Source organism: Arvicanthis niloticus, chromosome X, assembly GCF_011762505.2.
Source record: "Arvicanthis niloticus isolate mArvNil1 chromosome X, mArvNil1.pat.X, whole genome shotgun sequence".
In the NCBI taxonomy this organism is placed as follows: domain Eukaryota; kingdom Metazoa; phylum Chordata; class Mammalia; order Rodentia; family Muridae; genus Arvicanthis; species Arvicanthis niloticus.
Window position 1 is genome coordinate 49,210,519 of NC_047679.1, and position 65,600 is coordinate 49,276,118.

Here is a 65,600-nt window from a genome sequence, read left to right on the forward strand (position 1 = left end):
TTCTGTGACCTCAATTTGACCTGAATACTTCCCATTCTGGCTCTCTCTCAATCCAAAGAAACTACAACCCTACTTTACTCCTGACCCGCCCCTTTCCCTAAGAGGACATCTCTTCCATTCAAATCAAGAGTCCCTTTGAGTCCCTTAGTGGTGTGTAACAGTTACTTTCTATTGCTGTGATAAGATACCCCGGCCACCACAGCTTAGCAAAGACAGAGTTTCATTTGGCTCAAGGTCCCAGATTGCTGCATTTTCTGATGGTGGAGAGAGTCACAGCAGCAAGAACAGCTCAGAGTGCAGGAAGCAGAGAGCACACTGGGAAAGGCATGAGTCTTTTGAAACCCCAAGCCTTGCCTGCAGAAACACACCAGGTTCAAGAAGTGAATACCTCTGTGCTGGCTAGTTTTTGTGTGAACTTGATACAAGCTTGGGTCATCTCAGCAGAGGAAACCTTAATCGAGGCAGTGCCTCCATAAGATAGGGCTGGGATCAAGCCCACAGGGCATTTTCTTAATTAGTGATTGATGTGGGAGGACCCAGTCCATTGTGGGTGGTACCAAACGTGGGCAGGTGGTCCTGGGTTCTATAAGAAATGAAGCAGAGCACAGCAGTTGGAATAAGCCAGTGAGCAGCACTCCTCCATGGCATCTGCATTCACATGTGCCTCAAGATTCCTAGTGTGTCTGTGCTCCTGCCCTGACCACACTGGATGACCTAGTGTGAGACAGAAGTCAAAAGCCTGCAACTCTAAGTTTTCCAACATTATTTTAGTGAAGGGTCTTAAATGCTTTAACGTTTCCTTTAGCAGACCACTCATTAGGAGTAGTGGAAAAGAAAGGGTCGAGGGGAAGTGGACCTGTTTATAAATGGTTCTTGGTGCCAATCTTATCTGTGCTGTCACGAAATCTGCAGCTCAGTTCACCGGAGTCAGCAGAGGCAGCTCATCCCATTTGCAAACACTTAAGGGATATATCAGCAGTCCAGTTCGGTAGAGTCAGGGTACCAACAGGGCTCCGCAGTCATGGTCCTGGCACTACCTAGCAGAGACAGTCAGGCCTCAGCAGGAGGGAATCTGACCAGCAGGAACACCAGGAGAAACTCTCATCTGTGCCTCTTCTCAGGGAAGGGAAGATCAGAAGACCCGAGAGCCACAAACACTGCATAGCTAGCTCCACCAGCAAGCCAAGCTCAGCCTCTGACAGTGTCCACCGAGTCCTTTTTATATCCCTCCCTGGGCCTTGCCTCAGCATGTGTCTTCCCTCAGCATATGAGTCTTTCTCGGCTGACAGCCCTATGCCAGTCGCTTGATGCCATCACTCTGCCCGAGTCCTTGGAAGTGGCAAAAAGCCGCATCACACCACCAGAGGTTTTCTGGTTGCTTTTCTCTTTATCAGAGCTTCCGTCCACTTGTGTCTGCTTCAGCTAAACATTCCTTCACAAGACTGTCTCTGCCTGTGTCTGCTTCAGGAAAACACCCCTTCCCGTTTTTTCCCCAGGGGGAAAAACCATCCAACCAGCTTTCCAAGGAACTCTTACGTTTCCACTTCAAAAGCTAAACAAACATTTCCTGTACAAGTTGCTTTTCCTCGTGCTGCTTTGTCAGAGCACTAGTAACTCCAACCAAGACAGAAATAGGTTCCAAGGTCATAGAGTAGGATATCCCTGTGACAGAACCCACCTTAATTTCTCTGAGAAGATTGTGGAGGGAACTTGGAACATTGGGCTAAAGATGTCATTGAGTGTTCAGAGTTCCGGGCGATGATGTGAAGGATCTCGGGAGAGTCAGAATGGTCTGGTCAGAGGAATGCAGTCAATAGCAGCCTGCTCATGAGATTTCTGAGGGAAGTTTCTGAGTCCCCTATAGCATCTCTCTGGGCTCTTGTTATTTTCACTTAAGACTCTGTGGTCAGCAGAAGCTGAGAAATCAGCTATGATCAAGAAGAGAGCAACAACACTGAGCTGAAATCTTATGGGGAAGTATTTTCCCTGGTCAATATGCAGAAGTTGATTTCCAGAGGTAGCCAAGGCTGTTTGGACCTCCTGATGGCAGCCAATCTTGGTCATGCTTAAGAGTCTCCCATATGGTACTGAAGGGATGAAGGGTCATGAAGAGTAGCTGACCACTGTGAGAGGCCAGAAGAGGCCATTGGAAAGTGTCGTCACAGTAGCTATTGAAGCCCAAGTACTGAAAATGTCATGCAGAGAGATGAGGCTCGGCACCCTGAAGAGAAAGCAGCCCAGTTACATCAGGAAAAGCCATCATTTTGGAGATGCCCGAGCCTTGTGATGACTGCCAAGGACAGCGACAGGCATGGAGCCTACCTGAGCCTGTGACACAAGCTGTGTGTGCTGAGGGGAGCCCTGGAGGAACCCTGTAGCTCCTGAGTGAGTCCCAGTAATCTTAAACTGAGCTTTACACGGTTGGTGCTTGCTCTTGCTGGTGAAGATTGTGACTTTGCCCTGGTTCTTCCGTCTGGGGATGACAAAGCCTTTATCTCTTTAGTGGCTCTTCAGGAGACCGAGTACTTTGACGTTTGGAGAGACTGGAGTTTTAGAGAGATTTGGGGTATTTTAGAGGGGCCTTGGAGTTCAAGCGTTTGGATGTTTAAAGAGTGTGGGAGTTTTAAATGTTGGAGTGTTTCATATGGAGGTGGTGATGCTATTGTGTGATCTTGGGGATGAACAAGAATGAAAATGTAATGTCTGTAGGGATAATAATCTCTTGGGCCCTGTTTAAAAGCATACACTTCTCAATAAAGATCTGAATGGCCAGTAGCAAATCGGGAGAGTATAGGCAGGAATCTGGCAGAGAGAGGGAGCCTGTAAATCTGGGAAAGGGCCAGGTATGTGAAAATTCACCATCAAGACCTGAAGGAAGTCAGACACATGACACTGAGGAGAGGTAACCAACCATGTGGCAGAACATACATTAGTACAAGTGTGTTAATATGAGTTAAGAGCTAGTTGGGGAGCAAGCCCAGCAGAAGGCCATAAGGACTGGAACAAAATTGAGTCTCCGTGTCTTTATTTGAGAAGCGATGCGGGCTTAGAGCCCCAGAGGTTATAAGTACATCTGAACAGTGTTGTGTTTGTGTATGGATGTGACAGGCAGCCAATTCTGAGGGATAGTTTTGTGTCAAGTGGACACAAGCGAGAGTCATCTCGGAGGATGAAATCCCCTTGAGAAGATGTGTAACGTTAATCTTTCAAAGCCTGTTTTTTTAATTAATTATTTTATTTAAGTATTGTTCAAATGATTTCCCCTTCCTGGTTCTCTCTCTGAGAACCCCCACCTGTCCTAGTTCTCTTTGCCTCTCAGAGGATACTCCCCCACCCACCTACCCACATCCACCGCACCCCTCTTGCATCGCCCTTCTCTGGGCCATCAAGCCTCCAAGGGACCAAGTGCCTCCCCTTGCACAGATGCCAGATAAGGGAGTCCTCTGCTACATATGTAGCAAGAGCCGTGGACCCGCCATCCAGTTCTATTTATAGTCTCTCCAAACATCCCTTGTCCCACTCAGGTCTTACCTCAGCAAGAGGGAGAGAGGTGGGTTAGGGAAAAGGGGGAAGAACCATGTAAGGGAAGGGGCAGGCAAGAAGCACAGAGGGTCATGAAATTGAATAGAAATATGTAGCAGTGGGGGCGGGGAACTGGGGTAGACACTAGACTGTGTGATGCCAGGGAAGCCAGAGGATTCCAGGACCCAACAAGGATGACATTGGCCGAAATACCTAACAAAGGGGAGAGAGAACCTGTAGAGACCACCTCCAGTAGATAGGCACGGCCCCCACTTGAGGGATGGGGTCACCCACTCATCTCAAAATGGTTAACCCAGAATTGCTCCCGTGTAAAGGAAGGACAGGAACAAATAACTGGAGTAGAGATGGAAGGAAAGGCCATCCAGGGACCGCCCCATCTAGGGATCCATCTCATGTGCAGACACCAAAACCAGACACTGTTGCTGGTGCCAAGAAGTAATTGCTGGTATAACTGTTCCCTGAGAGGTTCTGCCAGAGCCTGACCGACACAGATGCGGATGCTTCCAGCCAACCTTCGGACTGAGCAAGAGGACCCCAATGGAAGAGTTAGGAGAAGGACTGAAGGAGCTGAAGGGGATGGCAACCTCATACAGAAAACACAATATCCACTCACTGGACCACTCAGCGCTCCCAGGGACAAAACCACCAACCAAAGAGTATCCATGGAGGGGCCCATGGCTCCAGCTGCATATGTAGCAGAGGATGGCCTTATTTGGCATCAAGAGGAGGGAAGGACCTTGGTCCTTGGAATATTGATGGCCCAGTGTAGGGTAGGCTTGAGCAGTGAGGTGGGAGTAGGTGAGTGGGTGGAGGAGCACCTTCATGGAGGCAAAGGAGAGTGGGGATGGGGTGTGGGGGGTTTGTTGAGGGGAGACCAGGAAGGGGGATATCATTTGAAGTGTCAAGGAATAAAATGATGAATTAAAAAAAAAATACAGAAGATCAAGTCAGTCACTTTTCCCTCACATATTGAGGAAAAGTTTCAAGAGGCCCCTTATCCTGGTAGAAAACGTGTTGGTAGACGATGGATGTTAGGAGATGGAGTCATTGTTCTTCAGACCTGTGGTTTACAGTAGATTGCCCAGGTTCAAGTAGCTGGTTGCATACCCAAGTGCATCATGGCAATATGAACAGTTCTAGTATTCTACATTTTAAAGAAGCCCAGAAGAGGTCATGCAGGTGGTTGGAGATATATGTTATGTGCCTGTGGGATGGGATCCCAGGGGAGTGGCTGGAAGCATTGAGGGTGGATATTTTCAAGATACACTGTATATACGTAAGATATTTTCAAAAAGTAATTATAGGATCCACCTTTAAACATGTTTGAGAGTTTCATACACAATGCTACTGTTAAACGCAAGGGATCTTATTAAGAGGAGACTCGGGAATTGAGGATAAACCAATCCTTCAATCCTGAAAAGGACTATTATCACACCATCATAAACTACAGGAAGACCAACAGAGTCAACTATCCTGGACCCTTGGGGCTCTCAGACTCTGAACCACCAACCAAAGAGCATACTGACTGGACCTAGGCCTCCTCACATACGTAGCAGATGTGCACCATGGCCTTCATGAGAGTCCTGAACAACTGGAGCAGAGGATACCCCGAAAGCTATTGCGCCTGTACACGGTATATGTTCTACTTGCTGTGCTTCGGTGTCTGGCTTCAGCAGCAGAGGAAGAGCCTAGCTTCACAGAGACTTGAAGTCTGAGGGGGGAGGGGATACGTAGTGGGGACCCCACCCCCACAAGGAGAAGGGGCAGGGATCTTGGGGAAGGGTTGTAGAAGGGGGCAGTGAGACGGAGTAAAGTGAATAAGTAAAACAATGAAATTAAATTTAAAAATCCTAATGAGAATCACAAAGGATATGTTTTGTTTCCCTACCACCTTCGGATGAACTGCTGGCTTAAACAAGGATTGACATGAGCCCCAAATAGCCAAGAGCCTTTGATATCATGGTTGTCACCATTATCAAGTACCCTGTTTGACACTATTTTTGTGTGGCAATTATGACAGTGAGGGCTTTGACCTGTATTAGTAGTGCCCTAGTTCAAAAAGATAAATGAAGATCATGGTATGTGACAGAGAGCATAGAAACCACCAGCCCACCCATGTGAAGATACTGGAATTGTTGTACAGAGAAGCCAAGTGGAAAAGACTGGACTTTCACACGTGATGTTTGCTTATGAAGAGAACCTCACTTGATATCTCACAGAAACGTAATGTAAATAAAGACCTGGTTGTGAGAGGCCAGAAGCACTTAGATCTCAGAAGACGGTGCAGAGACTACATTGTGTGCGTTCCCTTCCTCCCTCAGTCCTTCATTCTGTCTTCCTCTCCTAGGGATCAAACCCATGTGAGTGTGGGTGCTTAGCAAGTGGGATACCACAGAACTATTGGCTCAGGCCCCAGAAACTGTTTCCATAGTTTTGTTTGCGTTCACCTTTTAAGTTAACCGGCTTGGGCTTAGATTCAATGACGGCTTTGTCAGGCATAACTTGCTTCTGTGTTGCCTGTTATCCTTTAGGGCCTAATGCCTTACTGCCCCTCAACCTCCATCCAGCCTTACATCCTGTCTCCCCAGTAGTCTCCTTTCTGGTTTCAGGTCACAGGTGCCAACAATCACCTGCCCAGCCTTCCTCAAGCTCTCTATTTTCTCTCTGGATCCTGCTTTTAGTCCACAAACTAGTTCTTAGTACAGGTTCCTTTGAAAACGAAAGACACCATGCACGAGGAACATTTTTTTTAAAAAACATCTGACTGTGCAGTTGCCAAGATCCTTTCCTGTTCACACAATACACTACACAGCAAGTTCGAATTCAGGCAACTGGGCCAGGATATAGGGACCTACAGTGTGCACATATAGACACTTGCATATATATATATATATATATATATATATATATATATATATATATTTATAACTAGTTAAATCAGCAACCACGAAATGGGAAATAGACCCTAAACTGCTTAAAGGAGTCCAATTTGTACCCTGCCTTGTACAGAAGAGAACAGCCAAAAGATTCATAAGCATGAAACTGTAGCAATAGAACCCTGAGTGTTGACTACCAGCAGATCGAGAAGAAAAGAAATATTCTGACGTTTATTGTACATGAGGCAACAGGATTTTTCCGTGTTGCAGGTGCGATTGAGGATGGCACAGAAGACAAGATGGGCCAGCCTGAGCTACATAGTGACATCGTGTCTCAGACAACAGCACACTACAAAGTATAATAGCCAAAGTGGTCGTTGTTTTGTAAAGCTGGAGATACGTGTAAGTCACACACTGACCAGGGATTCTAGTATTAGAGATATGCCCCAGACAGGCCTTCACATGCGTCTTGCACGATTAAGATACAAACATGTTCATGATATCATAGCAAAATAAAGGCAAAAAATGCCACCCCCCCCGAAAACCCACCACCATCATCACCACCTCCGCTACCACCACCACTCCCCCCCAAAAGCCAAACAAAAACAAAAAACCAAACCAAAGGAGAACTCCACTGCCCATTTACTGTCGAGTGGCATGATATCATTACCATCCTATGTACTTATGCCTGAATGCTAGTCAACAATGCCGAGGATTCATGCTCTATAAATCCTCACAGTAAGCCACTTGGATGGATCTGGCACATCATACATCCTGGAAGAAGGAAGCCACATTAAGAAACTTGCAGTATGTTTTCAACTGCACAGCTCCGTATCAACTGTATTGCTTAGGGATGCGTGTCCTACAGCATTGCCCAGGGAGCAATGAGAAGCAGGCTAGATTTCCCAGATTTCATTATCAACCGCCTTCAGTTGCCATGTTTTACACCTGTAGGCCAAAGGGTGCCCATCTGCTTTGGCCCCATTTCTTATTTTGACTCCTGCACCAGGAGGTCAAAATCCTAGCCATGCGAAAGACCTTCTTTACCTAGGCCCTGGCTCATGGTAACCAAATCTGAGTATTGGAGGTTACTGGGAGCTCGCATGTGTGCTGTGTGTGTGTGTGTGTGTGTGTGTGTGTGTGTGTGTAGCAGGCTTCTCCACCAGAAAACGGTAGCGTCAAGGCAGAGAGTATTTAATGCGGGAAACATAAGTTTATCGTGTCCAAAGTTTCCACCCAGCAGTAAACAATTTGCAACACACTGCAAAGTGCCAGGGAACAAGCCCAGCTCAGGGAGAGGCCGCGATAGGTCTATTTGATACACAGGGTGAGGTAGGGATTCGAGTTGTTTTCATTGGCTAGGTGGCTGGGAGCCTCAGCAGCGTCCTGGATGAACTGTCATTCTCCCTGACTTGGGAAGCCCTTGATTACTTTGTAACACACTCTGTGGAAGTTATTTACTCGCCTCAGACTCTGCCTCTGGGCTGTGTCTTGTGTTCCAGAGACACGGTACCAGAATATTTAAATCACTGTGGCGTTAAATACGTTTTAATATCTGATAGGGCCAGTTTCTGCGCATTGCACTTTTTTTTCCTTTCAGGAACGTGTTCGGGCCCGCGGCAGGGGGCGGGGTCGCGCCTCCGCCTCGGCTCTGGTTCCAGCCGAGCCTCACCGACGCCGAGATGGAAATCCCGAGGCTGCTCCCGGCTCGCGGGACACCACAGGGCGGCGGCGGCGGCGGCGGCGCCGGCTGCTGCCCGGCGGGTGGCGGCGGGGTCCACCGAGCCCCGGACTCTCTGGCCTGTCAGGCCCCCACGCGCCGCCTCCTACTGCTCCGGGGGGCCCAAGATGGCGGGCCGGGGCCGCGGAGCGCAGAGGCCCAGAGGGCCTCACGGGGCCTGGGCCCGAGCCTGAGCCGGTTGGCGCCGAGGCCGGATCACCGGAGCGGCGGTGGAGGCGGCGGCGGCGGCGGCGGTGGAGGCGGCAACGGCGGCGGCGCTGCTGGTGGCGGCGGCGGCGGCGGCGGCGTTGGCGGCAGCAACGGCGGCGGCAGCAGAGGCGGCGGCAGAGGAGGAGGCGGCGGCGGCGGAGGAGGCGGCGGCGGCGTTGGCGGCAGCGGCGGCAGCCGCAGCGACGACTTCTTCCTGTTGCTGCTTGACCCGGTGGGTGGCGACGTAGAAACAGTGGGCACGGAGCAGGCCGGAGGGCCTGTGTGGAGGGAGGAGGCCGAGGCAGGCCCGGGGCCCGAGCGGCGCCAGAGCGGTGCGAACCCAGCGGGCCGGCCCGAGCCGGGCCCCCGCTGCCTGTCGGCGGTGCCGGCTGCGTCCCCCCTTCCCGCGGCCGGCCCCGGCCCGGGCCCGGGCCCGGGCCCGGCGGCAGCGGCGGCCTTCGCGGGCACCATCACTATCCACAACCAGGACTTGCTGCTGCGCTTTGAGAACGGCGTCCTCACCGTGACCACGCCCCCGCTGCCCGCCTGGGAGCCGGGGGTCGCGCCGTTCCCGCAGCCGCAGCCGCAGCCGCAGCCGGGGGCACTGATCGCCCCGCAGGCCGCCGGCTTTCCGCCCGCCGCTGCCGCCGCGGCGGCGCAGCTGGGCGACTGCCCCGAGCTGCCACCGGACCTCCTGCTGGCGGAGCCGGCGGAACCGGCGGCCGGCCCGGCGCCTCCGGAGGAGGAGGCCGAGGCCCCGGCCGCCGCCCAGAGCCCCCGCGGGCCTCTGGTCCCGGGCTCGGGCGTGGTGCTGTACCTGTGCCCGGAGGCGCAGTGCGGACAGACCTTCGCCAAGAAGCACCAGCTCAAGGTGCACCTGCTGACGCACAGCAGTAGCCAGGGCCAGCGGCCCTTCAAGTGCCCCCTGAGCGGCTGCGGCTGGACCTTCACCACGTCTTACAAGCTCAAGAGACACCTGCAGTCGCACGACAAACTGCGGCCATTTGGCTGCCCCGTGGAGGGCTGTGGCAAGAGCTTCACCACCGTGTACAACCTCAAGGCGCACATGAAGGGGCACGAGCAGGAGAACTCCTTCAAATGCGAGGTGTGTGAGGAGAGCTTCCCCACGCAGGCCAAGCTCAGCACCCACCAGCGCAGCCACTTCGAGCCCGAGAGGCCTTACCAGTGTGCGTTTTCTGGCTGCAAGAAGACGTTCATTACTGTGAGTGCCCTGTTTTCTCATAACCGCGCCCATTTCAGGGAACAGGAACTCTTCGCCTGCTCCTTCCCCGGCTGCAGCAAGCAGTATGACAAGGCTTGCCGGCTCAAGATCCACCTGCGGAGCCACACCGGGGAGAGACCTTTCCTTTGTGACTTCGATGGCTGTGGCTGGAACTTCACCAGCATGTCCAAACTCTTAAGGCACAAGAGGAAGCACGAAGACGACCGCAGGTTCACCTGCCCAGTAGAGGGCTGTGGGAAGTCCTTCACCAGGGCCGAGCACCTGAAAGGCCACAGCATAACCCACCTGGGCACGAAGCCTTTCGTGTGCCCCGTGGAAGGCTGCTGCGCCAGGTTCTCTGCTCGCAGCAGCCTCTATATCCACTCCAAGAAGCACTTGCAGGACGTGGGTGCGTGGAAAAGCCGTTGCCCGGTCCCCACCTGTAACAAACTCTTCACGTCCAAGCACAGCATGAAGACCCACATGACCAAAAGGCACAACCTCAGCCAGGACCTCTTGGCCCAGCTCGAAGCTGCCAACTCTCTCACACCCAGCAGTGAACTCACCAGCCAGGGGCAGAACGATCTCAGTGGTGCCGAGCTCGTGTCTCTCTTCTCGGATGTGCCTGGCCACAGTTCGGCTGCGGTGCTGGACACGGCCTTGGTCAACTCTGGCATCTTGACTATTGATGTGGCCTCTGTGAACTCGACCCTCGCAGGAAGTCTCCCTGCCGACAGTAATAATAGCAACCATTCCTTAGGGCAAGCGGTGGACCCCCGGGCCTTGAGGGGGCCCCCCCAGTGACCTTCCCCAGAGTCTGGATACCTCTCTCTTCTTCGGAACCTCGGTGGCCGGTTATCAGCACAGCCCCTTAGACATGGACGATGTCTCCGCTGGGAACGTGGGGCTCTTTGGCTCCTTGGCTCTGAAAAACTCAAGCCTGGAGACCCAGGCTTTGACACCCAGCAATAAGTTAACCGTGGACACGGAAGCTCTGACTCCCTCCAGCACCCTTTGTGAAAACAGTGTCTCCGAGCTACTGACCCCAGCCAAAGCCGAGTGGAGCGTGCACCCCGAATCTGACTTCTTTGGGCACGAGGAAGAAACTCAGTTTGGATTCTCCCATCCAACAGGAAGCCATGGGTCTCAGAAAGAGACAGATCTTATCACGGTGACCGGCACCCCGTTTTTGGTATGAACCGACTCTGCCTGTTCTCTGCCTGCCCTGTGGCTCACTTTTAAAAAAAAAAAAAAAAATCACACTCAGATGTGAGAATGTTCTGGAAGGAGTGCTTGCGTTGCTTGCCTGCAGTTGTTTCTTGCTGCTTTGCAAAGGAGCGCATCTCTGGACTACCAATTTAGGGATTCCAGTTCTCATCTTGAGTCTGGAACTGATGAGTTCTCTGACTGTGAGCAAGTCTCTTAACCTAGCTGAGCCTTAATTTTTTCTTTTTATTTCTAAAGTAGTTGGTTTAGGTTAGATTGCTTCTGTCATCTTTTCAGCTCTCTAGAGTCTGGATAAGTTTGTTTTTTTTTTTCTTTCAAATTTATTGGGGCGCCCCAAACAATTATATGTTCTTGTTTTGTATGTAAAGTAAATTAAATAATATAACAATGAATATATACTTTGCACTTGCCTTCATCAATTTAAATCTACAAGTCGTCTTAATTGTCTTTATGCTCTTCCCTTTTTTAGTATTATTTTGAAGGAGTACCAGATATTAGTTTATTCATAAATATGTATTACTGACCTTTATACTACATTGAGTCCATTACAAAACAGTTTAGTTTTGTTATATCAGTTAAATTCCACGTTTTAAACAATGTTGTCACATAAATGCTACCTGGTTTAGTATATTAATGTTCTAAAATATATTTTAATCTATATGTTCCATTTCCCTGTTAATCTTAAGAATTTATTCATTGAAAATAATTTCTGTTTGTGTAGAATCTGCCACATCCAGTCAAAATTTTGCTGATTGTGTCCTTGTGTTCACTTTATTTCCTCAATTTAGTAGTTAATGTCTTGGTCAAACTTAAATATTACTTTTGCATTCCTGTTTTATAGAGTGCCCCATCTTCTTTTATTAACTTATAATGTCTGGCTTTCTGTTTTTGTGATGTTAATAGACTTTACTGCTCAGTACTTTTGTTTGTGAATACTTTTTCTTCTGCTATATCGAATTGTTCTTGTACAATCACCAACACTTAGGAGAGGAGGAAATGTTGAGAACACTGCAGAAAGTTGAATATAAATATTCAGTGCCAGAATATTTTCTTAAATGATGTTAAAACTAACAAGACAAAATAGCAAAGAGAACTATGTTTCCTGTTGTTATTGTTGATATTTCTGGTATCTTTTGCTGGTGTTAAATGAGGCTGTATTGTAGAATTGCCATCTGAGACTTGGATATGAAAGAGACTCAGGGTCCAGTTTGTGCTCTGCGGTATTGGAGAGGTTGTCTTGAACATACTCATCTCACTAAACCTCAGTGTCTTGTTTACTGATTAATGTGTATGCACATGACTAACACTCCTTAGACGACTCTTCTCATACGGCTTTCAACACTTACGTAAAAGTATATGTTTCAGCACATTTTAATGACTTCATATGCTCTTTTTACATACTAAGTTTTGTTGTTAGGGAAAAATAAGGATAATTCAGCCATATTGGTATTCAGTCAATAAAGTGTTGTGAGGTTTATAGTGAAACAGGAAAGGGTCTCTTTATTCCTTACCCTGAATAATTTTCTCTCTCAAATCGTTGTGAGAAAAAACCAGAAGTGGAAACACTGCGCATGTCTTATCTATATACCTCTTCATTTGATCAGTCTGTCAACATCCTTGTTCTGTTTCTAACATCGGGCTTCTCGGTGTGACTGTGGAGCCTTTGATTCTTTCAAAATCTGATAAAAGAGCAGAGGGTGATGATAGCCTTTGTGATCTGAAGAGAACATTGTTTATAGTTTTCCAGAACTGAAAGAAATTGAAAGATTGAATGTCAATATTATGTAAACTCTTGTACAGAGAGTAGAGCATTTTTAGTTTGTGGAATGTTTTCATAACTCACATCTTTTATTTTTGTTCAGAGCAGCCCTGTGAAGTAGTTTTAGCAAAGTCTGTGCATGTTTCATATTATAGTTTAGCCAACTCACATTCCAGCTGGTTTTGACTATGACTGACAATTCTATATATAGCTTCACAAAAGAAGAAGAGAATTTTTCCCCTCTCCTGTCTGCAACTTTTAAGATTCATTCTCCTCTATCATAACTGGTTGCTTTGTTCCAACTTAATTGGTTTCTGTTAGCTTCTGCTTACTGTTTCTACAGTCCAGCTTCTTGCCTATGCATTCCATTCCTAGTATACCTTTCATTTTCTGTTTGTTTAATGGATAGATATTTTTCCTGTGACTATCCCTTCAACATTTTTTCTCATGGCACATTTTCTTCCAGTGCTAGCATTTACTGAGTGTATACTATAGCTCTGTATGTACAGTAAGAAGCTATTTTCTGAGCTTAAATAATACTGTGTATATATATGATTCAAGGCATAAATGAGATTATTTTTATGCTATTCAATTGAAAAGTGAATTTGTGTTTCATTATTTCTATTTAAAAAGTTTTTGCCAGGGAGTTCTGCTAATACTTTCTTATTTGTTCTAGTGTACTAGTCCAGTAGCATTTGCATGTAGGTGTCTATGGATGACAAACTTTGGAAATGCACTAAAAATTTGCCACTATGAAATGTTCCTTTGTTATGTGTATGTTGGTATTTATACACACCCACAGATACTCGCAAATATTTTCAAAATGGTTGAACTCATTTAGTGGAAATGAAAAGTAGACATACTTTTATAAATCAGAGAAATGCTTAAATTTTATTTTGTCTACTCATTTGACAGTTTTCCATGTTTGTGTTGAAACTATTTGTATTCATAAGATATATTTCAAAAGTGTTATTCATTTGAAAGTTCCTAAATAGACCACTATTTTTTGTGTGTGTTTGGCAAATAAAGTCTGTCAAGGATGAGCTAAATACACAAGCCATGAAAATAAAGTAAATTTTTAAACATGAACATAAATTAATGCTGTGGTCTTATTTCTTTAATTTCTTAAAGCAATTTCTGTCCAATAAAAGCACAAATTATATTTCCCCTACTTTGAGAAATTTCAATGGACAAATGCTACTTTTTTTAAAGATAGCAGATTTTATTTGTGCATGTCCTCATAAAGTTTTATTGAACTAAGTTTTTAAAATTATTTCTATTTTAACATGTTTTATAGCAAAATGTTGAAGGACCACTTTGTGTTTTGAAGGTAAGAATGTTAATTTCCATTGTTGGTGATATAAACTTGTTATCGCTCCTTTTAAAATTACAGCAGGGTGACAAGGCACCAGCCATTTAACTTTTTTAAAAAATTATTTTTATTTTATGTTCATTGGTGTTTTGCCTGCATGTATGTCTGTGTGATGGTGTCAGGTCTCCTGGAATTGGAGTTATAGACAGTTGTGAGCTACCATTTTGGTGCTGGGAATTGAACCTGGGTGCCCAGCAAGAGAAGTCAGTGCTCTTAATTGCTGAACCATCTCTCCTGATCACTCCTTTTTAATACTGCAGGTTTCAATGTTATCATTTTGAGTTTCTTTAATTATTGGTTTATTTCAGTAACTAGAAAAATCAGTAACAAAATACCTTAAAAGCAAGTATGTTCCTAAGGGCTGTATTGATCATATTAATCATGAAGTAAAAGTATATTGGCCTTTAATTGAGGATATAGTGCAGTAGTAGAAAATTTGCCTAGTCAGTATGAAGAATTTGATTTTTACCCCCACAGAAATAATGTGTGTGTGTGTGTGTGTGTGCGTGTGTGTGTGTGTGCATGTGCGTGTGCACATGTACATGTATACCATAAAAGGACATATGCTCATGTGTGTATGTGTGTGTGTTTTATGTAGATCTACTTCTGTAGGTCTGGTGTTTACCAGTCAATATAATAAAAAAAACCTACTTGAACAGTAAGCATGGATCCTGAATAGAATATGATAACTTTGTCTTTATGTTGCTATTGTGGAATCAGATGTGGGCACAAATTATAAGTTGGATATTGCACTTATTTCAAATGAACAGTTATTTACTGCATATTGTGCAAAACTCATATGACATATTGAAGCTCATTTGAGCAGAATGATATATATGTTACCTTGGCCTTTAAATAAATCATACTTGACAGGAGGAGATAGGAAATTAATGTATTGTATAGTTAGAGAATAAAAATAAGTTTAATTTGGCATCAAAATAATGGAAAGGTGAAAAATATTAGAATGATGTGAATTTTGTTTTGAACACATATAAGAGCCAGTACATGTTTTAATAGAAAAGTCAATGAAAATGATGTTTTTAAAAAGTTAATTTTAATAGGCCTGTGCAGGTGTACATGGAAAAACTCAAATAGAAAAACAGAACATTTTTATAGCAATTATAATGAAGTGTGAAACCATGAGTGGTGTCACTGAGTTTGAAAGAAAAGGCAAGTATATTAGAGATGTTATTTGAGGTTTCACTGGCATATGAAAAGAGAATATTATTTAATATTTTTGCAAGATAGATACAGATGTTATAGAAAGACTGACAAGAGGAACTGGAAATGGTAACTTGGGTTTACTTGGGAATTGTAATAGAGAGGAGTTGGGGAGTGACCATATAAGTTTGGTGTATTTAATTAAATGATAAGTGATGACACAATTATTTATAAGCTGTCAATATTGTGGTTTATTCAGATTCTGTATAACAGCAGAAGGCCGCTTCCTCTTTCTTGGTTCCCTCTTGCAGTCTCTGAACTACCTACACAGTTATTGTTATTTCCCCTTGAAGTACAAGAGGTATTTTCATATTGTTTTAAAAGATCTGCTCTGCAACCGACTAGTATGGTAGTGATTAGACTTAAGGACTATATATAAGTGTTTGAACTGTGGTTAGTACAAGTGAGAATTAGATTCTCAATTTATATTTAAGTTTTAATTTTAAAACTATGATAATATAAAGTATTGATTTTCTGTTATGACCAATGGTAGGATTACATTTCATGTTGTCCATAGGAAATATTTTCTCTAGTTCACTTTTCTTTTGTTTTTATAATTTTTAAAAATTTAGTCATGGAAAATTTGATATCTAAATTAAGATATATTATGAATGTTAACTAAAAACCAGAATTTAAACGTATAGTATAAACACTTAAATATTTTTAAAATGGAAACTTAAGAGTTCTTTGGAAAGTTGGTTGGATGGTGTTTTGCTGGGGCAAACACATGAAGGAACATTTAGCTGAAGTGAACTCAGGTGAAAGGCTAAGGCAGACTTGTGAAGGAACATTTAGCTGAAGCAGACACAGGAGAGAGGATGTTGGAAGCACATGAAAGCAAACATGATGAAGGATTCTTTGCTAATAACACACATGTATTGGTCTGCTTTACACTTCATAGTTGAGCTGCATTTGTTGGGACTCTATAAAGGAAAAACAAACCAAAAAAATTCTGGTGGTATGCTACAGTTTCTAGCCATTTCCATTGATTAGGGCTGATTGGCAGAGTGATGTAAGCTAAGACAGACATGTGCCGAGACAAGACCCAAGGAGGATACTTGATGCTTGGAGAGAGTATAACAAGGACTCAATGGACAGGGGCTAAGCTAGGCTTCCTTATAGGGCTAGCTGTGCAATGCTTGTGGGTCTCGAATCTTCACTGATCTTCAGTTTGCTGAGGCTAAGGCTGAGGCCTGGCTGTCCCTGCTAGGTAGTGTCACAGCTGCTGATGCTTGTTTGCTATCCCGACTCTACGGAATTGGACTGCTGTTGTATCCATGAAGTGTTTGCAAGTGGATGAGCTGCTGCCGCCTACTAACCTGTGAACTGAACTGATTTCCAGAAGACACAGATGGGAGTTGCTCCAAAGAACATTTCTAAACAGGTCCACTTCCCCCACTCCTGTATCCTTTCTTTCCCACTAACTCTGATGGGTGGTGGGCTAGAAGGAAGGTTAAAGCATTTAAGAACCATCATTAAAAATAGGATTTGAAAAAAATTAAAGTTACATATTTTAGTTGTGATTGCATGAAGAATATTTTGAATATATTTGTTTAAAATATTAGAATTAATATTTTAGTTTCTTTTTGCTATTTAAATTTGGTTTATTTGCTTAATTTTTTGTGGTAGGAGACTGTCATATAGCCCATGTTAGTCTCAAATTTGCGTCAACCTCTTGAGTTCTGAGATTATAGACATATACTAAGACACTGAGATGTTTTTACTTTCATTTTTAAAAAATTCTTTTACTTATTCTTCTTTCGTATATTATATCCTGACCACAGTTTTCCCTCCCTTCTCTCTTCCCAGTCCCTTCTCCATCTCTCCTCCCCCATCCACTCCTTCTCTGGTTGTCTTCAGAAAGAGCAGGCCTCCCATGAATATCAGATTACAGTAGGCCTAGGTACTTCCCCTCAGATTAAGGCTGGATGAGACAACCCAATAGGAGGAGAAGTATAGCTATGAGCTTTTCCACTTAGCCTCTTTGTTCCCGGAAGTAACAACTCTGAGGCTTAATATTTGATGAATAAATGCCTAGGCCAAAAGCTTTGGCTTGTTCTGTGACTAGCTCATAACTTAATTACCTATTTATTCTATTCTAAGTCATGCCACATGGTTAGTTACCTCTCCTCAGTTTCATGTGACCATCTCCTTTATTGTTCAGGGTGAATCTTCCATGCCTGATTATTTCCCAGAATACTATCTTTCTCTGCCAAATGTTTCGCTTTCTAATCTTGCCTTAGCTATAGGCTTTTTATTGATAGGTGATGCTTCCATACAGTAAATAAGAGATTCTCTACAGAAATGGATCCCTCAAACAGGCCAAAGAGTCAGAGATAGTCCCTGTTCCCACGTTAGGAATCCCACAAGAACACCAAGCTACACAACCATAACATATAAGCAGAGGGCCTAGGTCAGACCCCTACAAGCTCCCCGGTTGCTGCTTCGGTCTCTATGAGCCTCTATTGGCCCTGCTTAGTTGATTCTCTGGGTTGTGTTCTCCTGGTATCCTTGACTCCCCTGGCATTTTATAATCCTTCCTTCCACTCTTCTGCAGGCTTCCCAAGTTCCATATAATGTTTGGATATGGATCTTTGTATCTGTTTCCACCAGTTGCTAGATGAAGCCTCTCTGATGACAACTGGACCAGGCACCAATCTATGAGTATAGCAGAGTAGCATCAGGAATCATTTCATTGAGTTTTTCCCCCAGTCATGTTTGGTTCTATGTTGGTCTCTGGGCTATTCAGCCTCTGGGATCTGGCTCTCTAGGCACTGTCAGGGGGTGGACTCCTTCCTTTGAACCAGTCATTGGTTGGCCAATCCCACAATTTCTGAGCCACCTTTATCTCAGCACATCTTGTAGGCAGGACAAATTGTAGTCATGTGTTTTGTGGTTGTAGCGTCACAATCCCTTCACTGGAAGTCTTCTCTGGTTACAGGAGATGACCAGTTCAGGCTCCATATCCCACATTGCTAGGAGTCTAAGCTGGGGTTGCCCTCATAGATTCCTGGGAGTTTTCTATTGCACTAGGTATATCTCTGAGATTCCCCCCACCAATTCTAGTTGTCTCTCCCAGTATTCTCTCCTTCTGTCTTCCTCCCACCTGATTCTTCCTTTTTCCACCCCAATGCACTCCCAGTCCTCCTGTGATATCTATTTTATTTTCCCTTCCCAGGGAGATTTATGCATCCCCTCTTGAGCCCTCCTTGTTACTTAGCTTCTCTAGGTCTGTGGACTATAGCATGGTTATGCTTTAGTTTATAGCCAATATCTATTTATAAGTGAGTACATAACCATGTTTGTCTTTCCACATCTGGGTTACCTCACTTAGGATGAATTTTTTCTAGTTTTATCCAATTGCCTGCATCTTTTTACGTTTCCCAATGTAGCTACTAGAAAAGTATGTAAACAACTCTTGCCATAGCTACAAAACTAAAATATAAAATTATACTTTAAGGTTTCCTTTTATTAACTACACCAATCTGGTTGTTACCTCCGTCAGGCTGCTGCATATCAAAATGCAGTATTTTATCTCTCCTTTCTGTTTGAGGCTCTATTTTTAAAAAAAATCAGTAGTTTTTTTATGCTTAAATGTAAAACAAAACACACAATAAAACCTTAATATGTTATAAAGTGCTGCAATATAATTTGGAGGACAATATTTTGTCACAGACTTCAGCAATTACTTTATTAGCATATAAATATTAGGCTTCCTTATACCAGTTTCCAAACAAAATTTTTTTTGTTGTTTCTTCCCCCCTGCCTCCCCATTCCCATTTTCCGACGTGTATTTTAGTACTTTTGTATTTTCCCTCCTTCCCCAGCCCCTGCCACCTATACTTACTCTCACACCTCCTTATTTACATATATACAAATAAAAAATTAAGATCGGCAAATGAGAAAGAATATATGATTTTTTTATTTGAGTCTTTATAGCCTTGCTTAATATATTTTGTAGTTTTGTCCATTTTCTTGCAAACTTTCATGATTCAATTTTATCTGTAGCTAAATATAATTCAATTGTGTATATGAATCATGTTTTTATCAATTTACTATTGAAGGACTTCTAGGCTGTTTCAATTTTCTTGCTATTGTGAATAATGCAGCAATAAGCATTCATGTAAAGTCGTCCATAGTAGGATATAGAGTCTTTTTAGAGTGTATATTCCCATCACCACCACCACCACCAACAATAATAATAACAAAGCAAAGGAAGCATCTCATCCTGGAAGCTGTAGTATGTCACAGTGTGTCCCACAATATAGCTCTGTCCACACATCTTTATTTGCAAATGTTCATAGCAATGAGTCATTGGTATGGTTCTATATCTTTGGCTTCTCTGACATTAATATTAGATTGTCATTGGGACTTCTCCTGGTTATTCTGTTGTTGGCCTGTGTCATGAAAATCCTGCAGGTTTGAAACAGCAGGACTGATCCTTTCATTCATCCCAAGCATTTGGAGATGATAAGTTTGGTAGGGTATATGCATCTAGAAATTCAACTATTTCTTTTTTATCTTCCAGTTTAGTGGGATACAAAATTTTAAAGTGTGTCCTTATGATTCTATAAATTTTCTCAGTGTCTTTTGTAAAATCTTGCTTTTCAGTTTTAATTTTATTGATTTGAGTCATATTTCTTTTTCTTTTAGTTAATTTGGCTAAAGGTTTTTTAGTCCAGTCCATCTTTTCAAAGAACTCTTCGTTTCTTGATTCTTTCTGTTGGTTTTCATATCTATTTGATTAATTTCAGTCCTCATTTTAGTTTCTTTTCATATCTACTTTGTTGTCATTCTTGTTTTTCCAAACCTTCAGTTGCATCATTGAGTTATTAATTTGAGGTCTCTAATATTTTTTTCAAGTAGATACTGTACTATAAACATTCTCTTAGAACTGCTATCATTGTAGCCCATAGATTTGGGTATGTTGTACTTTCATTTTCATATATTTCCAGGAATTTTAAATTTTTATTTTTCCCCTTGGCAGCATATTGTGTAGTCTCTATATCTTTGTGTATCCTCTGTAATCACTACTATTGCAGTTGGTATCTAGCTTTACTCTTTTATGGTCAGAATGCAGGATGTCAGCTCAGTTTTCCTGTACTTGTTGAGACTTACTGTGTTTCCTGATAATGGTTGGCTTTAGAGAAAGTTCCTTAGCTTTCTGGGAAAATATGTATTCTTTCTCATTTTATTGGAATGTTCTGTAGATATGTTAAGTCCATATTGATTTATGGTATCATTCAACTCTAGTGTTTGTCCACTTATTTTTACGTGTCTATTGGTGAGATTGGGTCATGCATGTGTCCCATATTGAAGTTATCTGTGGTTTTACATATAATAATGATTCTTTTATGAAATGAATTACACCTGTTTTGGTGCATATACATTGATAATTGTAATAACTTCTTAGTGGATTGTTCATCTAATGAGTATGAAGTGATCTTCCTTGTCCCTTTTGACTAACTTAAGTTTGAAGTCTGTTTTGTCAACTGTTAGAATTGCTACACATGTTTGTATTTTACATTCATTTGTTTGGAGTACCCTTTTCATCCTTTCTTGCTCAAGTTAATGTATTTGATAGTAAAGTGTGTTTCTTAGAGACAGAAAAGATAGATCATATTTTCTAATCCAGTCTTTTGCTCTGTGTCTTTATTGGGAAATTAAGTCCATTAATATTCAGAATTGTAGCTAGACTTTGGCTACTTTGTGGGTTCTGTTTTCTTCCACCTTCTCTACCCCTTTACTTGCTCTACCCTAACACTAGGTAGAAGAGAAGGATAGAGGGGAGAGAGAAAGAAATCCCAGAGTAAAATCGGGGAGGAAAGGGTGCAATGATATTATTAGACTATGTCCTGCTCATTAGGAGTGTTGAGTTCCTTGGGGCAAGTTTGATTTTTGTTTTAAGGATATCTGATTTCTTCTTTTCATCTCTTTGCACACAACTACTTGACAAACCACACCAAACAGCAACCAATGGAAACCAGTACAAAATGTGCAACCAGCCCCTTCTAGCAGGACTCTAGTATTTATATATCCTCTGAAAAGTCTCCAGAATTCCAAATGTCACACACCTGTACAAACTCTGCAGCTGGAAAATCATGCTCCTGCTAGAGCGTGAGGCAAAGTGTTGTCATTTGCTCCAAAGCAGCCCCGTATCCCAGACCTGGAATTAAAACAGAAATATATTCCTATAATGTTTCTGTGGTTTTAAAAGAAATCAAAAGTCCCACTATACAGAATTCTTATTAAGAGATGTGCATTATTGCCATTTTGTTTATTTGTGGTGATTCTTGACATCTTTTGATCTACTGTCCTGGTATTGTTTATTTTTCTCTTGGTTGTATTTATTCTCTTTTGACTCAAATAATACTTTCAGTATGCTCCATAGAGTTGGCTTAGTGGCCATAAATACTTTTCATTTGTTCTTGTAGAAAATTTTATTTCTCTATTAATTTTAATAGTTTTGCTGGATATAATATTCTTGGTTGAGAGTAATGTTCTTTGAGAACTTGAAACAAATCTTTCCATGATCGTTTGAGTTTGAAATTTCTGTCAGATAATCAACCAAGTGTTATTTTGCCTTTATAAGTGATTTGACTTTTTCTTGCAGTCTTCAATATTCTTTCTTTATTCTGATTTTAATGTTTTAATTATAATGTCATGGAGTTTCTTTTCTTGTCATATCTGTTTGGAGTTCTGGAGGCACCAGGATGGGCAACTGTGTAAACAGTTTTATAATGCAATTTTTCTGAAAAATAGAATCTGTGCCTTTGATGCGATAATTCTCCTTTTCCCATGCCTATACTCTGAAAGTTAGGTCTTTTCATGGTATTCAAGTGCTTTCCTTTCTTTTGTTCGTGGGAGGTAGATGTAGATGACCTTATCACTGAATTTTAAAGTGGTACAATTTTTCTACATTGTCTTTCAGCCTTGATTTCCTCATGATCCAGTCTATTGGTAAGGTCTTTCATGAAGAGTTTTATTTGGCTTTTTCACTTTTTGCATCATTTTAGTTTAGTTTTTATTCAATAATTCTGTGTTTTATTTAACTATATTTTCATATCATATATTAGGTTCCTTATTTCATTCATCTCTCTCTTTTTTTAGTCTTTGAGTTTTCTGAAACCAGTTTAGACACTGTTTTGAATTTCTTGTTTGGAAGATCTTCAAGTCCATTCTCATTGGGTTCCATTATTAAGGAATTAGCAATTTTTAGAGGAGACATGTCTTGGATTTTTATGTGGATTTTTTCTTTTTGTTTTTGTGACAAGATTTATGCATTTGCAGTTAATTGAATGAATGAGAATGTGGGCCTGGGGATGATTGTCTAGGTAGGGCTTGCCAGTCATCATCAGGAGCTGGAGTATAGAAGCAAGGGCAGGATATTCAGGGTGCAAGATCCCTTATTGGTAATCCCCAGGGACTGAAGCAACAAAGGTGTCTGGTTGCAGTAGTTAGGACCTAGCTTTTCTCTTCTTTCTCATGCAGGAAGCTGGGCAGATTGGGAGGTTCAGGTTGAGTTGTTTGTGCCTGGTGGGCTCTTACTTCTATGTGGTGGGAACTAGGCAGATTAGGAGGTATATGCCCTATGTATTTTTTAAAAAGATTATAAAATTATTTGTTAATGTGTATACATACGAATAACTATTTGCACATGCCTGACTATGCATAATAGGCTAGAAAAAAAAGCATCAGATACTCTGGAACTGGCATTGCAGGAAGTGTGAGCCACCCTACCTGGGTGCTGGGAACCGAACTCAGATCCTCTACAAGAGTAGTATGTGTTCTTAACTGAGCCTTCTCTCTAGTTCCTTCCCAGGTAGTTGTAAAATATGATGTTTTATTCAGTATGCACATATTTTATTGAGATTTTTTGTGTCTATATTCAATAGAAAAATTAGATGATGTTTTTGTTGGTGGTGTGTGTTCTTTACTAATTTTTGAATCAGTAATAATGACATTATCTAACAAATTTAATGAAATTTTCCTTTTTTATTTTATGAAATAATTTGAAGAGCAAATGCAAATTTCTGGTAAAGGTCAGCATTGAATCACTTTATCTATGCATTTTCTTAACTTTGCAACTTTTTATTGATGCTTCAGTTTCATTGTTTGATGTAAGTCTAAGTTGTTTGTGCATTATGCTAAGTACTGTATCTAAAAATTGGTCAGTTTCTTCTAGATGTTCCTACTTACTGGAATACATGTTTTCAAAGTATTACCTAGTAAAGCTACTGAATTTTATGGTTAACTGTTGTAATGTTCTTCTTTTCACCATTTAATTTTAATAATTTTGGTATTCTGTCATTTTCCTTAGTTCTACAAAGAATTTGTCTTTTATAGTAACCAACTCTATTTCATTAACTCCTTCTAATTATTCTTTTAGTCAGTCTCCATTTCATTCATTTCTCCTTTAATCATTATTATTTCTTTCTGTCTGCTAATTTTGTGCTTGGCATTTTTCCTCTGGTTATAAGAATCTGAACTATATCATTAGACTATAAGTTTTGTCTGATTTTAAAATATTATTTATTTATTTATTTATGACCACTACTTTTTTAGATTTATTTAATCTATGAGTGATCTGTCTGCATGTACACCTACATGCCAGAAGAGGGCATCAGATCGTTATGAGCCACCATGTGGTTGCTGGGAATTGAACTCAGGACCTCTGGAAGAGCAGCCAGTGTTCTTAACTGCTGAGCCATCTCTGCAGCCATAATCTATTTATTCTTATTTTATATGCATTGGATTTTTGCCTGCATATATGTCTGTGTGAGGGTGTTGGATCCTCTGGAACTGGATTTACAGACTGTGAGATGCCATCCTCTAGAGCTGGGTTTACAGACAGTGTGGGTGTTGAGAATTGAACCAAGGTCTTCTGAAGAGCAATCAGTGTTTCTAACTGCTGAGCTATCTCTCCAACCCTATCTGATTTTTTTTAATGTGGGAGATTTTAATGGTAAGTGTTTGTATTGAAAATGCCATCCTGTATTTCAAAGAATAAGGTAGATTATATTTGCATTTTAATTTTATTCAAAGTAACTTTAAATTTCCTTCCTGTGTAGCCTGGATAATGTATCTATTGCTCTGAGTAGGATATTGAATTTTCTTCTGTTACAACTGCCATTTCATGCTCAGTGGTGCTTTATGGAATTGTTTGTATCAAAATGGTACATATATGTCTGTCTGTCTATCTATCTATCATTACATCATCTTGATCAACTGGTTCTTTGATTAAATGTTCTGTGAACGTTATTTCTTCTGAGTAATTTTGGTGTGAAATCTACTTCATCAGATATGCATATTGTTAATCCTGGTTGTCTTCATAATGCATGCTTGTTATATCTCTTACCATGTTTTTACTTTAATTCTGTGCTTTTGCCAGTGTGCTGTGTCTCTTGCAAACCAGAAACAACTGTAACTTGTCTTTCAATCCAGTCAGCTAGTGTGTATCTTTTAGTTGGAAACCTGACATACTGAACTTTGCGGGTTATTACAGAGATATAGTCACTGATCCTGGTAGTATTTTTCATTGTTTATGTTACTCAAATCTTTTCTTTCTCCTTTTTAATTTTTTTTTTAATTTTAGGAACTTGTTTGCCCTGTTGAACATCTTTGATTCTTTTCTTGTTTTTGCTTGTTATCTATTTGTTCCTAAAGTTTATTCTTCCTTGAGCACTTGTGTTTGTGACTATATTCTTCCTCTATATGTAAAATTCTTTTAAGTATCTTCTACAATACTTGGTGAGTGATCATTAGTTGCTCTAATTTGTGCTTATCTTGGAATGTATGTATTTCACCACTGATTTCAAAATTTAACTCTCTGGAATCTGAGGAAAGGTTAGTAAATGTGTTCAAAACACATATGAATTTCTTAAGTAATTAGTAAAAAAATATTCTCAAAGAAAACAAACAAGAGAATTCACCTGAATATACTAATCCTATTAGTCATTTATTTACTCATACTGTTTATATTATTTCTTACTGTTCTGGGTTTTTGGAATGTCTACCAAGATGCTGTTATTCTAATGGAATTTCACTTTGTATGTAAGCTGACAATTTTCTCTTGTAGCTTTTAATATTTTGTTGTTATTCTGTGGTTTTTAACATTTTAACAATGTAACATAGAGAGGTTCTTTTCTGGCCTTGACTTTTAGTGGTAGAAATTCCTCCAGTACTTGTATCCATATCATTTTCTAGCCTTTAGATATTTGATGGAATTGTGTCACTAAATAGACTCTTTGTGCCTTTTGTTTGCTTCTCAGCTCCTTTTACTCCCTAAATTCTTAGGTTTTGTTTCTTCAACATGTCTCAATGCTTTTGGAAGTGCACGTCAATGATCCTGGTGTCTCTAACATTCTCTGGCCTCCATTGCAACTTAGACTTTACCTTCACATTTTCATGTAATGACACCAAGGCCTCTTTTCGGGAATTCCAACTGTATGGAAGCAGCATACACAGGGCCTGCATGGGTATGCACTGCATGGGTCATCTGCATATATATTATGGCTTCCAGTTTAGTATTTTATGGGATTTCTGAGCCTGTGAAAGTCTCTGACTCTTGTCTAAAAGTCAAGGCTAGAAAAGAACCTGTCTCTGTTACATTGTTAAAATGTTTTTAAAAAAAAAATCAGAAGGAAAGTCTCTGACTCTTGGCTAAAAGTCAAGGTCAGAAAAGAACCTCTCTATGTTACACTGTTAAAATGTTAAAACCACAGAACAACAACAACAAAATATTAAAGGCTATAAGGCCTGTTCTTGGGGTTTTTTCCTTCTGTTGGTTTGCTTTGTCTAGCCTCAATGTGATGACTTTTATTTTACATTGTTAAATTTTATTATGTTTAGTTGTTATATCTTAGAAGGCTGTTTTTTTTAAATGAGAGACAAAAGGGATGGATCTAAATGGGAGGGGAAGGGAAAAGGAACTGGGAGGAATAGAGGGGGGTCAAATCATAATCAGGATATATTATTTGAGAAAAAATATATTTTAAATAAAAGGAAAACAAAAAAGAAACAAAGAGCAGACTATTCTCCAAACTATAGTTTCATCTCAGAAAATCTTGTATTAAAAATATAAATAGTTTTCTATACTAAAACAGAAGGGAAGCATCATGGTTCATTGAAACCATGAGCCTTTCTATGCCCATCCCAGTTCCGGAATAATGACAAGAAGACTATATTTATTTATAAGCTTCTGGCCTTATAGATAGGCAGTGTTTCCACTAACTCCTCAATTATCCCATTTATTAGTAATGCAAGTTCTGCCATATGGCTGGTTAGTTACCTCTCCTTCCTTCCTGGCCTGCTTCTTCCTCTGGGTCTAGCTGGCTGAATCCTCCATGCCATTCTCTTTTCCAGAGTTCTTCTCTCTGTCTGGAAATCCCACCTTACTATTCTGCATTTTGCTATAGGCCATAGGCCTTTTATTTTAATCAATCAGAACATGCCTTAGGCAGGCAAAGAAGGATAGAAACACTTCTTTACACAGTGACCGAAAACAGCACTCCAACAGTTCATATTTTAATAAAATGTATGTGTCTGTGTTAGTTAGAATATGCTTGGCCCATGGTAAGTGGCACTATTAGGAAGTGTAGCCTTCTTGGAGGAAGTGTGGCACTGTGGAGGTGGGGCTCTGAGGTCTCATATGTATGCTCAAGTCTGGCCAGTGTGAGACATTCTCCTCCTGCTGCTTGTGGAAGAAAGTCTGCCTGCTGCTGCCTTTAGATCAAAATGTAGAACTCTTGGCTCCTCCAGACCCATATCTGCCAGGACACTACCATGTTTCCTGCCTTGATGATAATGGACTGAAGCTCTGAAACTATAAGCCAGCCCCAATTAAATGTTAATCTTTTTTAAGAGTTGTTTTGGTCATGGTGTCTCTTCACAGCAATGAAACCCTAACTAAGACAATGTGATATATTGTCTTATATCTGATTTAAAGCTCATTGTGTATAGTTTCCTTAATTAGTTATTGTGGAATAAGGGTCTTGATTCTCACAGACACTTGTATATACATGTTTATTGTTGCATTATTCACATTAGTACAGAAATAGAATTAGCATAAATGTCTACAGAGAATTAGAGATAAACAGAAGCCTGAACTCCTGTCTTCTCTAGAAGCTGGCGTGTTTGTACAGTTGCTTTAAGTATATCTTAAGGTTAAAAAATTAGCTCCACTACATGACTGAGCCCATATATCAAGATGCAGAGGGGAATCTTGAGCCATTAGGAATATGGTAAAATTGGGGTGGTAACTATGCTAGAGAATCAAGAAGGTTGTAATTCTCCAAAGTACCCAGGCAGAGGGGAAGAAAAGACATGATCTTAAAATTTAGATCATCAAAAACACTGTTCCACAACAAATTGGAAAAAGTTCCAAGCAAGATAGCTTTCTGGCTCTGTCATGGTTATTGCCACTGCTGTAGTGAGAAAAAAAGACATAAAGCAGAAAAACATGAAAAAATGTGGCATTTGATGAAAACTTGTTCAGTGTTGTAGATAAGGTGAATGCTGAGAAGGAAAATTTAATTGTTAAAGAGATGAATGCCATGAAACAGAAATCTAGTACCTTCCCTTAGAACAACAGCTACATGGTCTAAGAGTGAGACCTCACCTATCAAGCCAGCCTTTTCTTTAATTTCTTTTTTTTAAAGCTAGTATCTTGTTTTGCTGAAACAAAAATAAACTGTCTTGCTTTCATTGTGTATAGTTTAATTAGTTATTGTGGAGTAAGGGTCTTGATTCTCACAGACATTTGTATATACATGTTTATTGTTGTATTATTCATGTTAGAACATAAATAGAATTAGCATAAATGTCTACAAACAGATGAATGGATAATGAAAATGTGGTACATATTGTACAATAGAATTTTGTTTAACCATAAAGCAAAATGAAATGGTGAAATTTGCCGGAAAAGTAATGGAACAGTAACATATTTTATTATAGAAGGTAACTCATACTCAGAAATATAAATACTGCATATCCTTTCTCATATGTGTTGTGGTGGTTTGAATATTCTTGGCCCAGGGAGTGGCACAATTAGGAGGTGGGGCCTTGTTGGAAGAAATGTCACTGTGGGAGTAGGCAATGAGACACTCATCCTAACTATGTGGAAGTCAGTCTTCTAGCACCCTTCAGATGAAGATGTAGAACTCCCAGCTCCTTCTCCAGTGTCATGCCTGCCTGGATGATGCCATATTTCCTGCCATGATGATACTGGACTGAATCTTTGGAACTGTAAGCCAGCTTCAATTAAATGTTATCCTTTATAAGAATTACATTGCTCATGATACTGCTTCATAGCAGTAAAACCCAAACTAAGACATGTGGATAAGTGCTTCTAAATTTTATTTTATTTGTATTTGTGCAAGAATAAATGTATGTAGAGTCCACAAAAGTATAAAGGGTCCCATGAGAGGGACAATAAGAATCGTTAATAAAGGTTCTGAGTAAGATAATAGAGTATATATGTTATAAAAGTGGAAGAGGGAATATTGGAAGAGGGGGTAGGAGTTGGGGGCAGGCAGGAGATTGAGAGAGAAGTGGGTCAGAGAGTGAGGATCAACCCAAACTAGTTACATATAAAAATCCCAAACTAGTTACACATAAAAAGGGGAATGAAGTGGAAATTTCTGGTTTCTTTGGAGACCCAGTTATGTTATGTGATGTTTTGCTGAAGCAGACACATGAAAGGAAGTTTTGCTGAAATAGACACAGGTAAGAGGATGTTTTGCTGAAGCAGACATAAGTGAGAGAATGTTTTGCTGAAGCAGACATGTGAGAAGATGCATGATGTTTAGAAAGAATATAAATATGACCACAGATAGGGGGACAAGGCTCACTTCAGTTCACTTTGCACTGCATCACTGATCTTCGTTTGTTGTAATTTTATAGAGAGTAACTCGTCAAAGAACTGATAGTCCAAGTGATTCTTGCTTCTGTGGACTCATGCTGACAGAGCCTTACCATTTCTTCTGGATCCATCAGCCAATACTAATTCATGTCTGGCATGTTCCAATTAGACTGGACTGCTGCTACTGGTTTGTGTTTTATGTTTTAGATTGGACTACTGATGATAATCCTGACAACAAAAATTGGGATTTCCACCCCCCCCCCAAAGAACTACTTCTAAACAGGTCCACAATCCCTGTTTCCTGTTAACATTTCCTTCCCCCTACCTCTGGTAGGTGGGATAGAAGGGAAGCATTTAAGAACCCTTATTAAAGTAGGTTTTGAAAAATCCAAGCCTACAAGAGAACCTGGTGCTTTGTATGCTAATTAGAAATTAAATTAAAATTTCAAAGATAATATGTCATCTACTTTTGTAGCAAACTTTGCATCAACTTTCCATTCACATATTAGTAATCAGCCAATAGCAAAAAGTGCTGTGATCTTGATTCAAAGATTTCGAAAGGCTATAGTATGGTCTGGGGACTATAGGAATGGTAGCATACATGTCCAGCATCTGATACATACACACACCCCTGCCCAGCTCCATCCCAACACCCGCTCCAAGAATATTGGAAAATATGAATAATAAAGTCACTTGTTTTTATTTTCTAGAAGACCAGGTGTACCATTTTAAACATTATCCCCCAAGTATTTAATGACTATCACTCTAATATTACTTACATAAACATGCACTCAGAATACATAAAAGAAACATTTCCATTATTTTCTGCATATGAAATTCCAAAGTATAGTCGAATTAGATGATTGATACTTTAATTGACCATCTGAATAGATGATACATTTCACAATGTCTTTAAAAGGAATTTCTTTTTATTATTTACACTGGATATAATTAAAATGTGTAATATAATCTTAATTTTCCTCACTTCTCTTTTTATTATTGTTACTATTATTTATTATAAAGGCAATCACATGCCTGCAGTCTTTTGTTTCTAATTTATATGCGTATATATGGATGTTGGGACTACAACATTTTCTTACCAAGAGATAAAATGTCATTAGAGTGTGTGCTGAGCTTATGGCCTTGAGCAGTAATATCTTTTTTCCTGTTGAAAGGTCAATATATGATTGTTAGGCTTAAATGTGTGCTTCACAGAATCACATCCCTTAATCCACACCCTCCCTGGGTGTGTATGGTATCTTCCTTCTGTGGCAAGAATAGAGTGCGCCATAGGCAAGTTGCCATTTCAACTGCCAGAATGTAAGTGAAACTGCTACTCCTGCTATCTATTTTCTATGTGACTGATGCTATTTCTCCTTCCAGTGTCTAACTGTGCTGTTCTTTCCCTAGGTGATTCTACTGTCAAGATACAGTGAGGAGATGTAATGAGGTTGGTAACTTGTAAGTAGAATTCTGTAAAACATTATTCTTTTTTCATTAATTAATTCATTCATTTTACATCACAATTGCAGCCCCTCCCTCTTCTTGTCCCAGTTCCACCCCCCACCCCATTCCTCCCATCCCCCTACCATGGGTACCAACCAACCCGGACACATCAAGTGCATCCTCTCCCACTGAGGCCCAATTAGGCAGTCTAGCTAGGGGAAATGAATCCAAAAGCAGACAATGGGGTCTGAGTCACTACTCCAGTTGCTGCGGACCCACATGAAGACCAAAGTGCACATCGGCTACAAATATGTAGAGGGCCTAGGTCTAGCCCCAGCATGCTCTTTGGTTGGTATTTCAGTCTCTATAAGCCCCATGGTCCCAGGGTAGTTGGAGCTGTAGGTCTTCTTATGGTGTCCTTGACCCCTCAAACTCCCTCAATCCTTCCCCTGACTCTTTTAACAAGACTCCCTGAGCTCTGCCTATGTTTAGCTATGGGTCTCTGCATCTGTTTCCATCAGCTGCTGGATGAAGCCTCTCAGTAAATATCATTAAACACACATGTTTGTGAGTATCTTTGTCATTACTACATTGTTTTCAAAGTAAAATTATACAATCAAATGTGTAAAAATTTAAACAATTTTCAGAGTCATATTATTAACTAGTCCTTTATTGTTGGACCAATTTGTACTCAGTATATAGTCCTACCAGGAATCTATGAATGCTGTTTTCAGTACATACCTACTAATGGCGAGGATTGTCTTTTGACTGTTTTTGATAATTTAATTATCAAAACAATGTTTTTATTTCAGACAGTATGCTTGTCTACATATTTAAACAATTCCTACCCAAAAAAAACACTTTAAACTGCTACATAAAGCATATATAATCACATATGAATTCCTATTGAAATGAAAACATACTTTTGATAACTAAATTAACAAATACAGTTAGAGGAAAACTCTCACTGTTGGTAGGTATGAACTTTGAACAGTGTTCTAGTGTTCCTGGTAGGACTATATACTGAGTACAAATTATTAGTTCAATAATTAAGGACTGTTTAATAATGAGTCTGAAAATTTGTTTGAATTTTCACACTTATTATATAGTTCCATTTTGAAAATTATGTTATAGTAAAGCAAAGATGAAAACTTGAGTTTAATGATATTGGGGGTGGGGCATCTCTGAAACATGCCTGAAACCTAGCACAAGCCTGAGACCTGGGACAATGGAGGCTCCTGGGAGGATATGGTGGTAACCCTAGCTGAGACTCCCAGAAGCAGGGAACATGGAGCATGAAGTGGCAACCGTCTGTAGCCAGGCAGGACTTCCAGTGGAGAGAGGGTGACACCAATCCACCCACAAAACCTTTGACCCAAAATGTTCAGGGATAAATGGAGCATCAATTGAGGGAATGGCCAACCAGTGATTGGTCCAACTTGAGACCCATCCCATGGGGGAGAGCCAGCCCATGACACTACTAACGATACTTTGCTATGCTTACAGACAAGAACCTAGCAAAACGTAATTCTTATTTTAGGTAAGAATGTAACTAAAGATCTATTTTTTCCTTTGGAGTGAAAACATTTATATATTTTAATGCATATTTTATTTACATTTCAGATGTGATCCCCTTTCCCCATTCCCCCCACCACCCAGGAACTCCCTATCCCATCCCCCCTTCTCCTGCTTCTATGAGAATGTGCCCCCACCCATCCTCCCACTCTCATCTCCCCACCCACAAATTTCCCCACACTGTGGCGTCCAGCCTTCACTGGACCAAGGACTTCCTCACCCACCTATGCCTGACACTGTCATCCTCCCCTACATATACAGCTGGAGCCATGGGTCCCTCCCTATATGCTCCCAGGCTGGTGGTTTAGACCCTGGAGAGCTGTGGTTGGTTGGTATAAACCACTCAATTGCGCTCCTCATGGGGCCACAAACCCTTTCAGCTCCTTCAGTCTTCTCTCTCACTCCTCCATTGGGAACCCCATGATCAGATCAATGGTTAGCTGTGAGCATCCACCTCTAAATATGTCAGACTCTGGCAGACCTCTAAGGAGACAGCTATATCAGGCTCCTGTCATCAAAACATTTATTTTTTATTGGATATTTTATTTATTTACATTTCAAATGTTATCCCCTTTCCCAGTTTTCTCTCTGCAAAACCCCTATCCCATCCTCCCTCCCCCTGCTTCTATGAAGGTGCTCACCTACCAGCCCCCCCACTCCCGCCTCTCCACCCTGGCATTCCCCTACACTGGGCATTGACCCTTCACAGGACCAAGGGCCTCTCCTCCCATTGATGTCCAACAAGGCCATCCTCTGCTACATATGCGGCTAGAGCCATGGGACACTCTTTGGTTGGTGGTTTAGTTCCTGGAAGCTCTGAGGGGTCTGGTTGGTTGATATTGTTCTTCCTATGGGTTACAAACCCCTTCAGCTCCTTCAGTCCTTTCTCTAACTCCTCCATTGGGGACTCCATGCTCAGTCCAATGGCTGGCTGCAAGCATCCACCTCTGTATTTGCCAGGCTCTGAAAGAGCCTCTCAGGAAACAGCTATATCAGGCTCCTCTCAGAATGCACTTTTTGGCATCTGCAATAGTGTCTGGGCTTGGTGTCTGTATATGGGATGGATACCCAGGTGAGACAGTCTCTGGATGGCCCTTTCTTCAGTCTCTGCTCCACACTTTGTCTCCATATCTGCTCCTGTGAGTATTTTTATTCCCCCTTTTAAGAAGGACCAAAGCATCCACACTTTGGTCTTTCTTCTTGAGCTTCTTATGGTCTGTGAGTTGTATCTTGGGTATTGTGAGCTTTTGGGCTAATATCCACTTATCAGTGAGTGCATACCATGTGTTCTTTTGTGATTGGGTTACCTCACTCAGGATGCTATTTTCTAGTTCCATCTATTTGCCTAAGAATTTCATGAATTCATTATTTTTAATAGCTGAGTAGTACTCCATTGTGTAAATGTACCATATTTTTTGTATCCATTCCTCTGTTGAAGGACATCTGGGTTCTTTCCAGCTTCTGGCTATTATAAATAAGGCTGATCTGAACATAGTGGAGCATATGTCTTTATTATATGTTGGAGCATCTTTTGGGTATATGCCCAGGAGTGGAATAGCTGGGTCCTCAGATATAGATGCAGAGAACCACTCAATTGTACCCTGAGAAATCCCATTAAAACACACACACACAAAATCTGGAAGCTGTAATATATACCCAAAGGACCTGTAAGGAGGAGCAATGTAGGAAGTTAAAATTTAAAAACAAATGGGGGCCTGGAGAGGGCTCAGTGGTTAAAATCACTGGTTCCCCTTCCAAAGGACCTGGGTTCAATTCCCAGGCAGCTCTCAACTGTCTGTAATTCCAGTTCCAGGGGATCTGCCTCCCTCACACAGACATGCATGCAGGTAGAACACAAATGTACATAAAATAAACTGTTTGCAAATAAAAAATGAAAAATGCCCTAATACAACATTCGAGGCAACAATGTTCCAAAGATACCATTGAGTTCATTTTTGTACTGGCCATCTTCTGCTGGACATGTGTCCTACCCTTAAGAACAATTTGTTTTTCCATTGAGATTCCCTTGGAGAAAACTAAATTTTCATTTTCAAATGGTTATCAATTTGAGATTGATTCTGGATTACAGAAAGGGGCATGTACCCACTTCTCTTTTTTGCTGTAGGACCTCATCTGATGCTGACCCATGCAGGTCTTGTGCATACTGCCTTAGTTTCTATGAGTTCATATGTGCATTTTCCTTGGTATCCTCCATCCACTTTGATGCATTCATTTATCCATCCATCCATCCATCCCTCCATCCATCCATTTTTTAAAATGAATAAGATATAACAAAACCCATGACATCAACATTGGACAAGACAAACTAACAAAAGGAAAAGAGCCCAAAAGAAGGCATGAGGATCAGAGATGCAGTCATTCAGACACTCAGGAATCTCATAAAAACCTAAACTGGAAGATTTAAGTTCAGGGGACACTTACAGGGCTTGTGCACTCTGCTACAGTTTCTCTGAATTCATGTTGATGTAGGCCTTGGTTCTCTGGTGACCTCCATCCCCTCTGGCTTTTATATTCTTTCTGCCTCCACTTCAGCAGAGTTCCCAGGGATGGGATTTGATGGATATTTCCCATTTACGATTGAGTGTTCAAAGGTCTCTCACTTTGTGTATATTGTGTGGTTGTGAGTCTGTGTATTTGCTCCCATCTGAAATGGAAACTTAAGGGTTCTTTGGAAAGTCAGTTGTGTGAGATGGTGTTTTGCTGGGGCAAACATGTGAAGGAGTGTTTTCCTGAAGTGAACACAGGTGTGAAAGGCTAAGGCAGGCTCGTGAAGGAACTTTTCACTGAAGCTGACCCAGGTAAAAGGATGTTCTGCTAAAGTAAGCACATGAAAGGACATGTGATGAAGGATTCTTTGCTAACAACATGCATGTATTGGTCCATCTTATGTTGCATAGTTGAGCTTCATTTGCCAGGACTCCATAGAGAGAAATGTGCCCAAATCCTCCTGGTGGTGTGCTGCAGTTTCTTGCTGCTTCAGCTGACTTGGGCTGGTTGGCTGATTTGTCCTCTGAGACAGACACACGTGCTAAGACAAGACTCATGGAGGACATGATGTGATGTTCGAAGGAAGTATAACTAGAACTTGACAGATGGTGACTGAGGCTGAGCTTAGGTTGCTGGTGGAGCTAGTTGTGCAAAGTTTGTTGGTCTTGTGTTGTTGCTGATCTTTGCTTCAGTGAGAGAGGCACAGCTGATAACTTTTCTTGGCATCCCTTCAGGTTCCTCCTGCTGCTGACTTGCTGTCTCTGCTAGGTAGTACCACCACTGCCGCTATCCCAACTCTGTTGAACTGGACTGCTGGTGCATCCATGAAGTGTTTACAAGTGGATCAAGCTGCTGTTGCTATTCTGTGAACTGAACTGCTGATTTCCAGACAATGCAGATGGGATTTGCTCCAAAGAACCTTTCTAAATAGGTCCACTTCCTCCATATCTTTTCTTTCCCACTACCTCTGGTGGGTGGTGGGCTAGAAGGGAGGTTAAAGCATTTAAGAACCATCATTAAAAGTAGGTGTTGAAAAATTAAAGTTACACTATTCTGCTGCAGGAGGAAGCTATTCTGAAGATTCTTGAGCAAGGCACAGATCTATGAATATAGCAGAATGTCATTGGGAGTCCTGTTCTTTTAGTAGAATAGTAGATTTGGGTTTTACCCTAGGACCTTGGGCTATCTACTTTCTGGTTCTTTGTTACCCAAGTAGCTTTGAGTATGGGTTATGTAGTGGTGTGAATATTCTTGGCCCATGGGAAGTGGCACTATTAGGGGATGTGGCCTTGTCAGAATAATTGTGGCCTTGTTGAAAGAAGTGTGTCACTGTGTAGGTGGGCTTTGAGGGCTACTAGTGTTCAGGGTTCTCCCAGCGAAGAAGAGAGAGGCTCTTCTCTAGCTGCCTGAGGAACAGAGCCTCCTCTTGGCTGCCTGCAGAAGACAGTCCACTTCTGCTGCCTGCAGATCAAGATGTAGAACTCTTGGCTACTTCAGTCCCCTGTCTGACTGCACATTGCTGTGCTTCCTACCATAATGATAATGGACTGAACCTCTGAAACTTTAAGCCAGCCCCAATTAAATGTTTTCCCTTATAAGAGTTGCCTTGGTCATGTTGTCTCTTCACAGCAATGAGACCCCTAACTAAGACAAGTTCCATCTCAAGTAGTGGGTCTTAAGTCAAATCAGATATTGGTTGCTTACTCTGACAAGCTTTGTGCAACCATTGAACTAGCATATCTTACAAGCAAGACACCATTGTAGATAGAAGAGTTTGTAGCTGGGTTGGTGTTTACATCTCTTCATTGATAGGATGCATAGTACCTCCAGTGCCAAGAACACTAGCCTGTAGGGATGAATGTTCCTGGTAGGCACCAGCTTAACTTTGTGTTCAATGAGTTGTGTAGGTGTTGTCTTCAGCAATAGGGTCTTGCCTTCAGTTTGTGGGGAGCAACCTAGTCCTGGCAACAGCCTGATTGTTTGGGGTTCCCATGGGGCCCCTTTGGCCAATAACTCAATTAGATGTAACTCATTCCCAGTATTGGAAGGTTTATTTGGTGACAGGAGATATTCAGCCAGGCCTCTTCCCCCACCCCCATTATTTGGCAATTTCATTTAGCTAGCTTCCATATATGTATGTATTTTAGGAAGGTTCTACTGTATTAAGTTTCTATAGCACCTTTCAAATGACCCTTAATTTTAGCTGTCCCCCTCTTTCCTTCCCCTCCCTAAGTTTTATTAATATAATTATGCATATTTGGGGGTACAAATATGGCAATTCTATATGTGTGAAATATATAATTATTAACCTAGGATAATCAGCATTTTCATATTCCTAAGCATTTATCATTTCTTTGTGGTATGAACTTTCAAATTCTTCTCCTTTAAAGTTTTATGAATATTAAGTTATTATAAAGTGAGTAGCTCTGCTGTGCTGTAGAACATTAGATTTATTCTTCCTTTGTTAGACATTAAGCAATTTGTCTCCCTCCACCCTCTTGATATTGTTAAGTTTAATGACTACTATTATATTTTCTTTTATGCTTCCATGTGTGAGCAAGAACATATGCTATTTATCTTGCCGTGGATTATTTTGCTTAACATAAGATCAGCCAGTTTCATCCTTGCTGCTGCAAATGACATAATTTAATTATTTTGTGGCTAAATATCATTCCATTGCATATATTTTGTGGTAAAACATACACGGCCAAACTTTATAAACATGAGAATTGAATTTTCACAAATGTGATAAACTATTGCCTTGCTCAATAAATAGAACCTACTCCCAGTCCTTCAGCTAAATCTATTATGTCATTTCAGTCTCCAAGTTTCACTGACTCACAGTCTTCAATGGCTATTCTTTTTATTTCTACCATTATAGATTTATTTTGCTTATCTTATATAATTTAGTAATGTAGTAATGTTATGTTCTGCCTTGCTTCGGTTGCACAAGCTTATGTTTGTGAGATTCATTCAAGTTATTGAGTGCACCAAGTCATGCATTTGAATTTCTATATAGAATCACACAAGATACATTCAAATGTCAACAGATATCTTATTTCTATATTTAGGCTACGAGAAACTTTCTCAGATTTATGTATATTTTGTTGCATTTTCCTATGGCAGAATTCTTTGTTCCCATGTGTGTATATTTAGAAGTTATAGTTTTCCAAAGTGATTTAAAAATGTCTTAAGATTCTAAGTCATTCAATGTATTTTATTGTTGTAGTATTTTAACATTTTCATTTTCTCATAACTAAAGGTTTGATAAACTTTTCAAATTATTATACATTTGTACCCTTTTGGAAGTACCTTTTCTAGTTTTATATTTTCTAAGTAGATGAGAGATTTGCCTTATTACTTTTAGGCATTTAAAAATATATATATTCAAAGCAAAGCTGCATGTATTAGACAGACAAATGATAACTAGGTTATTTTTCTCTTTTCTCTCTTATGAATGTTATATATTAGTGAACAGAAATTTTAATGTTACCCAGGTTTTTACATTTTCTTTCGTTGTTTGTTCTTTTTGCTCTATTATTAAAACACTATTGCTATCCCCAAAGCTATGAAGACATTTTTCTGAGTTACTGTTTAGAAGACACAACACACATGAAATTAATTTTTATAAATCACACAAAGGAGGCTACAACAACACTGGTTTCTTTCTTTTTATATTTACTTATTTGGTTTTAAAAAATTTGAAAGCCCAACACTGTCTTGTATTACTACAGCTGAGGTGCAGCTAACAGTTGCTTTGGGAAATTATATGTCAAAGCGTACAAGTGGGAATTGTTCCTTATTGATTTATGTGGATCCCCTCATTCTGAGTTAAAAATAATTCAGTCACTAGCAATGTCTAACAGTTGCAGCTCCAGGGGTAAAGATGCATCTGTCTTCCAATTTGTCAGTGCTGTGGGCTATAGTGAAAATTTTAGAGTATTGGTTTCTTTGAAAAAAAAACTCCACAGAAATATTATAAGAATATGTTTTCAGTTTAATCCCAGTTGTGAGATATGGGCTACTTCAGATTGTCCACAGCAGTTGACTATGATTTGCCTAGTTCTCTGGCAGGGGTGTCATTTTGTCAACTGCACATAGTTTCTGTGATTGACATTTGGAATTCTGGGGACTTTTCAGAGGATAGTATGTATTCAGAGGGCCCTGAGAGGTGGGGTGGGTTGGTGATTGGTTGTAGTTTGTTAAGTAGGTGTGTGCAAAGAAGAAACAACAAGAAGTAGTTAGATATCCTGAAGGTGAAGATCAAACTTACTCCAAGAAACTCAATGCCCCCAAGTAGTCTAATGATAATATCACCCTCTTGTAGACACCTGTCTTTATTTAGGGATCTCTTTCCTTTCTTCTCCTTTTTCTCTCTTATCTAGTGTTAGAGGTTTGAAAGGGTGAAAGAAAGGGGTGGAAAAGGGTGGAAGAAAAAAGAACCCAACAAGTAACAGTGGGTACCAGCATAAACCAACATACAAATATACAAGTAACAGAGGTGGTTCCAATACACTGTATAGATGTGGTAACAGTAGACATTTTCTTTCTCCTGGATCATTTGCACCTAGGATGAGAACTTAATTTTGTACTTGCCTGAGTGAGCTGGTCATTTCTGTGACTTCTGTTTGATTCTTTTTCTAGATGCCCATGTCTGCTTTACCTATTCATTCCTATATTATATTGTTTTAATGTCATTTAGTTGTTTACTTATGTTGTCATAGATCTTTGTAAGCTTTTCAAAAGTTCATCTGTGGCTTCTCCTGGTACTTATGATATGCACGGCTCTCTTCTGCCTCGTGACTCCATTGCCATGCTATTCTGCCCAAATGCTTGGAACCAAACTCCTACTATGAACTGAACCCTATTAAACTGTGAGATAAAATAAATCTGCCCTCTTTTTTAAAATAATCTTTATAGCTCTTAAATATTTTAGTCATTTTGATGTATTCATTATCTGTTGTTAGTGTTATGTTCTTCTGTAAGTACGCAACTGTCTTCACTGCTGGCACTAGCATAAATCAACATACAAATATGATTTTTCATGCATTTGGTACTTTGGTTGTGTGTCAGGTACATCAGCTATCTACTTACACACAATATATAATCTTCTGAAGAGCCAGGTGTCTCAGAAGATGCATCTTGTGATATTCTTTTGTGGTAGATTGTGTTTATTGCTGGTTAGCTTACTGTAATAGTCTCTTGTTATAGTTTGTTTGGTTATCATTTTCAGTTTGATTGCAGAACCACAATTAGTCATTTAAAAAGTACAGACATCAAGAAATCAGCCTGTTACGTTTCAAAGTGTATTAGGTATATGGTGTGCGCTTACTCTTAGTGTAGGAATGATCCCCCTCATTCATATTATTTTCCTCAGCAACAGTGACTATTAGATTTTATACTTGTTAGGTGTCTACTGTTTCCTCTATCAGTAGTGGCTTGAAGTACTTATCCTATGACCACATACTAATATGGACTTTAGTGCTTCATGGGGCCATGTAAAGGCAGGACTATCACAGTGAACTCATACCAGTCTTGTTAGAATGCATTGCCAGACAAATTAGAGAAATGAACAGTAGTGGAACTTGAGTAGTTTTGATGACAGCAACAGTTGTCATGTTTCTGATCGCTGTTACTGTGGATATATATATATATATATATATATCCAATAAATATATATAAATATATATAATTTATTTTTAGCAATAAATATATATATATTGGAGACTCAGGGTTCTTCTAGTCATGTGAAACAAGGGACAGGATAACATCTGGATGCCCCTTTACCAGTTATTTAAGTTGCTGTATCTGCCAGGAATTGAGAATTATTGATTGATTCATGGTTGGAACTGAGCAATATTGCTTTTAGAGATAATGTTAGCTGAACATATTTGGAAGCAGGGGGACACTTGTTTTCTTTCTGCTATTTTCCACATTGTTTTTCTACTAGCATGTGAGCAGGAGTAGGTTGTGACTGAGAAGCACATTTACTCTTGGCTAGAGTGACTATTGAAATTAGTGATAACAAAACATACTGGTGCGAGGCACATTTTCCTATGATCTTCTTAGTCTATGCATCACAGTTCCGCTCAACACCACCCTAGTAAGCCCTTGTTTACAGGCAACAGTGGAACCACAGATTGGCACCTATGTTACAATAGCATTGGGGAAAATATAATGATAATTACATGTATAACTGCTTCATTCCTGACACTATTCTGAATCTACATATGACAGGATACACCCCTGGTTTCAAATGGCAGTATTCCATATCTCCACGTTGAAGTGACAACTTAAGGGTTCTTTGGAAAGTCAGTTGTGTTGGATGGTGTTTTGCTGGGGCAAACACGTTAAGGAACGTTTTGCTGAAGCAGACACAGGTGAAAGGCTAAGGCAGACTTGTGAAGAAATGCTTCACTGAAGCAAATATAGGTAAAAGGAAGTTCTGTTAAAGCAAGCATGTGAAAGGACATGTAATGAAGGATTTTTCACTAACAACACACATAAATTGGTCCACCTTACAATTGTGTAGTTGAGCTCCATTTGTCAGGACTCCATAGTGAGAAACGCATCAAAAACCTTCTGGTGGTGTGTTGTGGCTTCTGTCACTTATGTGGACTTGGGCTGATTGTCAGAGTGATGCCAGCTGAGACACTCATGTGCAAGACGCGTGGAGGACACATGATGTTTGGAGGGAGGGGAAATAGGAGTCTATGGACAGTGAAGGAGGCTGAGTTTGGCTTGCTTACACAGCTAAAATGCTTCTTGGTCTTCACTGATCTTCACTTCATTGAGAGAGACACAGCTGAGAACTGTTCCTGATGTCCTTATTGGTCTGAAACTCTCCTGCCTGGTTGTTCCTGCTAGGTTATGCTGCCTGTTGCTATCCTGAAACTACCGAACTGGACTTCTGAGATATCCATGAAGTGTTTCTAGTGGATCAAGCTGCTACTGCTGACCTGTGAACTGAACTGCTAATTTCCTGACAACGCAGATGGGATTTGCTTCAAAGAACCTTTCTAAACAGGTCCACTTCCCCCATATCCTTTCTTTTCCACTACCCCTGGTGAGTTGTGGGCTAGAAGGGAGGTTAAAGCATTTAAGAACTATCACTAAAAGTAGACTTTAAAAAAATTAAAGTTCCACTACAGTCTGGAGTTTCCTGCCCTCTGTTCTTCCTCATGCATGCTACACTCATCTCCTCTCATGCAACATCCTCAGTGAGTTTTTGGCAGCATTTATCTATGTAGTCAATTTGTGAATTTCCTTAATGTTCTTCAATAATAAAATATTCACCATTAAAAACAAAAACTAACTTTTGAAAACAGAGAGACGTATAAACACTCTGATATACAACTGAGTCCCCTATACTTATTCACACACTTTTAAGTGGAAGCCCAACAGTCTAGGACAGAACTTCAGTATATCTCAACCTACTTTAATAAGAGGGTATATAAATGCTCGGGCCTGGAGAGGTAGGGTGAGTTGTTAGTTGTTGTTGGTCATAGTTTGTTAAGTAATCATGCACCAAGAAGAAACTGTAGGCTTAATTTTTTAAAAGACTACTTTTAATATGGGTTCTTAAATGCTTTAACCTCCCTTCTAACCCACCATCCACCAGAGGTGGTGGAAAAGAAAGGTTATTAGGATATGGAGGAAGTGAGCCTCTTTAGAAATTGTTTTTTGAAGCAAATCCCATGTACGTTGTCTGGAAATCGGCAGTTCAGTTCACAGGTTAGCAGCAGCAGCTTGATCCACTCACAAACACTTCACAAATGCACCAGTAGTCCAGTTCAGTAGTGTTGGGATAGCAAACGTGAATCAACAGCAGTGGCATGACCTAGCAGAAATGGCCAGGCCTCTGTCAAATTGGCATGAACTAGCAAGAGGGACCAGGACCACCACAGATACTAGGGTAAGTTCTTGCCTATGCTCTCTCAGGGAAGATGGGAAACCAAGGAGCATTGTAAAGCTAGCTATGCAAGCAAGCCCCCATCACTGTCCATCGAGTCCTATTTATACTCCTTCCAAACATCTTGTGTCCTCCACTGGCCTTGCTTCCCCATATGTCCTGCCTCAGCACGTGGGTCTGTTTTAGCAAAACTCCATGTGAGTCTGTCAGCTGACATCACTCTGTCAATCAGCCTGAGTCTGAGAAAGTGGCAAGAAGCCACGAGAAGACCACCAGAAGGGTTTTTTACTGTATTTCTCTCTATGGAGTCTCGACAAATGGAGCTCAACAAAGCAATCTAAGGTAAACTAATGCATGCATGTCATTAGGGAAGAATCCTTCATCACCTGTCCTTTCCTGTGCTTGCTTTAGCAGACCATCCTTTCACCTGTGTCTGCTTCAGGAAAACACTCCTTCACATGTTTGCCCCAGCAAAACAGCATCCCACACAACTGACTTCCAAAGAAACCATAAGATTCCACTTTAGAGAAACAGTTTAAATGTTCAACATTCTTAGATACCAGGGAAATTCAAATTAAAGCTACTTTAAGAATTCATTTTACCAGAATGGTCAATATTAATTCTTTAAAAAAAAAGACAGTAGATGCTGGTAAGGAAGTAGTGAAGGGGGGAAATATATTCAGTGCTGGAGGGAATATAAAAATGTAGTAGTTTGAATAATAATGAAATTTATGGGCTCATATGTTTGAATAATTGTTTCCCAGTTGGTGCGACTTTTGGGGGAGGCATAGCCTTGTTGGAGGAGGTGTTACTGGGAGCAGGCTTGAGGTTCCTAAAGCCCATACCATTTCCAGTTAGCTCTCTCTGCTTCGTTCTTGTATCTCAAGATGTGAATTCTCAGATATTGCTTCAGCACCATGCTTGCTGCCACACTCCCAGCCATAGTGGTGATGGACCCTCCAAAGCTATAAGACCTAAATAAACTCTTTCTCCTATAAGTTGTCTTTGTCACGGTTTCTTATCACAGACATAGAAAACAAACCAAGACAGTGTATATACGTAATTATGCAAGAATATGAATTATATCAGTAAATTATGTGTGAGAAACAATAAAATGAATTTATTTTTAAAGAAAATAAAAGTTGGGAAACATAAGTCTTCAAGTATATAAGATTCATTGTTTCAGATAGTATTTAGTACTTTAATTTTTATTATTAAACTTTTTAATACATTACATTTTTTATCATATTCATTCCCCTCCCCTAACTCCTCTGAGATCTTCTCTCTACCCACCTACCTTAGTCACAATTCTGTCATAGTGTAAGAGACACCATGACCCAGGCAACTGTTATAGGAGAAAACTAAATGGGTTTCAGAGGTTTAATCCATTATCATGACAGGATGCATACAGCATACAGGCAGACGCTGGAGTAGTAGCTGAGAACTAGATCCTAATCTGTTAGTAGAAAGAAATTCTGGACTTGATATCAACTTTTTAGAACTCAAAGCCCACCCTCGGTGACTTACTTTCTCCAACAAGGTCACACTTCTTAAATCCTTCTAATTCTTCAAATAGTGCTATTCCCTGGTGACTGAGCATTCAAATATATGAGCCTATGGGGGCCATTCTTATTCTAACCACCATAGCACCCAAATTCATGTTCTTTGTTTAACTTAAAAAATAAAACAAGCAAAAACAAAGACCAAAAAAGAATCCACATGAAGTCAGTTCCCGATAGCCACATATACATACACTGGCACGAGGCCTGCCTGTGCTGGAGTAGATGCAATGCTACTGCACTGAACAAACCTGATTTCCCCGCTACCAGCAACTATCATTTGGAAATACACTCTTGGTTAGAAGTGCCACATTTTGCTCACTTTTCCTTTTTGATTAGATTTTTTTCATCTGTCTTGAATTTGTGAAAGACTTGTGCATACTGTCAAGGTTCTGTGAGGTCATATGTGTACCAGTCCTTTTGTGACATAAAAATGATGTTCCCTAGGACTCATCTATCACTTCTGGCTCTTCAAAGTCTTTCCACCAACTTTTCTTCAGAGATTCCTGAGGGTTGTAGGAGGGAGTATGACAAAGACATCCCATTTAGGGCTAAATGCTCCAAAGTCTGTCTCTGCACATCGTCCATTGTGGTATTAATTTCCATTTTGTGCAAGAAGCTTCTCTGATGATGATTTATTAATTCACCGATCTATATCATTTGAAGTCCTTTCATTGCTATGTTTCTTTACCAAAATTATAGCACTAGATTTTCCCCTAGTTCTATGACCTATGTAGTCTCTGGTGCTTGGCCAGTTTAGCAGTGTTAGTTTTGGGTTCAACCACATGGAATAAGCCTTAAATCCACTCAAAAAGTGGTTAGTTACTTCATAATTTTTGTGCCACTATTGCATCAACATATCTTGAAGATAGGTCTTTGTCATACTGTGAATTCTAATCATTAGGAGTTAAACTTCCAGGTAAGCACTTCTTTATTTTTCTACATTGGATAGCATAAGTAAATGTATTGTTTTTAGTAATAGGACCTTACCATCAGGTTGCAGAAAACAATAGCCTGTGATAGTGTGTGTGTCTGTGTGTGTGTGTGTGTGTGTGTGTGTGTGTGTGTGTATTAGGGGGTGGTGTTCATGGTAAACACTTGGCCAATAATTCAATAAGACCTAACTCATTCCTGGTGCTGAAGGTTTTATTTTGTGGCATAAAATGTCCAGCTGGGGACTTGTCTTCCCCATTATATGGTAACTTCACTTAGATTATTTTTATATATGTATATATTTTAGGAAGCCTATACAGTAGTAGGTTTCCATATGTCTTTTTAAAAGACCTTTAGTGTTAGTTCTTCCATATTCCCTCCTTTACCTTGATGTCCCATTCTTCTCCCCATTTAATCTTCTTATTCTAGCTTATCCATTATCTTTCCATAGCTTATATTCTATTTCTCTTTTCCCCTTGTCTCTTAGTTAATGTCTGAAGTTATTCAAATTTACATATATATATACACACGCAGACACGCACACACATATTAAAAACTTAAAAGCTAACATCTACCCACCTATAAAAGAAAGAATACAATATTATTGTTTCTAGCTCTATTCATTTACCTGCAAATTAGTCTTAATTTTACTATCTGATTTTGTTAATTTAGATCTTCTCTCTTTTGGCTAAGAGTTTGTCACTTTAGTTTATATTATGAGAACAGATAATTTGTTTCATTGAGTCCTTGTATTGTTCTCTTTCTTTTCATTTGTTTCTATTTTCTGCTCTCATCTTATTTGTTTCCAGCTACTGACAGGGGATTTAGGTTGTTCTTATTTTTCCAAGGCCCCAAAATACATCATAATTTATTTGGGAATCTCTATTGTTTAATAATGTAGGCACTTATTGTTATGAACTCACCTCTTGTTAGAGCTTTTTGTATCCTGTCACTTTTGGGATATTGTGTTTTAATTACATTCAGTTCTTGGAATATTTAAATTTCCTTTCTAATTATGCATTCATTATTCAGTAGTGTATTTTTAAGTTTCAATAAGTCTTTGTATGTTCTACAGTTTCTCATGATATTAGTTTCTAGCTGTATTCTATTGTGGTCACATAGAATCCAAGAAATTATTTCAATTTCTTATATTTTTAAAGACTTGGCTTAGGTTCTGTAATATAATTTGTTTTAAAGAAATTTCTATGGGCTGCTAAATTGAATACATAGTCTTCACTGTTTGAGTAGGAAATTTATAGATGTCATTTAAATTAAATACTTCTCTATTTTTCATCGTTGATTTGCCCATTGCTTAATGTGAGGTATTGAAGTTATTATGTTGAGGCTAATCTGGGTCTTTATATTCAGTAGCTCTGGTTTTTTTTTAATGAAATTATGAGTGCTAGTGTTTGGTGAATATATATTTAGAATTATTTCCTCTTGATGAATTGCTCCCTAATCTGTAGAGTGAAATTCTTTATCTTTTCTGACAAAATTAGGTTCAAAATTATTTTGCCAGATTTTAGAATACTGACACATTGTAAATGTATGTTTTATTCACCTGAAGTAATTGTCATCTGGGAGTCTTACTGCCTCTGCCACCATGGGCCTAATCCTGGAAGCTTCTAGCCTCAGTACAACCTTACCTAGGCCTATAATGTTTTTAGCTTCTGAGACTTACTGCTGAATAAACTCACCATTTCTTGTCCTTTCTGATCTCAGGATAGCTGGTTCAACTCAGCTGTCTTGATCAAACTCCTGCCCATACTACCTGATTCAATATGGCTTCTTTTAGGTACTCCTGAGTTTTTCTCATTGGCCTCAAACTAACTCTAACAATCTGTTCTAATCTTCTGGCTCTGTCTCATTCTCTAGCTCATTCTGTGTTAACCTGTGCCTAGCTTGTTCCCTCACTGCAACCTATCATCATCACAGTAAAACTGCCTCTGTTCTTTTTCTATACTGCCCCTCAAGTCACTCACTTTCCTTTCTGTTCTCATGAGTGTTGGGCATATCCTATTCTGTCTAATCTTTCTCTGATTTGTCACTTTGTCTGCCACTCAATTAGGCATCACTTTCAAACATAGGTGCTTCCTTCTATAAACTAACTTTAACTTCATTGTTTGAGATTATAGGTGTGTGCGAATGGCTTGTCTGTATTTCAGGGAGAGAGATTAAAAGTGTGTGGTAAGGCTGAACCACACCACAATTAGAAACAGCTTTTTTCAGTAAATAACACAATCTCAGGGTTCACAGTGTGATCAACTGTCCTGCAACAACAAATGGTTGAGTTTTAGTTACATTTGCTTAGAAAATCTTTTTTCTGTCCTTTCACAATAAGATTGCCTTTGTCTTTGATGGTAAGATGTATTTCTTGGAGGCAAGAAATAGATATATTCTGTAGGATTCTTTTTAATTGAATTTACTAGTCTTTGTCTTTTGATTGGGGAATTTAGTCCATTAATGTTCATAGATAGGTATTACTGAAAAGTGTGTATCAATTGCTCTCATTCTGGTTTTCTAGCTTCCTAATCTTTAAAACTACTATACGATTATGTTTAACTTACCCTTCAGTCAAAGGGAGTCTTTAAAATATATTCACTGGGGTAACTTTACTGGTCATTAATTTATTAGTTTTTTTTTCATTTTTTATTGGATATTTTATTTACACTTCAGATGCCATCCCCTTTCCCCATTCCCCCTTTTCCTTTTTGCACTTATACATTTTTTAAAAAAATGTTAGTCAAAGGCTTTATAAGTTTGGTAATGTTCAATCAGAGGTGTAACCCACTACCCAACCTAGATATATCAACTATCTTTGACTGGTGGAGATACGTGAAAAGCTCTTATTTTTCCTTCAATTAAAACAGAAATAGTTTAGTGATCTATAATAATGAGTTGGTAATTTTATTTGTCAGTGTTTCAAATATGTCATTCCATATTCTACCAGATTTAATTATGTTGTATTGACAAATCTACAGTAATTTAGAAGAGTGCTTATATAGATGACTTGGTTCTTCTCTCTTTCAAGTTTTAATTTTTTTTTTCTTTTTTGCCACTGTTTTAATCAGACAGTGGATGTTTCCTTTTGGTCTTGCCCATTTGATATTCTATATGAGCCTTGTCAGTTAATTTTTTCTCTAGATTTTGGAAGGTTTCCTGATTTTATTGTGCCTTTAACCTGAAGTACTTTTAATCTGTTAATCTGTTAATTGTGCCCCATAGAAATCTCATGTAATTTTTATTATTTTATATATTACTGATGTCTCATTGTTCTAAATGAACTACCTTTTCCTCCATTGTTGATAAATTGTCTTCAACTTGATTCTTTGTATTACAGAGGCTTTCTATTGAGCTTTTGCATTTTCATTGGCTGAGGTTTTTATTTCTAAAATTTCAATTTGATTATTTTAATACTTCTACTTCGTTATTTAGTTCCTATTTCATATCATGTATCATTTCATATCATGTCTGGAAGATCCCAAAGACTTCAGCTGAGCTCTGGGTTCTGCCTCAATGTCTTCAGTTCATGAATCATGTGACTAGTTTTGTAGAATGAGGTCTCTGCTGTTAGCACTTAAATATTTTCCATGGTTCCAGTTGAATCTCCAGTGGCAAGGGCTGGTTCTTTCAGGAAAGCACAGGTTTCGATGAGCACGTTCTGTCCTTTGATTATCACCAAACTAGAGCCATGTATTGGGTTTACTGTGTGGAGCTTTAATTACTCAATATGCTTTTCTTGAGGCTATTTTGGCCATTTTTGATCTTGTAAATACAGTTACCTTGCAGCAAGTGTGGTGCTCCAGAATCTAGGTTACTGGTCTTCATGTGTAACTTCTAGCTGAGCAAAACTCCCTTGATCTTTTGTGAGAGTCCTTGTTAAACTGCTGCACCTCATAGACAGTTGGTAAGAAATTTCTACTTAGGTTCTATTGTTTTAGAGGACTCTTTTGGGCTGAAAAGGAATAATCATTATTTATTGGTCAGGGTTTTCTAGAGCAGTTGTTTTTAAACTTACTAACTTTGTGAACCTTTAGTACAGTTCCTCATATGGTGGTGACTCACAACCATAAAATATTTTTGTTGCTACTTCAGAACTGTAATTTTGCTATTGTTATGAATTCTAATGTAAATATTTTTGGAGATAGAGGTTTCCTAAAAGGGTTGTGACCCACAAACTGAGAAACACTGTTCTAGAGTAATAGGACTTATAGAATGAATATCTCTCTCTCTCTCTCTCTCTCTCTCTATATATATATATATATATATATATATATATATATATATTTACATTTTCAGGATATATATATATATATATACATTTACATTTTCAGGATATATATATATATATATCCTGAAAATGTATATGAAATTTGATATTCAACTAATTGAGAGCAATGGCATAAATTAAAGTTTACTACTTAGTTTAAGATATTTAAAGAATAATTAGAGAGAGCATAGTTTTAAAATACCAATTCATTAGAAGGACTAAGGTAAAATTGCATAATGAAATCCATTGCTTTGTATGTTTGTTTTTAAGATGTAATGAAAAAAGAATGTTTAAAAAATGAACTCTAAGATTATCCTGTAAAAATAATCAAAAATCATCCAAGTTGACAGCATGTAAACATTTCATTGCCAGGTTCTAAATTTGGAAACTGTTTGCTTTTTACTGTCTTCATAAACTTTCCAGAAATCAGTCAGTATTAGGAACAGATGATCAATATTGCAGTAACATCTAGTAAATGTTCCTGTTGCTAACTGTAACCAGACAATACCTATCATGTTTTGTTGACAGTTGGTCTGTTGCTATGTATTGTAATGCTGAATTCTTTATCCCAAGGTCTAGTTGCCTAAAAACCAGTGAATTTTCACATACACCAGCTTTTGTTATATAAACCTTACTCCTTAATTTAAAACTATGGGTTGAATAAAGATGCCACAGCCTGTAGCTGGGCAGAAGAGAGGTAGGCAGGACTTCAGTTCTTGGGCTTGGGGTCTGAGGCAGAGAACAAGAAGAGAAAGTAGAAGATACCTTGGGGTAGGTGGATTGTATGAGCGAGGCCATGAGGGCCATCCAATTGGAGTAAGAGTTGTCCAGATGGAACATGACAAGTTGTATCTCAGGGTTATTGACAGGGAAGTTGACAAAAAAAACCCAGAAGGTTGATATATGCCTAGTTCTAGTTCTTTTAAGGCTTATTATAAATATAAAAATTTGTGTCTTTTATTTGGGAACTAAATGATCAAAGGTAGGCTAGAAATCTCCAAGTAATATTTACTGCAATAATGTTTCAAAACTGTGAATATGTTATATTTACATGTTGTACCTGTTAGTTTTTTGTAAGCTTGACAAAAACTGGGGTAATATAGGAAGAGGGTACCTCAGTTGAGGAATTGCTTCTATTTAACTGGTTAGTATGTGTTAGTTGGTGACACATTTTTTTTGATTGATGCTTGGTATAGGGGGCCCAGACCACCATGGGAGGTGTCACTTTAGAAAGATGGTCATAGGATGTATAAGAAAGAAAGCTGAGTAATCTGTGGAAAGCAAGCCAGCAAGCAGTGTTTCATGATTCTGCTTGAGTTCCTCTAGGTTCCTTGAGTTCCTGCCCTGGTTTCTCTTCAAAATGGACTATAACCTGTAAGCCAAATAAACCCTTTTCTCTTACAATTTTGTTTTGGTCATGGTGTTTATTGCAACAATAGAAGGAAAACTATAACATGCTTTCACCCAAAGATATTTAGATCTTATATAAGATCAAAATATTTGGCTACACAACACATTTAAATTTGTGTTTGTTTAGGCCAGGCCTTCTATAATATATAAGGTCAAATTTATCTGTAAAGAGATTAATACAAAGTCAAATTTGATAATAGCAAGAAACTTTTTTTTACAAATGAGTTGATTTTTATTCTTTTACAATCCTTTTCTGATATTTAGGAAATCAGTATAAACTAGCTAGCTAGCTAGCTCTTATTCAACTGCTATGTATATAAGCAATAGTGATATAACTAAAGGAAAAATGAGTTCTAACATTAAAAATAGCTAATTTCTACTTAAACAAAAGTACTTTGAAAAATGAGGCCTGTCTTAGTTAGTTAGGGTTTCTATTGCTATGAAGAGACACTATGACCATGGCAACCCTTATAAATGAAAACATTTAGTTGGGGCTGACTTATAGTTTGAAAGGTTTAGTCTACTGTCATAGGAAGAAGCATGGCAGCACATGGGTAGACATGGTTCTGGAGAAGTTGCTGAGGGTTCTACATCTTAGTCTGAAGGCAGCAGAAAGAGACTATGTTCCATAGTGGGCATAGTTTGAACATATAGAAGACCTCAAAGCCCAGGTCCACAGTGACACACTTCCTTCAACAAGGCTACACCTCCTAATAATGCCACTCTTTATGGGCCAAGCATTGAAACACATAAGTTTATAGAGGCCATTCCTATTCAAACCACCACAAGGCCCAAATAAAAAGTTAATTTGTTCCATGACACCTGATCTAATTCCCACTATTGGATATTATCAATAGTCAAAATAATCCATTAAACATGAAAAGACAGTTTTAAGGGGAAAAACTGTTACATGTGCTTGGAAATACCAAGTGCTAAATTTGGAGTTAATTAACTAATGCAAACATCACTCCTCTGTTTGGTAGTATATATTCTAAAATTGTACCTAGCCTAGAAAGAAGTACTGTTATATTTACTGAGTTACTGTCTGTGCAGTTTTCATTTCAGTTTTCTATTTGGGATGATTTTCCCCACAGATATGTGACAGTCATCCTTTTCCACATGTAGTATACTAGATTTTCACACTGCAATTATATATATGAATTGTTCATGTAAACAGGAATGGAACACAAAGCCTGAAAGAAGATCCTGATACTCTATCTGATGTCTATATTCCAAGATGAGAGTAATTATCCATAAGGGCAAGGCTATATACCCTGGAGCAGAAGTAATCAACTTTCAGGAATCATATTGATCCTTTCAAATGATAAGGACTTCTTAAAAACAATTTTGCAGTACCAGAACTGAGATAATAATCAGTAGACCACAACATGATCCAGGACTGCTATATATTGCATACTCTTTTAAAAATATTTTTATTGGCCGGGCAGTGGTGGCACTCACCTTTAATCCCAGCACTTGGGAGGCAGAGGCAGGTGGATTTCTGAGTTCGAGGGCAGCCTGGTCTACAGAGTGAGTTCCAGAACAGCCAGGGCTACACAGAGAAACCCTGTCTCGAAAAACCAATATATAGGTTATTTTATTTATTTACATCTCAAATATTATCCCCTTCCCAGTTTCCCCTCTGAAATTTCCCTATCCCACCCTCTCCTCCATGCTACTATGAGGTTGCTCCCCCACTCACCCACTTACTCCCACTTCACTGTCCTAGCATTCCCCTACAGGCTTCACAGGACCAAGGGCCTCCCCTCCCATTGATGCCAGATAAGGCCATCCTCTGCTGCATATGTAGCTGGAGCCATGGGTCCCTCCATATGTATTCTTTGGTTGGTGGTTTAGTCCCTGGGAGCTCTGGGGGGTCTGGTTGATTGATATTGTTGTTCTTCCTATGGGGTTGCAAACTCCTTCAGTCCTTCCCCTAACTCCATTGGGGTCCCCATGCTTAGTCCAATGGTTGGCTGCAAGCATCTGCATCTGTATTGGTCAGGGTCTGGCAGAGCCTCTCAGGAGACAGCTATATCAGGCTCCTATCAGCAAGTACTTCTTGGCATCACCAATAGTGTCTGGGTTTGGTGGCTGTATGTGGGATGGATCCCCAGGTGGGACAGTCTCTGGATGGCCTTTCCTTCAGTCTCTGCTCCACTCTTTGTCCCTGTATTTCCTTTAGACAGGAACAATTCTGCCTTACATTTTGAGAAGGGTGGTTTACACCATCCCTCAACTGGGGGCCATGCCTAACCTCTGGATCTGGTCTCTACAGGTTCTCTCTCCCCTTTGTTATGTATTTCAGCTAATGTCATCCCTGTTAAGTTCTGGGAGCCTCTTGCTTTCCTGGGATCTGGGACTTTCTAGTGGCCACCCCTAGTTCCCCATCCCCCACTGCTACACATTTGTTCAATTTCCTGACCCTCTCTACCTCTCCCCTGTCTATTCCCATACCTTTTTTTCCTCCCCCTCCTCTATCCCTCCCACCCTCTACCTCCCTTGATTATTTTGTTCCCCTTCTTAGTAAGACTGAAGCATCCACACTTTGATCTTCCTTCTTCTTGAGCTTCATATGGTCTGTAAGTTGTATCATGGGTATTCTGAGCTTTTTAAAATATCCACTTATCAGTGAGTGCATACCATATGTGTTCTTTTGTTACCTCACTCAGGATATTTTCTAGTTTTATCCATTTGCCTGCGAATTTTGTGAATTGTTTCTAATAGCTAAATATTATTCTATTGTGTAAATGTACCACATTTTCTGTATGCATTCCTCTGCTGAAGGACATCTGGGTTCTTTCCAGCTACTGGCTATTATAAATAAGGCTGCTATGAACATAGTGGAGCATGTGTCCTTATTACATGTTGGAGCATCTTTTGGGTATATTGCTCCAATTCTTCCTCTATTTAAAGCTAGGAGAGATGGCTCAGAAAGTAATGGTGTCTAATACTCTTGCAGAGAACACAAATTTAGATACCACCACCTATATTGGGGAGCCCACTATAGCATATACCTCCAGTTCCCTAGGGATCTGTTGCCTCTTGCCCCAGAGGGCAGTTCATTCACATACACATAGACACATATTAACTAAAAATAATCAAAACAAATCTTTAAACCTAAAGCCAATGTAGTACCTTATGTCAAACTCAGGGAGGAGGGGGTCACTGGATGATTTTCCTCTTCCCAATCTGGGCACAGTAAATAAATTTCCTCTCTGCTTTTTCCTACTACTTGTCTCTAATTGGTATATTAGGGATGGGTATGGCCAGTGACTAAACATAGTTTGTTGAGGTTATGAGAACTCAGTTTTCTATCCTAAACACTATGTTAACATCACCAAGTTATATTTGTTTCTGTCCCTTCCTGCCACCATTCCATTCCAATCTTTTACCCTGGAATTCACAGACTTCTAATTGATTTTCTATCATGTCCCCTTCAAATATCCATTGTTTATGTCTAACTTATTAACCTTTTGACATGTTCATATTTTGATTTTCCTTTTCAGGGTTATCATCACTGCTCAAAAGCACATCCAGAATAAAGTCTTTTGTGACATCATTTGTCTTCAGACGCCTGCAGAATTTGGATTCATACTATTAGTCTAGCCCTAACATCCAGTATTCGACAAACAGCAGTCTTACATTTCTGTTGCTTTACCAAATTTTGCACAGTCAATTCCAGTTTGCAATCTTATGCTGTCATCTTTGGGTGTAACATACCAACTATTTTCTCTATATAAATAAATTTCTACCCTGTCATCCTCTAAAACATTAATGTCTGAAAATATTTTCTGTGAAATATTAAGTATATGGATGTCTAATGCCCTCTCCAAAATGAAGATATGACTCACATCACTTGTTTCCTATATTCTTAGTACTCTACCTTTCACTCCACATAAACTGTATAAATTAACTTGCAATGTAAGAATTGTTTTTCTAAGGAATGCTGTTTGAAGCCTGCCTTTGCAAGTCAAACTTTCATCTAACCTGTAATCACCTTAATAATGTGATGTGCAATAATTTATAACAATGTGCTCAGTCTGTTTACATATTATATACTCAACCTATTCAGAATGAATAGACCTTTAAACAAAACATTGGAATCAATCTTGCTACACTTTGTAATCTGCAATGGTATAAACCCCTACAAACTTGACTGAATACACAGCTTTACTTATCATAGTCTCTAGTTTTCTTTTGTGACCCACCCATGCCCTTGTCTCAGTCCAAGGTGTGGTATGGTAGCTATATCTAAGAATATTTTTTAAAACAGCAACATGTTGAAAACAATGGACCATCTGAAAGAAAAATATTGAAGAAACATGTAGGTATGTATTGATAATATTTGATTGTCACTTTGTGTAGTAGTATATGGAATAAATAGGGCCTCAAACCAATTTCCTTACTGTGAGATCCAAAAAGACTGATTTGGACAGAATTTCATTATTCCTTTCCAATACCACATTTGCTGTGCTGTTCAACAGAAAAGATGGCCTTTGTCTGAGATATCAGATCAGAAGAGATTAGAATTCTTCTGAACAAAGGAGGCCCATTCTTGAGTAAACGACACCAAGACTCAGCACCTTTTCTTTCACATTGTGCTGCTGAAATATACAGTAGGACCCTAAGTTTAACAACTGTGATTAAAGTTGACATGAAGTGAAAAATGAAAAAATAGGAAGAGGGCTCTAGATGGAAAGGAGGGAGGGAAGGCAATATAGAAGGAGAAGGTGGGTCAAGGGGCAAATAACACCGTTTGTTTGACAAGGTCTCAAGAAATCATTTTATATTAAAACTGTATACAATACAAATGTATATATGTGTGTATGTGTGTTTCCTATAGTTTTATGTGCTACCTGCCTTTAGTTCCAGGAAGTGACCACACTACCAGCCCCCACCTGGCTTCCCTTGAATCCTCAGACAGCACACACAGACACACACACACAGACACACACACACACACACACACACACACACAGAGAGAGAGAGAGAGAGAGAGAGAGAGAGAGAGAGAGAGAGAGAGAGAGAGTGTTCAATTCCTTTTCAACTTGACTTAAACCACAACTGGTGGCACTACTATCTCCTGCCTGCAGAAGTGTGCCCTTCTTTTTTTGGTTTTTCGAGACAGGGTTTCTCTGTGTAGCCTTGGCTGTCCTGGAACTCACTCTGTAGACCAGGGTGGCCTCAAACTCAGAAATCCACCTGCCTCTGCCTCCCAAGTGCTGGGATTAAAGGCGTGCCGGCAGAAGTGTGCCCTTAATAATATTTTTTATCTCTGTACCTTCCACCTGCTCTAAACTTCAAGGGCTAGTCCCACCTAGACCCTGCCAAACATCTCTGACCACCACCACCACCGCCCCCCCCCCCCCCCCCCCCCCGCCTATAGTAATGGCCACAGGCCCCAGCTCTTCCAGAGACCTAACATGGCTGCTGGCTTCTTCTCCATCCAAAGCATGACAAAATTCTGTTCTCTTCCCTTGTGTCTCTCTGCCTCCAGGGACCTGGAAAGTCCAACTTGTCCCTTCCACCCAGAAACTGTCCCACAGCTTTCTTTACTGACATATTAAGAACCAATTAAGGAACAGAACCTTAACATCAGAATTACCGTGTGTGTGTGTGTGTGTGTGTGTGTGTGTGTGTGTGTGTGTGTGTGTGTTTAAAGAAACTTTTATTGGGCTAACAGTGCTCCCCACAAGAAACAGACTAAGATAACCCCCAGTATCAAACATGGAAACTTCCTTTTATATGAGTAGTCAGGGTGGTCCGAGTGCCTCGTAAAACAATATGTTTATATAGTCCTTAGTTGTCTCTGAGTTTGAAGGTAAATCCCTATTGTTGAAGATACCACACACTTAGGACACAGGATTCAGTGATTAGAGCTGGATCTAATCAGAAAGCCTTCTTGCTTTTCATGATAACAGAAAATATTATGCAAGCTGTCCAGGGAGAGTAGTAAATAGTCCACCAGGTTACAATACCTATGAACCTCAATAATAACTAACATCTGTAAAGTGACAATAAGTGGCACTCACACACTGGAGGTAACACAACTGTCTTAGTTAGACTTAAGGCCTACTAGATAAGAGGGAAATGATGTCTGGTACTGGAAATGTAGCCAAGTTTCTGGGGCTGGTGTTTCATGGATCATAGAAAGGGATCTTCTACCACTTTGCTAGGCAAGCATAATTCCTTATACTCAGTGATAAGTGTAATTACCACCCTTCATCAAAGAAGCCTATGTAGATGGAGACTATCACAGGAAAGCACAACTAGACCAAATGCAGGTATAAGTGGATCATGGGGCACCCAGCCTAAGTAGATCCATCTACATTATAGCGTCTGCATCTATGGCTCAGGAACATCACAGAAGAGGAGGCAGAAGATTGTAAGAGGCAGAATTCCAGGAAGTCTTCTGTGAAACAATCTCTCCTAGAAATGTTTCTACATAAACAATATTGAAACAACTCCAATAGCAATGGAAATGATGGCAATATCAAGACATACTAATGTGCCAGAGGGATGTTTCTATAGGATTCTGCTCCAAGACAAAGAACAACAAGCAACTAATGACTGCTGGGAGAGGAAAAATTCGCCTCTCCTAGCAATGCGCCTCCATTAACCAATGTCCTAAGACCACAAACACAAAAGAAATAAGAAGGAACTCAGCAGGTTGTATTTATACATTTGTACATATATGTATATATACATATATCTGTAGTAATAATAAAGAAAAGAATGCTGTCACCTTGAGAGTGGAAGAGGGGAATATGGGAAGAGTGGAGGGAAGGTACCTGAGAGGGGCTGGAAAGTCAGAAAGGGAAGGGAGAAATTGATGTAATTCTGTTTTAACCAACTTATAAGAACCTTAAATATGTTTCTATGGGCCCATCACTATATATATTAAACAAATATTCAAAAATCTTATTTTTATGTCTATGAGTATTTGAATGATGATAATATCTATAGCATATGTGTGCCTGCTGCCAATATATAGAGAAGAAGAGATCACATTGCTTAGAACTGGAAATACCAGAAGTTGTAAGCCAGCATGTGGGTGCTGGGAGTCAAACTCAGATACACTGCAAGAGCGACAAATACTTTTCAACAGCTGAGCAGTCTCTCCAGGTTCATAAAATCTATTTTTAAGAGCAAGTCAGAAAATGGGGAGGATCTGAGAAAACTTGGGAGTGGGTGAAAGTATGATCAGAATATATTGTATAAATTCTTTTCAATAGAAAGACTGCATTATAGATATAATTTTGCACATAATTTGCTCTCTAAAACACAGAAAACAGTTTTTGTTTCATTTGCTTTGTTTGACACAGGGTCTTTAGAGGCTAGCCTTGAAATCCTCATAGGAAATACTAGGAATATATCACACCCAAGTATATTTGCTTTTCAAAAGGTGGTAAAAAGAGGAACACTTCATTGTAATGAAGGGAACAGTTAATCAAGAAGACATTACTGTCCTAAACATATATGTACCAATTTCTGGTGTAATCAAGTTCATTAAAATTACTGGAATTAAAAACACAGATTAACAGCTACCTGAAGTGGAAACTTAAGAGGTTTTTTTAGAAAGTCAGTTGTGTTGGATGTTGTTTTGCTGAGGCAAACAAATGAAGGAGTGTTTTCCTGAATTGGACATAGGTGAAAGGCTAAGGCTGACTCATGAAGGGATGTTTAGCTGAAGCAGACACAGGAGAAAAGATGTTCTGCTAAAACAAGCACGTGAAAGGACACGTGATGAGATATTCTGTGCTAGTAACACACATGTATTGGTTCACCTTACTTGCATAGTTGACCTGCATTTGTTGGGACTCCATAAAGAGAAATGCATCATAAAAACTTCTGATAGTGTGCTGCAGTTTCTTGCTGCTTCTGAGGCTGATTGGCAGAGTGAAGTCAGCTGAGACAGATGCACACAAAGCTGAGGCAAAACCTGTGCTGAGGCAAGACCCATGGAGGACACGTGATATTTGGAGAGAGTATAAAAAGGACTCAACAGACACCGACAGAGGCTGAACTAGACTTGCTTATAGAGCTAGCTCTGCAACTCTTGTGGGTCTCAAGACTTCACTGATCTTAGATTTGCTAAGCGAAGCACAACCAAGAACTTTCCCTGGCATTTCTCTTGGTCCTGCTGACCTGTGCCAAGGCTAAGGCCTGGCTGTCTCTGCTAGGTTGCGCCACAGCTGCTGATTCCTGTTTGCTATTCTGAACTGGGTTGGACTGCTGGTGTATCCATGAAGTGTTTGTGAGTGGATCAAGCTGCCACTACTAAACTGTGAACTGAGCTGCTGATTTCCAAAAGACATAGATGGTAGTTGCTCCAAAGAACCGTTCTAAACAGATCCACTCCTTCCCTTTCCCCATATCCTTTCTTTCCCACTACCTCTGGTGGGTGGTGGGCTAAAAGGGAGGTTAAAGCGTTTAAGAACCATCATTAAAAATAGGCATTTGAAAAGATTCCATCCAACCATAACAGTAATTGATTTCAATACCTTACTTTCTCCAGTAGGCAGGTCATTTGGACAAAAATTAAACAAACAAAACTAACAGAATTAAATGGCATCATACATTCAATAGATTTAACAGATGTCTACTAAATATTCCATCTAAAAACCAAAGAACGCACATTTGTAAAATAGATCACATCCTAGGCACAAATCTTTGAAAATGTAAAAAGACTAAAATAGCTTCATGTATCCTACAATGCAATAAAATTTAAAATTGACAGTAAATAAATCACTAGTAAATATACAAACTTATGAACCTCAAACAATTTCTCATGGAAGAAAGAAAGCAAGAGCGAAAAAAATTTCTAGGAACTAAATGAAAATGAAAACACAACACAAGACCTTTGCAACACACTGAAAGTAGTTTCTACTAGTGAAATTTATAGTGCTATATATCTACATTTAAAAAATTAAAAAGAGTTCAAACAAGGGCTGGAGAAATGAATACCTCAGCTGTTAAGAGCACTGACTGCTCTTCCAGAGGTCCTGAGTTCAATTCCCAGCAACCACATGATGGCTTACAGCCACCTGTAATGGGATCTGATGCCCTCTTCTGGTGTGTCCAAAGACAGCTACAGTGCACTCATATACATAAATCTTTTTTTAAAAAAGAGTTCAAATGACTTAAATTATGCAACTTAAAAACTTGGAAAAAAGATAAAATCAAAACCAAATCAAATTGATGGCAGGAAATAATGAAAAACAAAGACATTAATAAAGAAAACTATACAACGAAACAACACATCTAAGGTCTGGTTCTTTGAGAAGATAAACAAGATCAAAAGACCTTTGGCCCAACTAACCAAAGACAGGAAGAAAGGGCCCAGATTATCAGAATCAGAAATGAAAAGGCAAACATTACAACAAACACCAAAGAAATGCAGAATATTATAAGGAAGTATTTTAAATACCTGCACTCCATGTGCAGGAAAACCTAAAAAAAAAAAAAAAAAAGATGGATTTCTAGATTCAGCCAAACAACAAAATTAAGCAAAGAAAAAGTCAACAACCTAAGCAGATTCATAACAAAGGAGGAGGTTGAAGTAGTAATAATAAGCCTTCCAAAAAACAATTTCAAAACCTCCAGGGCCAAATATATTCATAGCAGAATTCTACCAGATTTTTCAAAGAAGAGCTACAGACAATCCTTCTTAAACTATTCAAAAATGTAGAAATGGAAGAAACAATCCCAAATTCCTTCTATGAAACCAGTATCATACTAATACCTAAACCAGACCAAGATACAACAACCATGAAATGTATAGGGCAATATTCTAGATCAACATAGATTCAAAATATTCAATAAAATAAAAATGCTCAATAAGAATACAGAAACACATCAAAATATTACCTACTGTGACCAAATTGGCTTTATCTATGAGATGCAGGAATGCTTCAATATACGCAAGCCAAGAAATATAATAAATTACATAAGTAGACATAAAGACAAAATCCCACAATCATCTCATTAGATGCAGAATAAGCCTTTGGCAAAAATCCAATGTGCCTTCATGATAAAAGTTCTAGACAATGCAGTACTAGAGGAAATATACCTCAACATGGCAAAAAGCAACATATGAGAAATTATAGCCCAAACCATCCTAAATTGAAAACAAACAAACAAAAACTTAAAGGAATCCCACTAAAGTCATGAACAAGACAGAGGTTTCTACCCATACTCCTTTTCAATATTGTGTTCAAAGCATCAGCATAAGACAAGAGAAGGAAATTAAAGAGATACAAATAGGCGGGAAAGCTATATTCAAATAACATAATATTATATATTCAAGATCCCCAAAATTCTACCAGAAAATTTATAGAAATGATAAACAATTTCAGCAATGTGGCAGATACAGAATGAACTTCCATGAATCAACAGCTTTACTGCACAGCACAACAAACATATGGCAAGAGGCCATGAACAAAATATCATTCACAATGGTGTCAAAAATATCTAGACATTAACCTAACAAAGGACGCGAAGAACCTTTACTATTTAAAACTTTAAATCTCTGAAGAGATAAAGACATCTAGCAAATGGAACCACAAAAATATATTGATAGCCAAAAATCCAGAACAGAAAAATCAATACTTGAAGATTATTCCAGATCTTAAGATAGTTCACAGAGACATAAAAACAACATGGTAATGGTACAAAAACAAACATGTAGAGCAATGGAATGAAATCAAAGACCTAAACATGATGGTACATGTAACTTTAGCCATCTAATATTTAACAAAGATTCCAAAAACAAGCTGGAGAATATAAAGCATCTTCAACAAATGTTGCTGGAAAACATTTGGTCCTGGATGTCCACATGCAGAAGAATGAAATTCAATATAGATATAGAGATATACAGATATAGATAGATATTAATCACTTTATATATAAAGTGATATATACATATCCATCACTTTGAATTAAAACTAAGTACAAATAAATGAAAGACCTAAACTTGAAACCTGAAGCACTAAAATTGCTAGAAGAAAACATGGGCCGGGCGGTGGTGGCGCACACCTTTAATCCCAGCATTTGGGAGGCAGAGGCAGGCAGATTTCTGAGTTCGAGGCCAGCCTGGTCTACAGAGTGAGTTCCAGGACAGCCAGGGCTACACAGAGAAACCCTGTCTCGAAAAACCAAAAAAAAAAAAAAAAAAAAAGAAAAGAAAAGAAAACATGGGCAGTATCCTATATGTCATAGTGTAGGACAAAACTTTCCGAATCGGGGTCTATGTGCCCAGGAATTAAGAACAATAGTTAATAAACAGGGCTTCATAAAACTAATAAGCTTCTCTACAGTTAAAGACACAATCACACAATCAATTGGGTGAAGAGGAAGCTCACTGAACAGAAGAGAATCTTTGCCAGCTATATATTAACACTAGGATTAATATCCTACAAATACAGAGAGAGAGAGAGAGAGAGAGAGAGAGAGAGAGAGAGAGAGAGAGAGAGAGAGACAGACAGACACAGAGAGAGAGAGATTGATTTTAAAAATGGGGCTGGAACCTGAACAGGTTTTCAAAAAACAAGGGTTGGGAAAACCTTTAAAATGTTCATAGATTCTAGCAATTAGGGAAATGAAAATCAACTATGAAGTTTCATATTACCCCAGTCAGAATGACAAAAATCAGCAGAACAACCAATAACCAATCCTGGAAGGGATGTGGGGTAGAGGGAAATAAACTCCTTTCCTGTTTGTGGGATGGCAAATTGGTGCAGTCATTCTGAAAATCAGTGTGGAAAAGTTTGAAAAAGCTAAAACTACAGCTACCATATGACTCAGTTATACCACACCTTAGCATATGCCAGTGGACTTGCTACTCGACAAATACTTTAACATTCAAATACTTTAGTTGCTGTATTTGTAGTAATTAAATGTCCTTCAACTGACACTTAGATAATGGAAATGTGGTCTACACACACTGTGGAATATTATTCAGCTGTATAAAAAATGACATGTCAAAATTGGGGAATAGCAGGGTACAAGTGATCCGAAGGGAAAATGTGAAGAATAAGGTCTTTAAATAAGGCAGGATTCCAAGCTGGGACTGCCACTCTGAAAATCAATCTGCTGGTTCCTCAGAAAACTGGACATAGATCTACCTCAAGACCCAGATATACCACTCCTTGGACATATAACCAAAAGATGCTCCTTCATACCAGAGGGACACGTGCTCCATGATGTTCATAGTGGCCTTATTTATAATAGGCAGAAGCTGGAAACAGTTCAGATGTCCCACAACAGAAGAATGGATACAGAATATGGGGTTCATTTACACAATGCACTACTATTCAGCTATTAAAAATGAGGATATCATTAATTTTGCAGGCAAATTGGGGTAACTAGAAAATACCATCCTAAGTGAAGTAACCCAGACCCAAAAGGACACACATGGTATGTACTTGCCATTAAGTGGATATTAGCCAAAAAGTAGAGAATACCTAGGATACAATCCACAGAATTTAAAAACTTTAACAAGCAGAAAGGCCAAGTGAGGATGCTTCAATCCTACTTAGTAGGAAGAAGAAAATAACCATGGGAAGCAGAAGGAGGGAGAGATTTGGGTGGGAGAGTGTAGAGGGAGGGGAAAGGGGGAACAAGTTCTGGTATGGGGGACGGACAGGAGAGAAGGCCAGAGGGCCAGCAGAATGAATGGAAATATGCAGCCTCAGAAGATGGGAGGTAGGGAGACCCTTTAGAAAATACCAGAGACCTGGGAGGTGAGAGACTCTCGTGACTCAAAGGGAGGGACCTTAGATGAAATGCCCTACAGTGGGGAGAGAGAACTCATAGAGTCCGCCTCCAATAGAAAGAGAGCATCAAGTGAAGGATGGGGTTGCCACCTCACAGTCAAAAACTCTGATCCATAATTGTTCCTGTCTGAAAGAACTGCAGGGACAAAAATAGAGAAGAGCCTGAGGGAAAGGAGGTCCAGTGACAGGCCCAACTTGGGATCCAGCTCAAGGGGAGGCTCCAAGGCCTGACACTATTACTGATGCTATGTTGTGCTTACAGACAGGAGCCTAGCATGGCTGCCCTCTGAAAAGCCCAACAAGCAGCTGACCTAGACAGAGGCAGATACTTATACCCAACCACTGGATTGAAATTGGGGACCCCTGTGGTTGAATTAGGAGAAGAATTTAAGAAGGAAAAGAGGAGGGCAACCTCATAGGAAGACCAGCAGTCTCAACTAACCTGGACGCCCCCCCCCCCGCTCCCCCACCCCCCCTCCCCCGCCGAGATCTCTCAGACACTGAGCCACCAACCAGACCAGGCAGCATACACCAGCTGAGGCCCCTGACACAGATACAGCAGAGGAGTGCCTGGTCTGGACTCAGTGGGAGAAGATGCACCTAACCCTCCAGAGACTTGAGGGCACAGAGTGTGGGGAGGCCTGGCAGGGGCGGGGCATCCTCTCTGGGACTGGGGTGGGGGTAGGGGTGGGGTGAAAGTAGAGGGGAATGGAGGAAGAATGGGATAAGAAACTGTGGGGGGGGGAGACTTGGAGGGGGCAACGACTAGATTGTAAATAAATAGATAAATAACTCCTTAGTGGAGTTAGCAGGCAAACAACAACAATTATCCTGAGAAGGTATAAAAAATAACAAAAACACTAAAGTGGCAGAGTAACCCTTTTCTGTTTAAAAAAGAAAATGCAGGGTTGTGAAGCCCTGTCCCATTTGACACATCTACAACACAACTCCTCTTCCTAATACTCAGGGATCATTGTGGAAAGGGGGCCAGAAAAAAATTTAAAAGCCAGAATAATAGGGAGTTCACTATGGGATTATGTTTTCTAGTCTCACCAACATGACTGCTTAAAGCTAAACAGAACAAGGATGACAAGTAAACATACTAACGAGCAAAGGGGAAAAGCTTAGGAGAACTCAACCCTAAACAAAAACTACAGGCAACTAAGAAATTCTGACAACAGAAGAAATAGTCCCCAAGAAAGAAAACACCAACTGGTCCTCCATTACCAAATACTCACTTCTGAAAACATATAAACAAGCAACATTATACAGACTGAGCAGCTTGTATTTGAGTATTTAGTAATACATATATGTGTGTAGCAATAATTAATGAAAAGGGAAGCCATGAGTTTGGAAGATAGCAAGGAGGGCTAAATGGCAGGGTTTGAAGGAATGAAAGGGAAGGGTAAAATGATGTATTTATAATCTAAAAAAATAACATAATTTAAAAATTATATATATAATGTAATACAAAATTTACATTGAAAAATGATGGTGACTTGAGGATTACCTTTTTGCTTATTCCAGAAGATATTTCTAGTGGATAATTGCAGCTACCTCATGATTCATACTTTCAATTGAAAGTATGAACATATCAGCCTTAGTCTTAGTTTTCAACATAAATAAGAATATTTTATGCTCATTGGGGCTGGGATGTATTCTTAAAATATCTTTCTGGATCATAGAACAGATATGGAAGGTTTTGAAATACTCTTATAGACCTATAGATCTATATTCACTGTTGCAAGTATTTCTACAATTTCAGGGGTGATTAAGAATCAAAGAAACAGTCTATTCTAGTACAGAAAATTAGATTTGGTGAGACTGACATTTCTAGGTCTCTGCCTCTCATAACATTATAATAGTGTATTATGCTTAAAGTATCATCAGGATTCTGGAAGCATTTTTCAACTACACTAAACATAACCACTTGTAAAATTATGACTGTAGGAAAAATCACATAAACTTTTTAGCATTCCATATTTCTCAAATGTAAAATGAAGATGATAACATTTATGGGCTATTTATTAGAACTTTGTACATCATAACACAGCACAGTTATAACATATCTTTCATCTCTGAACTTTGTGGAATGCACACTGTAATGATTAGTATTCATTCTCAACTGAACAAAATCTAGGATCACCAGAAAGATTACTTCGGGGATCCTTAGGGGATTATTTTGATGTGGTTAATT

At 39.7% G+C, this 65,600-nt stretch overlaps 1 protein-coding gene across 1 annotated transcript; it reads left to right on the forward strand.

Annotated features, from left to right (window-relative positions):
• The first annotated feature begins 7,820 nt into the window (after nt 1-7,820).
• Nucleotides 7,821-54,805, forward strand: LOC117694627 (zinc finger X-linked protein ZXDB-like). The gene is given in 5 exon segments (XM_076918569.1): nt 7,821-10,363; nt 10,365-28,395; nt 29,053-29,198; nt 30,422-30,472; nt 54,134-54,805. Coding segments are annotated over 2 exon segments (2,667 nt in total). The 5' UTR covers nt 7,821-8,101; the 3' UTR covers nt 10,770-28,395; nt 29,053-29,198; nt 30,422-30,472; nt 54,134-54,805.
• Nucleotides 54,806-65,600: the final 10,795 nt, after the last annotated feature.